The 72,089-nt window shown below is 40.2% G+C and overlaps 1 protein-coding gene and 2 pseudogenes across 1 annotated transcript; 1 reads left to right on the top strand and 2 right to left on the bottom strand.

Moving 5' to 3' along the window:
* Window positions 30,680–31,207, top strand: Vom1r-ps17 (vomeronasal 1 receptor pseudogene 17; annotated as a pseudogene).
* On the bottom strand, window positions 35,783–55,026 carry Ppp2r1a (protein phosphatase 2 scaffold subunit A alpha). The gene is made up of 15 exons (NM_057140.1): window positions 54,948–55,026; window positions 49,327–49,417; window positions 47,633–47,733; window positions 46,414–46,646; window positions 45,565–45,712; window positions 45,303–45,458; window positions 43,579–43,693; window positions 43,403–43,473; window positions 42,850–42,984; window positions 41,268–41,441; window positions 40,904–40,964; window positions 40,179–40,333; window positions 39,189–39,331; window positions 36,375–36,466; window positions 35,783–36,236 (listed from the first exon to the last, which is right to left on the bottom strand). The coding sequence occupies exons 1-15, from the start codon at window positions 55,023–55,025 to the stop codon at window positions 36,220–36,222; spliced, it is 1,770 nt and encodes a 589-aa protein (NP_476481.1). The 5' UTR covers window position 55,026; the 3' UTR covers window positions 35,783–36,219.
* Vom1r-ps16 (vomeronasal 1 receptor pseudogene 16) lies at window positions 62,677–63,574 on the bottom strand (annotated as a pseudogene).

Below are 72,089 nucleotides of genomic sequence, written 5' to 3'. Positions count from 1 at the left end.
TGTATCAATTTGCACTCTTCTACATGCTGAACTGCAGTTGAACCAGCACCAATATTTTGAAATGCTACCTTTTCTCCACTGGATGGTTTTAGCTCCTTTGTCAAAGATCAAATGACCATAGGTGGGTGGGTTCATTTCTGGGTCTTCAGTTCTATTCCACTGATCTACCAGCCTCTCTCTGTACCAGTCTTAACCCCATGCTGCTATTGGCAGGACTTACTAGCCAGAAGCCATGAGCTTTAGCCCCAGTATATATATATATATTTAGAGAGAGAGAGAGAGAGAGAGAGAGAGAGAGAGAGAGAGAGAGTTAAATAGCCAAAATAAATCAGCTTTTGGCTCCAATCTCCAAACTCATATCATGCTGCTTTCCTCGGGTACCTGTATGTTGAATCTAGCCTTCAACATAAAAATATTTTGATGTTTTAAAACATCATCTGTCAATTGTTACCTCTGTCTTGAGCATATATCTTACACATTTGTAATGCCTGTACCTTGATATTATTAGCTAATTTTATTCTCTATTAGTTTTAGAGTATTGGTTGTTCCATCCAGTCATTTGATATACTAGGACTTTCCTTGTGTACAGGATGAACAGAAGTAATTCTTTTACTTGTGGATAGCCATTTTTCCAAGAATCACTTTTTAGGCATCTATCATTTCTCCAATGTATGCTTTTATGGACTTACTCAACATTAGTTGTCTATACATGTATAATTTTACAACAGGGTCTATATATTATTCCATTAGCTTACATGTAAATTTTTGTTCCATTATCATGCACTTTTGTTTTTCTAGCTCTGTTTGTGTCTTGCAATTAAGTATGGTGATGATTTAAGATACTTTTATAATTCTGGTTATATATATGTTGTGTGTTTCTCTTTTTGTGCACAATTTATGTGCAGTGACTAATGAAGCTTGGAAAGAACATTTGCTGCCTCACAATTAATTACTGACAATTGTGGGTCAATGAATGTGGGTGTCAGGAACCAGACACAAGACCTCTGTAAGACGGACACATAATTTTAACCACTGAGCCATCATGCCAGCTCTTAGTCCCTGTTTTAATATACCTTTATAGTATTGTCATTGATATTTTCCAATCTCATCTGTCATTATGTCACTTTAATGACATCACTCTATCTTTGTACTGACCCGCATAACAATTGTCCCTATCATTCTGCTTTTCATAGTTTCAATTTCTATATTGAATGTGATAACATGATGTAATAAGTCATCACGTGGAGTCAAATCTTTATTTCAAAAGAATTCTGTAACACCTTAGAGTAAAAAGCACCAAAGGTCGATATATACCATATACAAGTTACCTTGACAACATCTTTTTGAAAAAAAGGTATTGGTAATATAATCCCCATACTAACAGATAGTATCAACTTTTCTCCCTCAGTACTTAACTTCCCATATTACATTATTCCTCTTCTACATTAATAATCAGTCAAAATAGATTAATATGCTTAAAAGTATTTACATCTATATGGAGATACATTTCTATATTTGTGTAGAACAGCCTATAGTCTCAAAAAATAAATAAAGAGAAGATAATGTTAATTTCATATTTCAAGTTCAAAGTGAAGATCTTAGCATGGATCTGGGAGGTGGTCACAAAGTCCCATCCCCAGCTGAGGAGATATTGGCGATTAATAGGTGACAGAGGAGGAATAGATTTGGTTAGTGGGGTTAGTGAAGATATTTTTTCCCAATCTGTCGGTTGGTGATATTGACTATGTGCATTGCCTTGTAGAATCATTCCAATTTCATGAAGTCCCATTTATGAATTCGTGATCTTGTACCATGAGCCATTGGAGTTCTGTTTATAAAATTTCCCCTGTGCCAAGAGTTCAAGACTCTTTCCCATGTACTCTTCTATTAGATTGAGTGTATCTGGTTTTATGTTATGTTGATCCACTTGGACTTGAGATATGTGCAAAGTGAAGAATATAGGTCAATTTTTTATTTTTCTGCATACAGACAGCCAGTTAGACCATCACCATTTATAGAAGATGCTCTCTTTTTCTGTTGTATATTTTTGGCTTCTTTGTCAAAGATGAAGTGTGCATAAGTGTGTGATTTTATTTCTGTGTCTGCAATTTTATTCCATTGATCAGCCTGTCTGTCTCTCTAACAATACCAGGCAGTGTTTAATCATCGTTGCTCTGTAGTAGAGCTTGAAGTCAGGGATGGTGATTCCCTCGGCCATTCTTTTATTGTTAACAATTGTTTTCACTATTCTGGTTTTTTCTTACTTTCCAGATGAATTTAAAAATTGCTCTTCCCATGTCTTTGAAGAACTGTGTTTGGATTTTGATGGAGACTGCATTGAATCTGTAGATTGCCTTTGGTAGGATGGTCATTTTTACTATGTTAATTCTGCCAATCCATGAGCATGGAAGATCTCTCCATTTTCTGAGATCTTCTTTGATTTCTTTCTTGAAAGATTTGAAATTCTTATCATAAAAATATTTCATTTGTTTGTTAGAGTCACCCCAAGATATTTTATATTTTCTGTGGCTATTGTAAAGGAAGCTGTTTCCCTAATTTCTTTCTCAACATATTCATCATTTGTAGAAAGGAAGGCTAATAATTTGAGTTAATTTTATATCTGACCACTTTGTTAAAATTGGTTATCAGCTGAAAAAGTTCTCTGGTTGAATTTTTGGGGCTACTTCTGTATACTATCATGTCAACTGAAAATAGTGACATCTTTATTTCTTCTTCACCAATTTGTATCCCCTTGATCTCTTTTTGTTGTCCTATTGTTATAGCTAGAACTTTGAGTACTATATTGAATGGATATGGGGAGAATGGGCATCCTCGTCTTGTACCTGATTTTAGTGAGATTGCTTCAAGTATCTCTCCAGTTAATTTCATATTGGCTATTGGTTTGTAGTAAACTTCTATAATAACTAAACAAGTGAAATATCTTTATGATAAGAACTTCAAGTCTTTCAAGATAGAAATCAAAGATCTCAGAAAATGCAGAGATCTCCCATGCTCATGGAAATGATATGTTCATGTATGGGGCTTGAATTCCTGATATCTCCAATACTTTTAACGTGAAAATGTGTTGTATTTTTGTCAAATGCTTTTTCTGCACCTAAGGAGATGATCATGTGATTTTTTTCTTTGAGGTTGTTTATATGGTGGGTTATAGTAATGGATTTGTATATTGAACCAACCTTGTATCTCTGGAATGAAGCCGACTTGATTGTGGTGAGTGATGATTTGTTGTGTTCTTGGATTCAGTTTTTAAAATTTTTGTTGAGTATTTTTGCATCAATATTTGTAAGCAAGTTTGGATGGAAGTAGGGACATTGTGTAGTTTAGGTATTGGAGTAATTGTGGCTTCATAGAATCACTTAGTTTCTGGTTTATGCCTGCACCCAGAGCTGACTCAGTCCCACAGCCATCTGTACCAAAATCACACAAGGGAGAGAGCTGGAATCTCAGAAGTATAGACAATTCTGAAAACTCAGGAAAGACCAGCACTTCTGCTTACATTCCTGGTCCAAGAGGAAACCGCCTAGAGCCCTCTGGACAGAAGAACATAGGAGCAGAAAGGGCCAGGATCCTTCCAGTCTCTGCCTGCATCAAGAGCTGAATGCCAGTCTTTAGGAGCTCTGACACACCTGAGAGGAGAGATAAGACCAGCATTTCTGCTCTGAGGGACCCATCTGGAGCCCTAAGGACACAGAACGCAAGAGTAGTCTGGGACAGGATCCTCCTAGTTTCTCCTGCCCTGGAGCTGACCCCGTGACACAGCTCTCTGTTCCCAGATCCCACTGAGAGAAAGTCAGTGTCCAGTAGTGCTGATACACAGGCTTACAGGAGGGTCAAGCCACTGTCAGAGAGAGCAAGACCAGCTAAGAACAGAAACAAACAGATGGTGATAGGCAAGCATGGGAAACTAATCAACAGAAACCAAGACTACTTAGCATCATCAGAGCCCAGTTATCCCACCAAAGCAAATACTGGATATGCCAACACACCAGAAAAGCAAGATTTGGATTTAAAATCGCATCTCATGATGATGATAGAGGACTTTAAGAAGGACATAAATAACTCCCTTAAGGAAATTCAGGACAACACAGGTAAACAAGTAGTAGCTGTTACAGAGGAAACCCAAAAATCCCTTCAAGAATAACAGGAAAAGACAACCAAACAGGTGAAAGAATTGAACAAAACCATCCAGGATCTAAAAATGGAAATAAAAACAATTAAAAAAATCACAAAAGGGGACAACCCTGGAATAGGAAACCTAAGAAAAAGATAAGGAGTCATAGACACAAGCATCACCAACAAAATATAAGACATAGAAGAGAGAAAATCAGGGGCAGAAGATTCCATAGAAAACATTGCCACAACTGTCAAAGAAAATGCAAATATCCAAAAACTACTAACCCCAATCATTCAGGAAATCCAGGCTACAATGAGAAGACCAAAGCTAAGAAGAGAGCAATGATTCCAAAATTAAAGGACCAAGTAGATATCTTCAGCAAAATTATAGAAGAAAACTTCCCTAACATAAAAAAAAGAGATTGCCATGATCATAAAAGGAGTCTACAGAACTCCAAACAGATTGGACCGAAAAGAAATTCTTCTTGTCACATAATAGTCAAATATACACACACACAAAGAAAGAATATTAAAAGCAGTAAGGAAAAAAAGGTCAAGTAACATATAAAGGCAGACCTATCAGAATTACACCAGAATTTCCAACAGAGACTGTGAAAGCTAGAAGATCCAAGACAGTTGTCATACAGAGTCAAAGAGAACATGAATGCCAGCCAAGACTACTATATTCAGCAAAACTCTCAATTAAGATAGGACAAAACAAGATATTCCTGGACAAAACCAAGTTTAGACAATATCTTTCCCCAAATCAAGCCCTACAAATGATAATAGATGAAAAACTCCAAAACAAGAAAAGAAACTACAGCCTAGAAAAAGCAAGAAAGTAATCTTCTTGCAACAAAAGAAGATAGCCACACAAACATAATTCTACCTCTAACAACAAAATTAACAGGAAACAATAATCACTATTCCTTAATATCTCTTAACATCAATAGACACAATTCCCGAATAAAAAGACATAGACTAACAGACTGGATATGTAAAGAGGACACAGCATTTTCCTGCAAACAGGAAACATACCTCAGTGACAAAGACAGAAAACACTGCAGAGTGAAAGGCTAAAAAACAATTTTCAAAGCAAATGTTCTGAAGAAACAAGCTGGAGTAGCCACTCTAATATCAAATAATATTGACTTTCAATCAAAAGTTATCAAAAAAGATACAGAAGGACACTTCATATTCATCAAAGGAAAAATCCACCAAGATGAACTCTGAACTCCCAATGTCTATGCTTCAAATGCAATGGCATCTACACTCATAAAAGAAACCTTACTAAAGCTCAAAGCACACATTGCACCTCACACAATATTCAATACCCCACTCTCAGCAATGGACAGTTCATGGAAACAGGAACTAAACGGGGAGAAAGAGAAACTAACAGAAGTTATGAAACAAAAGGATTTAACAGATATCTATGGAACATTTCATCCTAAAACAAAAGGATATACCTTCTTCTCAGCACTTCATAGTACATTCTCCAAAACTGACCATATAATAGGTCACAAAACAAGCCTCAAAATACAAAAGATGACTGAAATTCAATCAGATCAAAACTGGTCTTCAATAACAACAAAACCAACAGAAAGCTCCCCCACCCCCCCGGCCCCTGCCACAGAAGCTTAGCAATGCTCTACTCAAAGACAACTTGGTCAAGGAAGAAATAAAGAAAGAAATTAAATACTTTTTAGAACTTAATGAAAACGAAGGCACAACATACCAAAATTTATGGTATGCGATGTAAGCAGTGCTAAGAGGAAATCTCATATTTCATAGCTTTGAGTGCCTTCAAAGAGAAACTGGAAAGTTCATACACTAGCATCTTGACAGCACACCTAAAAGCTCTAGAACAAAAAGAAGCAAATAAACCTAAGAGGAGTAGACAGCAGGAAATAATCAAACTCAGTGCTGTAATCAAGCAAGAAGGAACAAACGGAAGTATATAGAGAATTAACAAAACCAGAAGTTCATTCTTTGAGAAAATCAACGAGATAGATAAACCCTTAGGCAGACTAAACAGAGGGTACAAAGAGAATATCCAAATTTTAGAAATCGGAAATGAAAAGGGATACATAAGAACAGAATCTGAGGCAATTAAAAAAAAAAAAAACCAAAACATCAGATCCTACTATAAAAGCCTATGTTCAACAAAACTGGAACTCTGGATGAAATGGACAATTTCCTAGACAGGTACCAGGTATCAAAGTTAAATTTAGGATCAGATAAACCATCTAAACAGTCCCATAACTCCTACAGAAATAAAAGCAGTTTTTAAAATTCTCCCAACCAAAAAAAAGCCAAGAACCAGATGGGGTTAGTGCAGAATTCTATCACACCTTCATAGAAGACCTAATACTAATACTATACAAGATATTCAACAATATACAAACCAAAGAAACACTACCTGGTTCCTTCTATGAAGCCACAATAAGCTTATAACTAAACCACAGAAAGACCCCACAAAGATAGAGAACTTCAGAACTATTTCCCTTATGGATATCAGTGCAAAAATACTCAATAAACCTCTCTCAAAATGAATAAAAGAACATATCAAAATGATCATCCATCATGATCACATAGGGTTCATCCCTGGGATGCAAGGATAGTTTAATATATGGAAATCCATCAACATAAACCACTCTATAAAAAAAACACAAAGAAAAAGAGATACATGATCATCTCATTAGATGAGAAAGCATTTGACAAAATTCAATACCCCTTCGTGTTTAAAGTCTTGGAATTATCAGGAATTCAAGGCCCATACCTAAACATAGTAAAAACAATATACAGCAAACCCGAAACTAACATCAAACTAAATGGAGAGAAATTTGAAGTAATTCCACTAAAATAGGGGACTAGACAAGGTTGCCCACTCTCTCCCTGCTTTTTCAATATAGTACTTGAAGTCCTAGCCAGAGCAATCAGACAACAAAAGGAGGTCAAAGCAGATAAGAGCACCAGCCGCTCTCCTAGAGGTCCTTAGTTCAATTTGCAGCAACCACATGGTGGCTCACAACCATCTGTAATGGGAACTGATGAACTCTTCTAGCGTGTCTGAAGACAGCAGCAATGTTCTCACATATATAAATTAAATAAATATAGATAAATGACCCTTGGTTCCTGTTATATTTGTTTTTGTACATAGCTTTATGTGATTGTGGTTTTCTCCTTTTAGCTTTGTTGTGACACACTTAAAATCTTGTCTTTTTTGGCATAGTTTCTCTCTTTTATTGGAATTTTCCTTCTAGGATCCTCTGTATGGCTGGATTAGTAGATAGATAGTGTTTGAATTTTTCCTGGAACATTTTTGTTTCTCTATCTATGTTGATTGAGAGTTTAGCTAGATATAGTAGCCTGGGCTGGCATTTGTGTTTTCTAAGAGTCTGCATGACCTCTGACCAGGCTCTTCTGACTTTCACAGTCTCTGTTGAGAAGTCTTGTATTATTCTGATTGGTCTGCTTTTGTATATTACTTGACCCTTTTCCCTTGCTGCTTTTAGTATTCTTTCTTTGTTCTGTGCATTTAGTGTTTTGAGTCTTATGTGGCAAGATGATTTTCTTTTCTTGTCCAATTTGTTTGTTTTGTAGGCATCTGGTATCTTTATGGCTATCTCTTTCTTTAGACTGGGGAAGTTTTCTTCTGTGAATCTGTTGAAGATGTTTTCAGGTCCTTTGAGCTGGGAATCTTCTTTCTCCTCTATTATAATTATTCTTAGATGTTGTCTTTTCATTGTGTCCTGAGTTTCTTGGATGTTTTGGGTTAGGAGTTTTTAATGTTTTGATTTTTCTTTGACATTGTGTCAATCTCCTCTAGGCTATCTTCTACACCTGAGATTCCCTCTTCTCTCTCTTGGATTCTGTTGGTGATTCTTACATCTGTAATTCCTGTCTTCTTCCCTAGGTTTTCCATTTCCTGGTTTGCCTCCACTTGTGTTTTCTTTGTTGTTTCTACATCCACTTTTAGGACTTTGATCTCTTTATGCAAGTCTTTCACCTATTTATCTGTGTTTTCTTGTATTTCTTTCAGTGAGTTATTTATGACTCTATTATCTTCATGAGATAGGATTTTAGGTCAGCTTCCTGATTATCAGGTTTGTTGGTATATTCAGAGCTTGCTGTATTGGGAGAATTGGTTTCTCATGATGCCCACATATATTGACTTCTATTTCTTATGATCTTATGCTTGCCTCTCGCCATATGGTTATCCCTAATGTTTGCTGGTCTGGGTGACTCTGTCTGGAGTCTGCATCTTTTGCCCCTGGGTCGGAACAGGCCTCCTGGTAGGCCTGTGACCTTAGCTGTAGCAGACCTCCTGTGGAGTTTTCCAACTGGAGAATATTCAGAGGGGCAGAGAAGCTGCAGATTTGTTGCCCTGGCTGCAGTATATCTCCTGGGAGACCTTCAGATCGTTGGGTCTTCAGAGGAGCAGTCCACTGTTGTCCTGTGTGAAGCTATTCTCTGAGGGTGTTGGAATATGGACTGTGGTTTCTGTTTCCTTGTGTGCGGCCACACTCAAGGGAGGCTTTCAGTCTTTTGGGTCAGTTGCCCTGAATGCCACAGAGGGCCTGGGAGGTCATCAGACTGTGGTGTCAATTGTTCAGTTGCCTTGTGTACAGAGGAACTCCTGGGATGCCTTTAAGCTGTGATGTCCTGGGTGAATGCCTTAAGTTGTGATCGCCTGGAATGTTTCCATTTGTGGTATCAGATGCACTGGGTGCAGCAGATCTCCTGGGATGCCTCCGGATGTTGCACCAAATGCTTTGAGTTCAGTGTTTCCTCTGGTATGCTTCAGGACATAATGTCAAATGTCCTGTGTGCAGCAGATCCTCTGGTAAGCCTCATCATAGAGTGTCTTCTGGGATGTAGACCAGCTAGCAGTCTGTCCCAGCAGAAAGGACCATGCAGAAGGGGATTGGTATTCAGTGGTTGGTGGATTTGGAGATTTGAAGGGTTCCTGAGTCCACTGGGCCCCAGCCACAGCTGTGGGACTTCGGCGGTAGGGGATTCTTAACAAATGCTGAGTGCAGCAGAACCTCTGGTATGTCTCAATGTCTCAGCATATACCTTCTTCGTGGGAACAGACTAGCTAGCAGTGTGTTCCAACAGAAAGACTGGAGAAGGGCACAAAGTTGAAATTTTAAACGAAAATGGTGCATACAGAAGTTTGTTACATTTGAGGAAACAATTCCAGTGTCCTCTTCTGTATAGATTTTATCCTATGTCGATCATGACACCATATTTTATCACCTGTACACAATAAATGCAATGGGCTTATATTTACTTACCTAATTTAGCGTCTCTTGGAAAAGCATTCAAAATAAGCTAGGTTAAGTAATATTTGAAATTCCCTTCTGCTTACATGTAAAACATGTTTAGAAATCAAGTAAAAATTTTAAGTGATTTTATTGATTTATTTATGAAAAACTTACTGGTAAGAGAACAGCTATTTATGTTGATTCAATAATGGACATATTTATGAAAAAGGAAAGGAGGCTGAAAGCCAGTCTCCAGGAGCACTGACACACCTGGAAGCAGAAATAAGACAACCAGTTCTGCTCCAAGGGACCTGTCTGGAGCCCTCAGGACACACAAACCCAGGACCAGTGTGGGAAAGGACTCTTCCAGTTTCTGTCTGTGCCTAGATTTGACTAGATCTCACAGATCTCTGAAACCAAATCACATGAGGGAGAGAGCTGGATTATCAGAAGTGTGGATAATCCAAAGAGATCAAGGGAGACCACCACTATTGCTCAGATTCCTGGCCAAGGGGAACTTGCCTAGAGCCCTCTGAACAGAGGAATCTAGGAGGAGTCAGGGACAGGATTCTTCTGGTCTCTGCCTATGCACAGAGCTGAAGGCCAGTTGCCAGGAGCTCTGACACACCTAAGAGGAGAGGTAAGACCACATCTGTTCTGAGGGACCTGCTTGGAGACCTAAGGACACAAGAACCCCGGAGCACTCTGAGACAGGAACCTTCTTATTTCTGCCTGCAACTGGAGCTGACCCAGTACCACAGCTCTCTGTACTCAGATCCCACTGGGAGAAAGCCAGTCTCCAGGAGTGTTGACACACAGGCTTACAAAAGGGTCAAGCCACTGTCTGAGAAAGCCAAGACTAGCTAACAACAGAGACAAGCAGATTGTGAGAGGCAAGCACAAGAACCTAAGCAACAGAAAACAAGACTACTTGGCATCATCAGAGTCCAGTCTCCCACCAAGGCAAATACTGGATATTCCAGCACACCAGAAAAGCAAGATTTGGATTTAAAATCACATCTCATGATGATAATAGAGGACTTCAGGAAGGACATAAATAACTTCCTTAAATTAATACAGGAAAACACAAATAAATAAGTAGAAGCCTTTACAGAGGAAACACAAAAATCCCTGAAAGAATTACAAGAAAACACAACCAAACAGGTGAAAGAATTAAACAAAACCATCCAGGATCTAAAAATGGAATTAGAAAAAAATAAGGAAATCACAAAGGGAGACAGTCCTGAAGATAGAGAACCTAGAAAAGAGATCAGGAGTCATAGACACAGGCATTACCAACAGCATACAAGATAAAGAAAAGAGAATCTCAGGGGCAGAAGATACCATAGGAAACAATGAAAAAAGCATCAAAGAAAATGTGAAGACACAAAAAGCTCCTAACCTAAAACATCGAGGAAATCCAGGACAAAATGAGAAGATGAAATATAAGAAAAATAGGTTAGGAAAGAGGAAAGATTCCCAACATAAAGGGCCAGTAAATATCTTCAACAGAATTATAGAAGAAAATTTCCCTAACCTAAAGAAAGAGATATTCATAAACATACAAGAAGCCTACAGAACACCAAATAGATTAGACCAAAAAAAAAAGTTCTCCTGTCAGATAATAGTCAAAACACCAAATTCACAAAACAAAGAAAGAATATTAAAAGCAGTAAGGGAAAAAGGTCAAGTAACATATGGAGGTAGACCTGTCAGAATTACACCAAACTTCTCAACAGACTATGAAATCTTGGGCAGATGTCATACAGACCCTAAGAGAGCACAAATGACAGCCTGAGCTAATATATTCAGCAAAACTCTCAATTAACATAAATGGAGAAACCAAGATATTTCATGACAATACCAAATTTAAACAGTATCTTTCCTCACTTCTAGCCTAACAAAAGATAATAAATGGAAAACATCAACACAAGGAGGGAAACTACACCCTAGAAAAAGCAAGAAAGTAATCTTCTTGCAACAATCCAAAGGAAGAGAGCCACATAAACATAATTCCCCCCTAACAACAAAAATAACAGGAAACAACAATCACTATTCCTTAATGTCTCTTAACATCAGTTGACTCAATTACCCAATAAAAAGATATACATTAACAAAGTGGATACATAAAGAGGACCCAGCATTTTGCTGCATACAGGGACACACCTCAGTGACAAAGAAAGATACTACCTCATACTAAAAAGCTGGAAAACAATTTTCCAAGCAAATGGTCCTAAGAAACAAGCTGGAGTAGCCATTCTAATTTAAAATAATATCGACTTTCAATAAAACGTTACTAAAAAAGATAAGGAAGGACACTTCATATACATCAAAGAAAAAATCCACCAAGATGAACTCTCAGTCCTCAATATCTATGCTCCAAATGCAAGGGCACCTATATTCATAAAAGAAAACTTACTGAAGCACACATTGTTCCTCACATAGTAATAGTGAGAGACTTCAACACCCTAATCTCATCAATGGACAGATCATGGAAACAGAAAGTAAACAGAAACACAGAGAAACTAACAAAAGTTATGAACCAAAAAGTTTTAACAGATATCTGTAGAACAATTCATCCTATAACAAAAGATTATGCCTTCTTCTCAGCACTTCATGATATCTTCTCGAAAATTAACCATATTATCTGTCAAAAGCAGATGTTTGAAATAATCCCTTGCATCCTATTAGATCACCATGGACTAAGGCTGGTCTTCAATAACAACAAAAAATGACAGAAAGTCCACAGATACATGCATGTTGAACAATGATCGAATCAATAACTTGGTCAAGGAAAAGATAAAGAAAAAATTAAAGACTTTAGAATTTAATGAAAATGAAGGCACAACATACCCAAACTTATGGGACACAATGAAAGCTGTGCTAAGAGGAAAACTCATAGCTCTGAGTGCCTGCAGCAAGAAACTGGAGTGAGCATACACTAGCATCTTAAGAGCACACCTAAAATCTCTAGAACAAAAGGAAGTAAATACATACAAGAGGTAGGAAATAATTGAACTCAGGGCTGAAATCAAACAAATAGAAACAAAAAGAACTATACAAAAAATCAACAAAACCAGGAGCTGGTTCTTTGAGAAAATCAACAACATAGATAAGCCTTTAACTATACTGATCAGAGGGCACAGAGAGAGTATCCAAATTAACAAAATCACAAATGTAAAGGGAGACATAACAAAAGAATCTCTGAAAATTCAAGAAATGTCAGATCCTACCTCAAAAGCCTATATTCAACAAAGCAGGAAAATGTCAATGGAATGGCCAATTCTTAGACAGATACCAGGTATCAAAGTTAAATCAGGATCAGATGAACTATGTAAACAGTATCATCACTCCTAAAGAAACAGAGGCAGTTATTAAAAGTCTGTCAACCAAAATTTGCCCCGGACCAGATGGGTTTAGTAGAGAATTCTCAGACCTTCATAGACGACCCAATAGCAATACCCTTCAATATATTCCACAAAACAGAAACAGAAGGAATACTACCAAATTCCTTCTGGGATGCCACAATTATGCTTATACTTAAATCATACAAAGTCCCAACAAAGAAACAGAATTTCAGACCAATTTCCCTTATGAATATCGGTGTAAAAATACTCAATAACATTCTCTCAAACTGAATCAAAGAACACATCAAAACGATTATCTACCATGATCAAGTAAGCTTCATCCCAAAGATGGAGGGATGGTTCAAAATACAGAAATCCAACAAAGTAATTCACCATATAAAAAACGCAAAGAAAAAGACTACATGATCATCTCATTAGATGCTGAGAATCATTTGCCAAAATTCACCACCCCTTCACGTCAAAAGTCTTGTAATGATCAGGGATTCAAGACCCAACCTAAACATAGTAAAAGCAAAATACATCAAACCAGTAGCCAACCTCAAACTAAATGGAGAGAAACTTGAAGCAATACCATTAAAATTAGGAAATAGGCAATGCTGCCCACTTTCTCCCTACTTACTCAATATAGTACACAAAGTCCTAGCCAAAGCAATGAGAAAACAAAAGGAGGTCAAAGGGATACAACTTCAAAAGGAAGAAGTCAAAATATCACTATTTGCAGATGATATGATAGTATACTTAAGTGACCCCAAAAGATCCACACTTGATAAACAAATTCAGTAAAGTGGCTGGAAAGAAAATTTACTCAACAAATCAGTAGCCTTCCTCTACTCAAATCATAAACAGACCGAGAAAGAAATTAGGTAAACGATACCCTTCACAGTAGTCACAAATAATATAAAATACCTCGATGTGACTCTAACCAAGCAAGGAAAAGATCTATATGACAAGAACTTCAAGCCTCTGAAGAAGGAAATTGAAGATCTCAGAAGCTAGAAAGATCTCCCAGACTAATGGATTGGCAGGATTAATATAGTAAAAATGGCCACCTTGTGAAAAGCAATCTATGGATTCAATGCAATCCCCATCAAAATCCCCATCAAAAGTCCAACTTCATAGAGTTAGAAAGAGCAATCTGCAAATTCACTTGGAATAACAAAGAAACCCAGGAAGCGTAAACTATCCCCAACAATAAAAGAAATTATGAGGGAGTCACCAAGCACTTACCACAAGTTGTATTAAAGAGCAATAGTGTTAAAACCTGCATATTATTGGTACAGAGACAGCCAGGTAGATCAATGGAATTGATGTGAAGAACCAGAAATGAACCAACACACATATGGTCCCTTGATCTGTGACAAAGGTACTAAAACTATACACCAGAGAAAAGAGCATTTCCAACAAATGGTGCTGGTTCAACTGGAGGTCAGCATGTAGAAGAATGCAAATCGATCCATTCTTGTCACCCTGTACAAAGTTTAAGTCCATGTGAATCAAGGACCTCCACATAAATCCAGACACATTCAAACTATTAAAAGAGAAAATGGGGAAGAGCCTCAATCACATGGGCACTGGCAAAATTTCCTGAGCAGAACACCAATGGCTTATGCTCTAAGATCAAGAATTGACAAATGGAACCTTATAAAATTGCCAAGCTTCTGTAAGGCAAAGGACACTCTCATTAAGATAAAATGGCAACCAACAGATTAGGAAAAGATCTTTACCAATCCTACATCTGATAGAGGACTAATATTGAAAATATACAAAGAACTGAAGAAGTTAGACTCCAGAGAGTCAAATATCCCTATATAAAAATGACATACAGAGCTAAATAAATAATTCCCAGATGAGGAATATCGAATGGCTCAGAAGTACCTAAATAAATGTGCAACATCTTAGTCATCAGGGAAATACAAATCAAAACAACCCTGAGATTCCATCTCACATCAGTCAAAATGGCTAATATCAAAAACTCTTGTGACAACAGATGCTGGCAAGGATGTGGAGAAAGAGGAACAGTACTCCATTGGTGGAATTGTGAACTGGTACAACTACTCTGGAAATCAGTCTGAATATTTTTCAGAAAATTGCACGTAGCACTATCTTAGGACTCAGCTATACCACTCCTGGGCATATACCCAAATGATGCTCCAACATATAGAATGGACACATGTTCCACTATGTTCATATCAGCCCTATTTATAACAGCCAGATACTGGAAAGAACCCAGATGTCCTTCAACAGAAGAATGGATATGGTACTCAGCTATCATAAACAATGACTTCATGAAATTCATAGGCAAATGTATGGAACTAGAAAATATTATTCTGAGTTAGGTAACCAAATCCTAAGAAAAACACACATGGTATGCACTCACTGATAAGTGAATATTAACCTCAAACCTTGGATTACCCAATGATTCACAGACCACATGAAGTTCAATTAGAAGAGGAACAAAGTATGGATTCTTCAGTTTTTCTTAACAGAGGGAGCAAAAATATTCATAGGAGAAGATATGGAGACAAAGTTTGGAGCAGGGTCTGAAGGAATGTCTATTCAGAGCCTGCCCCACTGGGGACCCAGGCCATATACATATAGCTACCAAACCATACAATATTGCTGATGCCAAGAAGTGCATGCTGACAGGAGCTGATATAGCTGTCTCCTGAGAGGTTCTGCCAGTGCCTGACAAATACAGAGGTGAATGCTAGCAGCCAACCGTTCAACTGAGAATGAGGTCCGCACTGGAGGAGTTAGAGGAAGGGTTGAAAGAACTGAAAGGGTCCACAACCCCATAAGAACAACAATACCAACCATCTAGAACTTCCAAGGACTAAGCCACTACCTAAAGAGTACACATGGACAGACCCATAGCTCCAGCTTCATATGTAGCAGAGGATGGCCTTGTTGGGCACCAATGGGAGAAGAAGTCCTTTGTCCTGCCAAGGCTGGATCCCACTGAGTTGGCGAATGTTGATGCAGGGTGGCAGGAAGGTCGGTAGGCAGGAAGGGTTGGATGGTTGAATTAGGGAACACCCTCATACCAGTAGGCAGAAGGGGGATGGGATAGAGTATTTATGGACCAGAAACTATGAAAGGGGTTAAAATTTAAAATGTAAATTAAAAATTATCCAATAAAAAGGTAAAGAAAAGAAAATTAGTACTCAGTTTTATTTTCTTGAGTTTTACTCTTCGTTTCGGAGTTTCTTTCTCCCTCTCTGTCTCCCATCTCATAGCCCACCATATTTAAAAATTGTAGTTCCATTATTTCCCTTTAATCTTGGCATCACAACATTCTATCTCCCCTATCTTAAGATTCACTCCAAGGCTACTGTAATAATTAGTTGACATCTATGAGTATTCCAATGAAAACACATAAAGAATCAAAGTTAAATGTACTAATGAGGAACACACACACACAATTTTGTGTTTCTTAATCTAAGTTACTTCAATGAATAATTCTTAATAGCTCTACAGTAGATTTTATGACTTTAATTTTCTTAACATCTGAATAATATTCCCATATATATATTTTTTCCTTTTTTATTAATTTTTTTATTAACTTCAGTATTTCTTATTTACATTTCGAGTGTTATTCCCTTTCCCGGTTTCTGGGCCAACATCCCCCTAACCCCTCCCCCCTTCTTTGTGGGTGTTCCCCTCCCCATCCTCCCCCCTTATATAGTTTTTCAACATTTTATTTATCCATTGATAAGCTCATAGATATCTATGCTGTTTCTAAATCTTGATTCTTGTCAATAGAGTGATGGTAATCTGGATAAGCAGGTATATCTAGAGTAGTATAAGGAGTACTTTGTATAGATACATGAGGAGTAGTTTAGCTTGGTTATGTAGTAGTTTTATTTGCAGGCTTTTGAACAACCTTCACTCTAACTTATATACTAGCTGTACAAATTTCCACTCCCATTAGCAAAGACTGTTTCTTTTCCTTCACATCTGCATCAGCATCTATCATCTTTTATTAGTGTTATGCATTCTGACTGGAATCAGATAAAATATTAAATATGAAAGTAGTTTTGTTTCATTTCTTGTTGGCTAAGGATTTTGAACACGTGTTTCATCTTTTGAGAATTCTCTTTCTAGTTTGATATACTACTTTTCACTGGGTTGTTTGTCTTCTTCAGTATTTTTTATGTTGTTGTTTATTGCTTATTCTATGCACTAACTCTGTTAGATGAATAGATGGTAAAGAGTTTTTCCTCCCCATTCTACAGGTTGTCTCGTGACTCAATTGATGGTTTCAGAGAAGCTTTCTAGTTTCATTTAATACTATTTGCCAATTTTTCAGTTTTAATGAGTCTGCTGCTGGAGTTCTTCAAAAGTTTCTTCTTGTGCCTATACATTCAACTATATTCTTTACTTTCTTTTCTTTCCCATGTAGGGTGCTATAACTCATGTTTAAGTTCTTTATACACTGCTCCTGAGTTTTATACAAGGTGAGAGATAAGAATCTAATGAAGAGTAAAACAAGAATGATAGCTGAACAAGTTCAACCTTGACAAAATTCCAGCAAGGAGAAAAGAATGCTGGTAGACAGACCTGTCCATGAGTAAGAAGCTATTTGCAGTTGATTATTGACAGGAGAAGGAAAATCGGTTTTCTCTGTTGCAATGACAAGAGCCATACTTCAGGGCATATCCCATTCTCTGGATCAGTTGACCAACATAAAATGAGCTTAAAGTTCTTGTTTTCTTTTTACGTTTTGGTTTAGATTATAATTTTTGTCTTCAGGGTTTTGTTGTTATTCATTTGATGTTTCATGTTTGGTTTTGGAGAGAAAGAGAGGGGAGGATGCATATAATCAAAATAGTTGTATACATTTTTTAAAGTCAATAAATACAAAAACAATGTAGATAAGGCCAAACTTTTATTTTGGTACTTGGTGCTCTTCAGCTCAACCACCATTTTTTTTTTTTTTTTTGCGACTTGTAGAAGGAAAGGTTTATTTGAGCTTACAGTTTTTTTATTATTATTATTAACTTGAGTATTTCTTATATACATTTCGAGTGTTATTCCCTTTCCCGGTTTCTGGGCAACATCCCCTTATCCCTCCCACTCCCCTTTATATGAGTGTTCCCCTCCCCATCCTCCTCCCATTACCGCCCTCCCCCCAACAATCTAGTTCACTGGGGGTTCAGTCTTAGCAGGACCCAGGGCTTCCCCTTACACTGGTGATCTTACTAGGATATTCATTGCTACCTATGAGGTCAGAGTCCAGGGTCAGGCATGTATAGTCTTTAGGTAGTGGCTTAGTCCCTGAAAGCTCTGGTTGCTTGGCATTGTTGTACACATGGGGTCTCGAGCCCCTTCAAGCTCTTCCAGTTCTTTCTCTGATTCCTTCAACGGGGGTCCTATTCTCAGTTCAGTGGTTTGCTGCTGGCATTCGCCTCTGTATTTGCTGTATTCTGGCTGTGTCTCTCAGGAGAGATCTACATCCGGCTCCTGTCGGCTTGCACTTCTTTGCTTCATCCATCTTGTCTAATTGAGTGGCTGTATATGTATGGGCCACATGTGGGGCAGGCTCTGAATGGGTGTTCCTTCTGCGTCTGTTTTAATCTGCCTCTCTATTCCCTGCCAAGGGTATTCTTGTTCCCCCTTTTAAAGAAGGAGTGAAGCATTCACATTTTGATCATCCGTCGAAAGCTTCATTTGTACTAGGCATCCAGGGTAATTCAAGCATTTGGGCTAATAGCCACTTATCAGTGAGTGCATACCATGTGTGTTTTTCTGTGATTGGGTTACCTCACTCAGGATGATATTTTCCAGTTTCAACCATTTGCCTGTGAATTTCATAAAGTCATTGTTTTGGATAGCTGAGTAATATTCCATTGTGTAGATGTACCACATTTTCTGTATCCATTCCTCTGTTGAAGGACATCTGGGTTCTTTCCAGCTTCTGGCTATTATAAATAAGGCTGCAATGAACAGAGTGGAGCACGTGACTTTTTTATATGTTGGGGCATCTTTTGGGTATATGCCCAAGAGAGGTATAGCTGGATCCTCAGGCAGTTCAATGTCCAATTTTCTGAGGAACCTCCAGACTGATTTCCAGAATGGTTGTACCAGTCTGCAATCCCACCAACAATGGAGGAGTGTTCCTCTTTCCCTGCATCCGCACCAGCATTTTCTGTCACCTAAATTTTTGATCTTAGCCATTCTCACTGGTGTGAGGTGAAATCTAAGGGTTGTTTTGATTTGCATTTCCCTTATGACTAAAGATGTTGAACATTTCTTTAGGTGTTTCTCAGCCATTCGGCATTCCTCAGCTGTGAATTCTTTGTTTAGCTCTGAACCCCATTTTTTAATAGGGATATCTGTCTCCCTGTGGTCTAACTTCTTGATTTCTTTATATATTTTGGATATAAGGCCTCTATCTGTTGTAGGATTGGTAAAGATCTTTTCCCAATCTGTTGGTTGCCGATTTCTCCTAACCACAGTGTCCTTTGCCTTACATAAGCTTTGCAGTTTTATGAGATCCCATTTGTGGATTCTTGATCTTAGAGCATAAGCCATTGGTGTTTTGTTCAGGAAATTTTTTCCAGTGCCCATGTGTTCCAGATGCTTCCCTAGTTTTTCTTCTATTAGTTTGAGTGTGTCCGGTTTGATGTGGACGTCCTTGATCCACTTGGACTTAAGCTTTGTACAGGGTGATAAGCATGGATCGATCTGCATTCTTCTACATGTTGACCTCCAGTTGAACCAGCACCATTTGCTGAAAATGCTATCTTTTTTCCATTGGATGGTTTTGGCTCCTTTGTCAAAAATCAAGTGCCCATAGGTGTGCGGGTTCATTTCTGGGTCTTCAGTTCTGTTCCATTGTTGTATCTGTCTGTCTCTGTACCAATACCATGCAGTTTTTATCACTATTGCTCTGTAATACTGCTTGAGTTCAGGGATAGTGATTCCCCCTGAAGTCCTTTTATTGTTGAGGATAGTTTTAGCCATCCTGGGTTTTTTGTTATTCCAGATGAATTTGCAAATTGTTCTGTCTAACTCTTTGAAGAATTGGATTGGTATTTTGATGGGGATTGCATTGAATCTGTAGATCGCTTTTGGTAAAATGGCCATTTTTACTATATTAATCCTGCCAATCCATAAGCATGGGAGATCTTTCCATCTTCTGAGGTCTTCTTCAATTTCTTTCTTCAGAGTCCTGAAGTTCTTATTGTACAAATCTTTTACTTGCTTGGTTAAAGTCACACCGAGGTACTTTATATTATTTGGGTCTACTATGAAGGGTGTCATTTCCCTAATTTCTTTCTCGGCCTGTTTCTCTTTTGTGTAGAGGAAGGCTACTGATTTATTTGAGTTAATTTTATACACAGCCACATTGCTGAAGTTGTTTATCAGCTTTAGTAGTTCTCTGGTAGAACTTTTGGGATCACTTATATATACTATCATATCATCTGCAAAATAGTGATATTTTGACTTCTTCTTTTCCGATCTGTATCCCTTTGACCTCCTTTTGTTGTCTGATTGCTCTGGCTAGGACTTCAAGAACTATATTGAATAAGTAGGGCCTTGTCTAGACCCTGATTTAATGGGATTGCTTCAAGTTTCTCTCCATTTAGTTTAATGTTAGCAACTGGTTTGCTCTATATGGCTTTTACTATGATTAGGTATGGGCCTTGAATTCCTATTCTTTCCAGGACTTTTATCATGAAGGGGTGTTGAATTTTGTCAAATGCTTTCTCAGCATCTAGTGAAATGATCATGTGGTTTTGTTCTTTCAGTTTGTTTATATAATGGATCACATTGATGGTTTTCCGTATATTAAACCATCCCTGCATGCCTGGGATGAAGCCTACTTGATCATGGTGGATGATTGTTTTGATGTGCTCTTGGATTCGGTTTGCCAGAATTTTATTGAGTATTTTTGCATCGATATTCATAAGGGAAATTGGTCTGAAGTTCTCTTTCTTTGTTGGGTCTTTGTGTGGTTTAGGTATAAGAGTAATTGTGGCTTCATAGAAAGAGTTCGGTAGTGCTCCATCTGTTTCAATTTTGTGGAATAGTTTGGATAATATTGGTATGATGTCTTCTATGAAGGTCTGATAGAATTCTGCACTAAGCCCGTCTGGACCTGGGGTCTTTTTGATTGGGAGATGTTTATTGACTGCTTCTATTTCCTTAGGAGTTATGGGGTTGTTTAACTGGTTTATCTGTTCCTGATTTAACTTCAGTACCTGGTATCTTTCTAGGAAATTGTCCATTTCCAGCAGATTTTCAAGTTTTGTTGAATGTAGGCTTTTATAGTAAGATCTGATGATTTTTTGAATTTCCTCTGAATCTGTAGTTCTGTCTCCCTTTTCATTTCTGATTTTGTTAATTTGGACACACTCTCTGTGTCCTCTCGTTACTCTGGCTAAGGGTTTATCTATCTTGTTGATTTTCTCAAAGAACCAACTTTTGGTTCTGTTGATTCTTTCTATGGTCCTTTTTGTTTCTACTTGGTTGATTTCAGCTCTGAGTTTGATTATTTCCTGCCTTCTACTCCTCTTGGGTGTATTTGCTTCTTTTTGTTCTAGAGCTTTTAGGTGTGCTGTCAAGCTGCTGACATATGCTCTTTCCTGTTTCTTTCTGCAGGCACTCAGCGCTATGAGTTTTCCTTTTAGCACAGCTTTCATTGTGTCCCATAAGTTTGGGTATGTTGTACCTTCATTTTCATTAAATTCTGAAAAGTATTTAATTCTTTCTTTTTTTTTTAAGAGTAAACACTCTTTTTTTTTAAAGATTTATTCATTTTATTATATATATAAGTACACTGTAGCTGTCTTCAGATACACCAGAAGAGGGCATTGGATCTCTTTATAGATGGTTGTGAGCCACCATGTGGTTGCTGGGAATTGAACTCAGGACCTCTGGAAGAGCAGTCAGTGCTCTTAACCACGGAGCCATCTCTCCAGCCCCGTAATTTCTTTCTTTATATCTTCCTTGACCAGGTTATCATTGAGTAGAGCATTGTTCAATTTCCACGTATATGTGGGCATTCTTCCCTTATTGTTATTGAAGACCAGTTTTAGGCCGTGGTGGTCCGGTAGCACGCATTGGATTATTTCTGTCTTTCTGTACCTGTTGAGGCCCGTTTTTTGACCAATTATATGGTCAATTTTGGAGAAAGTACCATGAGGAGCTGAGAAGAAGGTATATCCTTTTGCTTTAGGGTAGAATGTTCTATAAATATCTGTTAAGTCCATTTGGCTCATGACTTCTCTTAGTCTGTCTACGTCTCTGTTTAATTTCTGTTTCCATGATCTGTCCATTGATGAGAGTGGGGTGTTCAAATCTCCCACTATTATTGTGTGAGGTGCAATGTGTGTTTTGAGCTTTAGTAAGGTTTCTTTTACGTATGTAGGTGCCCTTGTATTTGGGGCATAGATATTTAGGATTGAGAGTTCATCTTGGTGGATTTTTCCTTTGATGAATATGAAGTGTCCTTCCTTATCTTTTCTGATGAATTTTAGTTGAAAATTGATTTTATTTGATATTAGAATGGCTACTCCAGCTTGCTCCTCCAACCATTTGCTTAGAAAGTTGTTTTCCAGACTTTCACTCTGAGGTAGTGTCTGTCTTTGTCTCTGAGGTGTGTTTCCTGTAGGCAGCAGAATGCAGGGTCCTCGTTGCGTATCCAGTTTGTTAATCTATGTCTTTTTATTGGGGCTTTGAGGCCATTGATGTTGAGAGATATTAAGGAATAGTTAATATTGCTTCCTGTTATATTCATATTTTGATATGAGGTTATGTTTGTGTGCTTTTCTTCTCTTTGTTTTGTTACCAAGACGATTAGTTTCTTGCTTCTTCTAGGGTATAGCTTGCCTCCTTATGTTGGGCTTTACCATTTATTATCCTTTGTAGTGCTGGATTTGTAGAAAGATATTGTGTAAATTTGGTTTTGTCATGGAATATCTTGGTTTGTCCATCGATGTTAATTGAGAGTTTTGCAGGATACAGTAACCTGGCCTGGCACTTGTGTTCTCTTAGGGTCTGTATGACATCTGTCCAGGATCTCCTGGCTTTCATAGTTTCTGGCGAAAAGTCTGGTGTGATTCTGATAAGTCTGCCTTAAAATGTTACTTGACCTTTTTCCCTAACTGCTTTTATTTCATTTTGTGCCTTTGGTGTTTTGACTATTATGTGGTGGGAGGTATTTCTTTTCTGGTCCAATCTTTTTGGAGTTCTGTAGGCTTCTTGTATGCCTATGGGTATCTCTTTTTTTAGGTTAGGGCAGTTTTCTTCTATGATTTTGTTGAAGATATTTACTGGTCCTTTTAGCTGCAAGTCTTCACTCTCTTCTATACCTATTATCCTTAGGTTTTGACCATCTCATTGAGTCCTGGATTTCCTGTATGTTTTGGACCAGTAGCCTTTTCCGCTTTACATTATCTTTGACAGTTGAATCAATGATTTCTATGGAATCTTCTGCTCCTGAGATTCTCTCTTCCATCTCTTGTATTCTGTTGGTGAAGCTCGTATCTACAGCTCCTTGTCTCTTCTTTTGGTTTTCTATATCCAGGGTTGTTTCCATGTTTTCTTTCTTGATTGCTTCTATTTCCATTTTTTAATTCCTTCAACGGTTTGATTGTGTTTTCCTGGAATTCTTTCAGGGATTTTTGTGACTCCTCTTTATGGGCTTCTACTTGTTTATTTATGTTTTCCTGGAATTCTTTCAGGGATTTTTGCGATTCCTCTCTGTAGGCTTCTACTTGTTTACTAATGTTTTCCTGTGTTTCTCTAAGGGAGTTCTTCATGTCTTTCTTGAAGTCCTCCAGCATCATGATCAAATATGATTTTGAAACTAGATCTTGCTTTTGTGTTTGGATATTCTGTGTTTGCTTTGGTGGGAGAATTGGGCTCCGATGGTGCCATGTAGTCTTGGTTTCTGTTGCTTGGGTTCCTGCGCTTGCCTTTCGCCATCAGATTATGTCTCGTGTTACTTTGTTCTGCTATTTTTGACAGTGGCTAGACTGTCCTATAAGCCTGTGTGTCAGGAGTGCTGTAGACCTGTTTTCCTGTTTTCTTTCAGCCAGTTATGGGGACAGAGTGTTCTGCTTTCGGGCATGTAGTTTTTCCTATCTACAGGTCTTCAGCTGTTCCTGTGGGCCTGTGTCTTGAGTTCACCAGGCAGGTCACTTGCAGCAGAAAAGTTGGTCTTACCTGTGGTTCCGAGGCTCAAGTTTGCTCGTGGGGTGTTGCTTATGAGCTCTCCGTAGTGGCAGCAACCAGGAAGATCTGCGCCGCCCTTTCCGGGAGCTTCCGTGCACCAGGGTTCCAGATGGCATTTGGTGTTTTCCTCTGGCATCAGAGATGTGTGCAGAGTGCAGTCTCTTCTGGTTTCCCAGGCTTGTCTGCCTCTCTGAAGGTTTAGCTCTCCCTCCCACGGGATTTGGGTGCAGAGAACTGTTTATCTAGTAGGTCCCTTCAGGTTCTGTTGGTGTCTCAGATGCAGCGGACCTGCTGCTCCTGGGCCCTCCTCTACGGGAACCCAGAGGCCGTATACAGTTTCCTCTTGGGCCAGGGATGTGAGCAGGGGTTGGGCAGTGTTGGTGGTCTCTTCCACTCTGCAGCCTCAGGAGTGCCCACCTGACCGTGCGGTGAGGTCTATCTCCCATGGGTTTTGGGAGCAGAGCTCAACCACCATTTTTTTTTCTTTTTTCTTTTTTTTTTCGGAGCTGGGGACCGAACCCAGGGCCTTGTGCTTGCTAGGCAAGCGCTCTACCACTGAGCTAAATCCTCAACCCCTCAACCACCATTTTTTTGATGCTGTGTTTTCTACAATATTCATTATTGTTTGTCAAAAAATAGAGATTTGTAAAGGTATGGGCTTCTATGTAGGATCTCAATTTGGTTCCACTATCAATAATCCTGTTTATCTTAGAACCACTCTGTAATCTAACTTTATAGCTAATATAGTAATATCTCTAGCTGCTTTTTTTATTATTATTTTTTTTTATTAACTTGAGTATTTCTTATATACATTTCAAGTGTTATTCCCTTTCCCGGTTTCCAGGCAAACATCCCCCTCCCCCCTCCCCTTCCTTATGGGTGTCCCCCTCCCAACCCTCCCCCCATTGCCGCCCTCCCCCCATAGTCTAGTTCACTGGGGGTTCAGTCTTAGCAGGACCCAGGGCTTCCCCTTCCACTGGTGCTCTTACTAGGATATTCATTGCTACCTATGAGGTCAGAGTCCAGGGTCAGTCCATGTATAGTCTTTAGGTAGTGGCTTAGTCCCTGGAAGCTCTGGTTGCTTGACATTGTTGTACTTTTGGGGTCTCGAGCCCCTTCAAGCTCTTCCAGTTCTTTCTCTGATTCCTTCAACGGGGGACCTATTCTCAGTTCAGTGGTTTGCTGCTGGCATTCGCCTCTGTATTTGCTGTATTCTGGCTGTGTCTCTCAGGAGCGATCTACATCCGGCTCCTGTCGGTCTGCACTTCTTTGCTTCATCCATCTTGTCCAATTGGGTGGCTCTAGCTGCTTTTTATTGTGCATTATAATATGACATCCCACTTGAGGGACTTTATTCTTTGAACTTCACTTGGACATCTACAATGACCACTCTTGAATTCTGATGTCTCTGTACCTGCCTTGGGCATTTACGTACATCAACAGAAAATGTTTCAACTTGCATTTGCAGTTACTCCTAACTGCTCCATAAACACAGATTCCACGTTACAGGCTCCTTATACACCGAGTGCTATTAATTCTCAATGTTTTTTCTTGGATTACTTACTCTAACATGGTCCTAAACTTCTGCAACTTCTTTACTGCATAGATACTTTTTTAAACACACATCCATATTTTTATTTTGAAATATGATAAAGAGATTGAACTATTTACAAGGTAGTTTAAAATCTTGAGACCTTTCATTACTTTTCTGGAAATGCTCAAGAAGTGAGGAGTAACATTAAGAACTACTGAGCAGAGTTTTATCTCTATCATTTCAATCTGTTGTTTATGACTTAAGCTGTTTTTTAAAGATAATTCTAGTTCTGCTGCTTTAAATACTTTATTCCTTTCAGCTTACTTTTGGGCCTTTTGACCATGTTCTGAGTGACGGATGGCTGAATCCATCTCTGTACCAGGTAGTTCCAAAAAACACCTCTATTGTGTGGTACTGCTTCTTTAATGCTTCATTTCAAGTAGATCTGGGACTGTTCATCACAGATGACCACAGAAGTGATCAGTTTGTGTCAGCCTTGAGAAACAAGTTGGACAAGAATAAAGTCTGCATAGCTTTTGTAGAGGTAGTATCATTTGTAGCGGAATTGTTATATAATGTGCAAAGTGATATTCAGGTGTATATTCTGAAATCATCAGCAAATGTTATTATAATCTATGCAGATCTTATGTTCACATTATTTCTAATAAAAATGGATATAGAAATTATCTACTGAGAAAAGTTTGAGTTATGAGCTTAAAAAGTGTTAGCCTAAAATTTAGAGAATATAACATGTTATGTTTATTCTATGATACACTCACTTTTTCACCACATCATGGGGAGGTTTCTGATTTCACAAGTGTTATGCAGGACGCTAAACCCCTATAAAGTACCCAGAAAAATGTTTTATTCAAATCTTGTGGAATTGGCATTTCAATTGCTCACTAAAACATTCTGATTGTAAAATCCTTGAAAACTGTAACTCTACTGCTACTTAGAATTGTTGCCAGGGAATATATTTGAAGTGGTCATAACTGAAGAGAGTTACAATATGAACAACGCTATGTACGCAGTTGCTCACAGTCTCCATTGAGAGGACTCTAAATCAATTACAATTCTAAACACAAGCAAATAAATATAGGTCTGTGATATGTTCCTGGCAGGTAATGTCTCTTTCCTTGTATTGTAACATCAGCAACATGACATCAGATCAGTATATTTAAGTGATCCCAAAAGTTCCACCAGAGAACTACTAAAGCTGATAAACAACTTCAGCAAAGTGGCTGGGTATAAAGTTAACTCAAATAAATCAGTTGCCTTCCTCTATACAAAAGAGAAACAAGCCGAGAAAGAAATTAGGGAAACGACACCCTTCATAATAGACCCAAATAATATAAAGTACCTCGGTGTGACTTTAACCAAGCAAGTAAAAGATCTGTACAATAAGAACTTCAAGACACTGAGGAAAGAAATTGAAGAAGACCTCAGAAGATGGAAAGATCTCCCATGCTCATGGATTGGCAGGATTAATATAGTAAAAATGGCCATTTTACCAAAAGCAATCTACAGATTCAATGCAATCCCCATCAAAATACCAATCCAATTCTTCAAAGAGTTAGACAGAACAATTTGCAAATTCATCTGGAATAACAAAAAACCCAGGATAGCTAAAGCTATCCTCAACAATAAAAGGACTTCAGGGGGAATCACTATCCCTGAACTCAAGCAGTATTACAGAGAAATAGTGATAAAAACTGCATGGTATTGGTACAGAGACAGACAGATAGACCAATGGAATAGAATTGAAGACCCAGAAATGAACCCACACACCTATGGTCACTTGATTTTTGACAAAGGAGCCAAAACCATCCAATGGAAAAAAGATAGCATTTTCAGCAAATGGTGCTGGTTCAACTGGAGGACAACATGTAGAAGAATGCAGATCGATCCATCCTTATCACCCTGTACAAAGCTTAAGTCCAAGTGGATCAAGGACCTCCACATCAAACCGGACACACTCAAACTAATAGAAGAAAAACTAGGGAAGAATCTGGAACACATGGGCACTGGAAATAATTTCCTGAACAAAACACCAATGGCTTATGCTCTAAGATCAAGAATCGACAAATGGGATCTCATAAAACTGCAAAGCTTCTGTAAGGCAAAGGACACTGTGGTTAGGACAAAACGGCAACCAACAGATTGGGAAAGATCTTTACCAATCCTACAACAGATAGAGGCCTTATATCCAAAATATACAAAGAACTCAAGAAGTTAGACCGCAGGGAGACAAATAACCCTATTAAAAAATGGGGTTCAGAGCTAAACAAAGAATTCACAGCTGAGGAATGCCGAATGGCTGAGAAACACCTAAAGAAATGTTCAACATCTTTAGTCATAAGGGAAATGCAAATCAAAACAACCCTGAGATTTCACCTCACACCAGTGAGAATAGCTAAGATCAAAAACTCAGGTGACAGCAGATGCTGGCGAGGATGTGGAGAAAGAGGAACACTCCTCCATTGTTGGTGGGATTGCAGACTGGTAAAACCATTCTGGAAATCAGTCTGGAGGTTCCTCAGAAAATTGGACATTGAACTGCCTGAGGATCCATCTATACCTCTCTTGGGCATATACCCAAAAGATGCCTCAACATATAAAAGAGACACGTGCTCCACTATGTTCATCGCAGCCTTATTTATAATAGCCAGAAAATGGAAAGAACCCAGATGCCCTTCAACAGAGGAATGGATACAGAAAATGTGGTACATCTACACAATGGAATATTACTCAGCTATGAAAAACAACGACTTTATGAAATTCGTAGGCAAATGGGTGGAACTGGAAAATATCATCCTGTGTGAGCTAACCCAATCACAGAAAGACATACATGGTATGCACTCATTGATAAGTGGCTATTAGCCCAAATGCTTGAATTACCCTAGATCCCTAGAACAAACGAAACTCAAGACGGATGATCAAAATGTGAATGCTTCACTCCTTCTTTAAATGAGGAAAAAGAATACCCTTGGCAGGGAAGGGAGAGGCAAAGATTAAAACAGAGAGTGAAGGAACACCCATTCAGAGCCTGCCCCACATGTGGCCCATACATATACAGCCACCCAAGTAGACAAGATGGATGAAGCAAAGAAGTGCAGACCGACAGGAGCCGGATGTAGATCGCTCCTGAGAGACACAGCCAGAATACAGCAAATACAGAGGCGAATGCCAGCAGCAAACCACTGAACTGAGAATAGGTCCCCCGTTGAAGGAATCAGAGAAAGAACTGGAAGAGCTTGAAGGGGCTCGAGACCCCAAAAGTACAACAATGCCAAGCAACCCGAGCTTCCAGGGACTAAGCCACTACCTAAATACTATACATGGACTGACCCTGGACTCTGACCCCATAGGTAGCAATGAATATCCTAGTAAGAGCACCAGTGGAAGGGGAAGCCCTGGGTCCTGCTAAGACTGAACCCCCAGTGAACTAGACTGTGGGGGGGGAGGGCGGCAATGGGGGGAGGGTTGGGAGGGGAATACCCATAACGAAGGGGAGGGGGAGGGGGATGTTTGCCCGGAAACCGGGAAAGGGAATAGCACTCGAAATGTATATAAGAAATACTCAAGTTAATAAAAAAAAAAAAAAAAAAAGAAGGCAGAGAGTTGAAGCAAAGTGCATAAGTGCATATTCAGAATTAATAAAAGGACAATTTATATGGACCTGATTAAAAAAAAAAGTGGATATTAGCCAAAAAGCTCGAATTACCCAAGGTGCAATCCACAGACCATAGAAAGCTCAAGAAGGATGACCAAAATGCAGATGCTCCCACTCCTTCTTAAAAGGGGAAAAAATATCCATAGGAGGGGATATGGAAGCAAAGTTTAGAGGAGTGACTCAAGGAATGGCCATTCAGAGCCTGCCCCACATGTGGCCCATATATATATATATATATATATATATATATATATTTATATATATATATATTTATATTTATATATATATATATATATCCACCAAAACTAGGTATGATTGATGAAGCTGAAAAAACGCACGCTGAGAGGAACCAGATATAGATCTCTCCTGAGAGACACATCCAGAGCATGTCCAATATGTTAGCAGCAAACCACCAAACTGAGAACAGGACCCCCTTGGGGGGAATTAGAGGACGTATTGCAAGAGTTGAAGGAGCTTGCAACCTCCTAAGAACAACAATGCCAACCAACCAGAGCTTCCAGGGACTAAACCACTGCCAAAAGACTATACATGGACTGACCCATATGCTCCAACTACCTATGTAGCAGAGAATAGCCTTGTTGGGGCACCAGTGGAAGGAGAAGCCCTTGGTCCTGCCAAGGTTGGATCCCCAGTGCAGGGGAACATGAGGGGGGCAGTAAGGGGAATTTATCGGGGGAATACTCATATGGGGGGAGTAGGAGAGGAAATGGGGGCTTATGAACAGGAAACTGGGAAGGGGAATAACATTTGAAATATAAGTAAAGAAATATATCTAATAAAAAATTAAAAAAAAAAAAAGACAGTCGCAGTTGATGCAGAGGACCCAGGTTTGGTTCCCAGCACATGTGATGGCTCACAAATATGTATTACTCCAGTTCCAGAGAATCAGCACATTCTCACCTCTACAAGCACCAAGTACACACATATTTCACAAAGCACTTATATACAAAACATTTTAAAATTCCAAAGCAATAATTCAATATTCAGACATAAATGGATTGCATAATAAAACTTTATAAGAAAACAAAAGCTAAAGCATAACTTGTTATGTGCCACTACTTTAGGAGTCAATAGAAATGCCTACAGACAAACCTGCATTATCAAACTACCTCATTTGAAGAACCCACTTTGTCAGGGAGGCTGGTGACTGTTCTTGTTGTAAATCTCAACCAGTTTCAAATGCATGGCTGTCTTAAAAAAGCTGAACTTTATACTTAATCTCTCATTACTTTTATAGTTTTTCTCATCCTTATAATTAAGGTATAAACATCATGAAGAATGAAAAAGTATGATTCATCTATAGAGGATGTGTGCATAAGTGCTACCCAAACTTACATTGCAATTTCCAGAAACTTCTTAGTAAAAGAATAAACAGAAATATACCAACTGAGAATATTTGTGGCCAGAAAACACTGTGCTTCAGGTAATTGGTGCTTGAAATAATGCTTTAGCTCTCCCATTCAATCTCATGTTCAGAGTGTAGAAAAATGCCAAGATGGTGGCCAATGAGGTGATTGTGGGAATGGTTTTTTTTTACAAACTACTTGAAGTTCTTGGAAATTCCTTTCTCCTTTTATCATCTTTTTACTGTATAGTGTGTAGGCTGAAGCCCACAGATCTGACATTGATGAATTTAATTAGTTAACTTTTTCACACTCTTATGTAAATGGGTACCCCAGACATTGGCAGCCTTTGAATTCAAGTTTTATTTCCGTGACTTTGTTTACAAACTGCTTTTCTATCTCCACAGACAGGGCAAGGGTGACTCTTTTGGAAGCATCTGCTTTCTGAGGATTTTTCATGCCATCCACATCAATCCACTACTACCTGAAAGACACAGGTTAAAGAAAAATACCACAGGTACATAGTTTTACCTATACTTGATCTAGGTCCTCTACTTCATTATAAATATTTTGTTATGAACATTAGAAAACAGGGCAATAGAAATATGACAGGCCTGAAAGATGCAGGTGAGATGTATTACACTTCCCAAGCAGACCCACTCAGAACAGAGGGGATGACAATTTTTTTGAGACAGGGTCTTACTATGTAGCCTTGACTGAATTCAGATCCACCTGCGTACCCTACTGGCAAAGACTAGATGGAGATGGTACATGGCTTGAAGCTTCAACACAGAGCAAAAGGATCTCAAATTAATGTGCTTATGTCTGTGATAGAACCATAGGGTGCCTCATGAGAAAGTGGAAGAGACACTGGAGTAGAGTGGGGAGAAGTTAACAAGGGAGAAAAATCCCTCATCCCCCAGCTAAACTTCCAGACATAAATTGACCTGGACCTTATCTGACTGAGGAGTCACACCAGAGTGGTACATTCTGCCAAGGTATACACCCTGCCCTACTGGAGGACATGCAAGGCCTGGAGGTCGTTTTCTGTCCTGCTGCGATTTGGGACAGAGGAACCTGATGTCTTCTTCCATCTTGATAAAGGGAGGCAGAATACTGTCCTTGTATGTGAGCATGTCCCACCTTGTGGTCTTCATCCAACGGAGCAATGGAAATTCTCCCCAGTGCCACCTGAAGCTCATATATCAGAGGCAGATGTTTTGTGGGAGCTGAAAATACTTTGAACTTAGTGCTACTTCTGAACCCTACATCTAGGTTTGAGTCAAAGCTGTTGAAAGGTTGAATAGAAAAAGATACTGGCCAGATCCAGAAAGAAGATAAAATCTGTGGGTGTGTACTATGAATGGTGCTATGAAATTGACCAAAGGATAACCTATGCAGATGTGAGGACAGGCCTACAGGACAAGGTGGGATGGTTGAGCTCTACATTCTATCTGTTCTCTGAACCAGATCCAGGATGAAGGTGCCACAGAACAAAGTTCAACTCCCACAGAAGGCCTGACTTTCTGAACAAGTGAAGTTTCACCTATATCTAACAGTACCTTCACTGATGGGTATCTCATAAGGACATGGAGGCTGCTGATTCTGCCACCTCTGAGTATTAGGCCTAAACCTGCAATCCTCTACTAAGCATTTCATAATCTTCATTTCTTGGCCAAGGTGACCTCCTCGTCCGGCCCATCCTGAGTTTCAGTCCCACATAAATTCAGGTTTGATCACCATGGTAACACCACCCAATCCCGTAGCCATGTCTATGTGTCTACCCAAGTGGACACTTCATCTTTGAGCCTCATGTCCCCTGCCATTAAAGACAATACCAAAAAAGGAAAACTGGATGAGGGTTCTTAAGGCAGAGCCTCATGTTACCTAAGAGGTCCCTGGAGATGCTGTAAGAGTTAGGACTCGGAGACTAAGGAATGGACTAGAGCTAGCACTCCTGCACATCTAACAAGCCTGCAGAAGTGCTAACTATTGAGACGATCCCAAGTTCTCTAGAATAGTCTGTAGAAGGGTAAGGACTGGATTAATACCAGACTGGATGCCCAGTTCTCACCCATTCTGGTGCATGCTACACTGTTCGAGGATATAATTGGTCTGCTTTACAATAGATCCCTAAAAGGAACATGAGGGCAGAACTGATGAAAATGAGTCACGCAATGACATACTGTTCCTGTCAGTGTTTCAGCTGAGACACTTATCTCATGTTACTTTCCATGACACTGTCCTTGGTAGGCAATGTATCTCAAAGTCCCCTGTTCCTTTTTCAGTGCCTTTTGGCCTTCTACATGCAGAGTCCAACACAGCCTTGGTAGGAACAGAATGACATGGTTCCTGCCCCTAGGGCAAGGCCAGCAGGTGTGGACCTCCAAAAGTCTCAATGGCTGCTGTGGGCATGAGGTTCGTTTGTATAATAATGTACATATTTGCATGTTCCTCCAAGCAATGTCCTATTAATGTTAACGACTCTGTGATAATCAGAGACAGCCTGAGTCTGAGAGGCAAAGGTGTAGCTAATGTCTCAGCAAAATGGTAAACACTGGGACGTTCAGGATAGTTCATAAAGCTATGGAAAAGAACTCAGGAAACACAAGTTATAAAATATATAATTTTTCAACTATGCAAAATTATAAGGAAATATAAATTGTATAAGGGGCTTCTCAGATATAAAGGAACAGAGGCACCTGCACTATGAGCCAGCTTGTCCAGAAGGACACCAAATGAAAGAAATAAAGATTTAGGGAGTGGTAATCAAAAGGCAAGATCCTACCCAGCTAAGTTTTTCCTTGTTGCTTATACTTACAAATACAGGCAGATTGCTGAGTTCAGGGTCAGCATGGGACAAAGCTAATTTAAATTTAGGTCCCGGCACAGTCGAAAAGATAATCTCAGGACAAGGTGCCACCCAGCTAAATTTGCAAAGACAGGCAGATCTCTGAATTTTTTTTTGCAATGTTAAAAAAATAGGAAAAAAAATATAGTCGATCTTTTTCCTAAGAGTCAAGGGACTAAGGTCATGAAATGCTGTGGGATGGTCAAGAAAGAATGTGGAATAAATAACTGAATTTATATGTAAATTTAAAAAATGGGTTTTTGGTCTACATGATAAGCTAGCAGAAAGTAATAGTTTCTTAGAATTTTTTTATTTCCTAGCAAGAGCTGAGCTGTCTGGAGATCTTTGGAGAGCAAAAACATCTCTTCAAGAAAATTTTTAAACAGGATTTCTGATTTTGGTTGGAAAATCTATGGAGAACACAGATCTTTTTAGAACTTTTTATACCCCTTTTAGAATATTTTCTAACAAAATTTCGACCCAAAAATTAGAAGGCTGACACAACTCTCTTAGAATATTTTCTTTCCAGCAGCTATTCAGAGAAGGATGTTTGAAGAACAAAACTCTTTTAGATATTTGGGGGTGGGGTTCTGATTTTGATCGGAAAACTCAAGAATTACTTTTAGAATTCCTCTAACAGGATTTCTGACTTGGTTGAAGATCTAACTTTGGACAGGAAAACCCATGGGCTATCCAGAGAGCTTTTAGAATTTTTACTAGAAAAGAGTTGTCTCAAGCAAAAAGCTAGCTGTCTCAACCAGAGTTTTAGAACAGCAAGAAGAAGCTGACTAGAGCAGAGCAGAACAGAGAAGTCTAGAAAGCTATCTTAGCAGAACACAGGCCACCAGCTTGGACCCACGATTTGACTTCAAGTCATTTGTTTCACTGCTGTCAAACACTCCTTCTCTCAGAACCCCTTTCCTAGCTGAGACTGGTCCTTGGTACCAAACCTTTGGTAAGAATTGGGATGACCTTCAAGAGGACTCCAGTCACTGAATAGTTTCAGAGTCCAGTAAAGGCTGGCTGTTCAATATGAGTGGCTAAGGCTGTCTTATTCTTCTGCCCTGCCTGGGTTACATTAAGACTTTCCTGGCCTGAGATGGCTGCCCCTACTCCAGCCATCTGGAATATATTCCAAAGCAAAGGAGGAGGATCAAGGCTCTCTTGTGCTACATTGTGTATACTATTTCTCTCTGTATCATTTTGGTCAGAATTTAGTAACACTACCAGATGTTCCAGTAGAAAATGCCACGAACTAAAGAAGTTATGTAGTCAGCTGAAAACTAGCACTTCCATATTAAAGGGCGAGCAGGAGCTGGAAAGAAGACTCAGTGGTTAAAAGTGGTTGTTGCCGGGCCAACCGGGAAAGGGAATAACAATTGAAATGTAAATAAGAAATACCCAAGTTAATAAAGATGAAAAAAAAAATCAAGGTGACTGAGGTCAGTATATACTATTATATAAGATATATTATATATTATTATACTATGTACAGTATATACATACATAATATATACTGTTATGTACGATTATGTATTACAGCCTAATGTGAAATAAATGTCCTTAAGAGTCTACCTTAAATGTTATTCTTCCTGGTGTTAACAAAATGTCTAAACTCTCCAATGACCACAGCAACAGAGTTAAGATACCACTAATTATACAAATAATTGATTGAACGGAGAGTTATTCATAAAAAGAAAATCTACTCAGGAAAATATGAAAATTGCTGCAATTCAATTTCCAAGAAATAAAATAACCCTTTAATTAAAAAAAAAAAAAAAAAAGAGTGGTTGTTGCTCTTTCAGAGGGCTAGAGTTTGGTTCCCAACTTCCACATTAGAAAGCTCACAAGTGCTATTCCAGCTCCATGGTAACGGATACCCTATGTTGGCCTTTGGGGCTACCTGCATACACATGGCTACACAGAAATGTTATTGGGGGAAAAAAACTTGTAAAAATCAATATTAAAAATAAAGGCAGGGAAGATATTGAAGATAAATGGTTCTGTCTCCATACAGACTTCTATAAAGCACTGGTGAGCTGTGTCCTGAGACTCTTCACAGGGGCCTCACAAAATCTTTTAGGCAAGTTTGGCCTGCAAAGGTACACACGGATCCACTAGTCAAAGTGACTGTACAGCAAATAGGGAGTTTCACACTCACAGGTGCTATCCCAGTTTATGCTGCACAAACCTGAGAACTCTGCTCTGCTGGTGCTGGAAAACCTGAAACTCTGCCCTAAGCAGTCTCTGGACACTATGTCTCCTGCTGCACTCTTGCTGGACCCAAGTCTTCACCCTTGGGATAGGAGTAATAACTACAAGAAGGTCTCCTCAGAGAAAACAGAGAACAATCCACAGGCAGTGGTCTTTCCTCCATTCTGATTACTTAGACTAGAGGACCAAGTATTTCTACATTTTTATTCTGTGTAAAGAGTAGGGAAAGGAATAAAATAAAAATGGCACAATTGACACACACAAAAAAACATGGTTGGGGTTAGGAAAGGGTGCTTGTAAGTAGATGGGGGAGGGGGGTCCCCATTACAGCAGCAAAAGCCAGTGACCTAGGATGCTCCCATCTCTCCCAATATGGGCAGGAACAACCAGACCTTCTTTTCAGGCTGCTGTCCTGCCCCAACTTGTACTGCCCCAGCCCCGCAGGAGGTGGACAGAGAAGTCTTCCCAGGCTACAGAGAGGAGAAACCAAACCGTGCTGAGGGAGGGGCCTGGGGTCAGACCATGCACGGGAGCGACAGTCATTTGCTCCCACCACCTCCCTAAGGGAGGTAACTGTGGGGGTTGGAGGGTGGACACCAGAGGCCGGCAATGCTTCTTCTTCCAGCATCAGGCAAGAGAGAGAACTGGGGAAACAAGAACAATAGGCCTCAGAACCACACCACATTCTGCAACCACACTCCTAAGTACTGCCCCATTCCCAGGAGCCCTAACTCTGTGTAATCCACCCTTCTGTCAGAGGCTCTATACTCTCAGGCTCTTACCAGTCAGAGCCTCCTGGGCAAAGTACTTGACATCCACATCCTGGTCCTGGGTCAGCTTCTCTAGGATAGGCTTGACTTCACTTTGCAGGGTGCTGTAAAGTGAGAGGAAAAGTGAGAGGAATAGTGAGCTAAGTTAGTCTTGCCTCGGGTGTATGTGTGTGTCCACAGGTAGGAAGAGGGTCCCCGTGTAGCTAAGTATCAAGGCAGAAACACACCACATCATAAGGCAGAGGATAGAACAAGGACACACACAAGCATACACATGAAAAATCTGATCCCTAGGCTTGGAATCCAACAGTTAAATAAGGAAAGCTCTTGGGCCAGCACAGGATACAAGCACTTCAGGAAAGCAGAGCCCACACGTTCCGAAGCTAAGCAAACAGATTACTTTAGCGACTGAATCTATGTTTACTGAGGTATTGTATGCCAAGTATGAATGCAAAGATACACCACTTTTAGATTCTTGCTCGGACAAACGAGAAGACAGGGCCAATAAATGGGTATGGCAATTAGATCAAAGGCTTCTTGGTTTTACGGGGCCTAGAAGTGGCATATACTCTTTATGTAAGCAGACAAGGAGGAATCTGCCTATCTTCTAAGTAACAGAGGCAGATCTCAGAGAGAAGGGCTATAGAGCAACGATGAGACACATAGACATCAAATGTTGGCAGACAGCTCCTCTATCTTCCATATAACCACTGCCCTCATTTCTACCATTTCTAGAGCTGTTTGGCTTTTGTTGTTTGCTTGCTTGGTTTTAGTTTCTGGGAAGCAGGTCTATATACATATATAAAAAAACTGTATGTAATCGCAAGCTATGTACTTCCCCCCCTGAATATTCTCATTCATTCATTCATTTTTTTCTTTCTCTCTCCCCCTTCCCGCTCCTTCTCTCCCTCCATCCCCCACTGTGTATATGTATGCACACACATCTGAACTCATGGGCACCATGTGTATGTCTTCAGAGGCCAGTTATAGTTGCCCTGAAACTAGAATTAATGGCACGTGTGATCTTAAGTACACATGCTGTGAGGTGAGTCCAGGTCCTCTCAAGAGTAGCTAGTACTCTTGAACACTGAACCATTATCTCTCCAGCCCCATATTAACTACTTTAAACTCATTTAAACTACTAAAAGGCTCATTTTCCTGGGCCTAGCTTCTCCCTCAATATGGTACCAAGACATCATCAAAAATATCAATGCTAGTGTTTAAAACAGGCATCTCATCTATTACTGAGTGTTCTATCCTCCAAATAAGCCACAACGTACTCTACCAGATTTGGCGGATTCTGTTATGACTATTATACATAAGGCAATCACATTTTCAGGGGGTGAAGGAAGGAGCAATACTGAGTACTCGTCTGTCTAAGGACTGGCTCAAGAGTCTACATCTAGCTAACTGCATCCTTCCAGTTAAACTGTTCAGCCTTCTAAGCCATTAGCAGTTCAGGCTAATGAACTTTACCAAAGTTCCCACTAGCATGATGCTCAGCAGAGTATTTTAGCTATAACCTGTGCTGTCCTATCAGCTTATACTACTGAGCACCTAGTCAGATGCACCTTACCACATGCTCACAAATACGTGAAGAGACTACTTTTAAATTAACAAGAGTGCAGGTTACCTCATTCTCATATTTTCACATACACTATTTTGACTACCTCCCTCCCCTCTCTTTCCCCTACTTGCATTTCTCAGCTTCCCATACTCCCCACTGAATGTCACATGCTGTACTTTCTTCTATGTCTTCTTCCCATGTGCATCAGGAAATTCTTTATCTACCTATATATACGATACTAGAGGAGTTCTTTACACAGAAACATCTCCATACTGCTGAGGTTAGCCTTCTCCTACAGCTTTCCATTTACATGAAAGCCATCATATCAATCTTCCTTTCACATCTTAGCAGGTCTATGCCCAACCCAAGACACGAAGACATTCTTCTACATTTTTCTATGTGTTTCAATTTATTCATCCTGGTTCTAGCTCAAAAACTTAATTTCTTTATGCAGAGACAGAAATTCTGTTTGGGTTTATGTGGGCATCCAACTGATCCAGTCATTTTTAGAAGACAAACACTTGTCCATCAAACTACAATGGTACCTACAGTTCCATACAGCAGAGTGCTTTGTGTGCTCTAGAAAATGTTCAAGAGAGACATGAATATCCTGTCCCAGCACCATGCTGTTTCTTTCCTTTTTTTTTTTTCCTTTTCTGTTCTGGAGCCAAGGAGTGAACTCAGGGCCTTGTGCTTATTAGGCAAGCGCTCTACCACTGAGTTAAATCCCCAACCCCACCATGCTGTTTCTTAATTATGTGTCAGGGAAACTTGAGCTGCACAGCTCTGTTCTTTAGAATGCATGGGATAGCCAAGCACTCTGCATTCCCAGGCTAGTTCCTACTAAAGCTCTGCTGATATATAATGGTCTCATATTAAATATACGTTCAGGGCCTGAAGACTGTACATGTTTCCCAAAACTTTCTGGGGCAGTGTTTAATAGTTTCATTATAATTGTTAAGTATATTACATTACATGTATATTTTGTTATGAATTTTCAACATACGTACAGCTTTCTCTACATAGATAAAAAACACTATATAAAAATTGGCTAATTTCATTTTCTAGTAATTTCTTTCTTATCTATCACCATCTTCTTTTTTTCACTCTACTCTAGGGAAATGGATTCTTATTCTAAAACAGAGAAGACAGACTTTGCGGAGAGGAAAGAACCAGTAAGGGTTACAAAATCTGAAGAAATCATACCCCGGGCTCCATCTTCAAAATCTAAGATGTTTAGAACAACCCCCAGACCTTACCTGTTATCAAGAATGGGTCCTATCTTCTGTAGTGACTTGGCCACATTGAAGCGGACATTGGCGACTGGGTCCCCAGCCATACGAAGAACTGTGGGCAGCATGTGCTTCGTGGTAATATCCTGCCCACAGACCTCAGACAACACCTGAAGACCAGTGAATGGCAGAAGTATGATTATGAAAGGCTCACTGTTAAGTCCACATGCATCTTCTTCTGAATAGGCTACCTGGACCCAGGAGCTGCATGGAAGGACCTGGGTCTAGAAGCATCATTCTGGGAGTTAACCTTGTTAAAGTTCAATTCCTAACATAGTCTTCACTAGGGATCTTTCAGACTTTATATCTGAACTGCTATCATCCTCACCATTTGAAAGGCATGGATTCCTAACCCCTGAAACGCCTCCTTCATGTAGGAGTCTCAAAATTGTAGGTGAGGAAATGAGAAAAATCTTTACTTAAAATTGTTTCTAATCCATCCTTTAGCTTCTAGCATGGGTAGGATTTACATGTCACTAAACAGTATTAACAAGGAAGTAAAATGCTACTAAAAATAAGTAGTAAGTATATTCTGACACAGAATCAGAACTGTTTTATGCCCTCGATTATTACATTATTCTTCACAGCCTCTTGAGCACTGACATAAATCTCAAAAGATGAGAAAACCAAAGTACTAACTGGTTAGGTTCTGTGATGTGTGACATAAACACGTGTGTTCTTCTTTCCAACCAGCAGAGGTGCACAGAAAATGCAGCTGCTCCTCTCACACAAAACCCTCCCAATTTTGGATCTCTCACCAGGTAATCTTGGCCCTGTAGAGGCCTGATCAAATAGTGCTGATTCAAGTGTTGGCCTACAGCCCTCAGAGACTCATCCCTAACACCAAGTCATGTTTCTACTCCCAAGCCAAACACCTGGATAGACAAGGGCCTTCCTCCATCTTCGTATCAGTAGCACTCCTATCCCCCAGGACCTACAGGCGATTGGGGTGCTCACATTGATGCAGAAGAGTGTAGTCATTCGGTGCAGGTAGTTAGGGTCTCCAGACATGGCTAAGACCTTGGGGATGATAGTGGCATGGGCCCACTCCTTCCCGAACTTCTCCACTAGCTTCTTAAGGTTGCTGGTGGCAGCCTCACGGATAGCATAGACTGCAATGGGGACAGAGCAAGGGAGGTGATTCAATGTGAAGGACTGACCAGGAAGGCGTTAACAGTTACACACAATCAGCAAATTAAGCAAAACCAGAAAATAGCACTTGCTGTGTTTTACTCAGTTTCTCTTTCTCATATACCCCTTCTGGCTACCCACAGAGGCAGGCACCATTTGGCTCCTTATTCAGAATGACTGATCACATGCCAAGCTATTTAATGCATACTAATTAAAACTGCCTTGTAGATAAAAATCAGTAACTTTTTAAACTTTTTAACCACGTAATAAAAAACAAGAAACATGTTTCACAAGGGCTGAGAGGCCATGGCAAGAAATCTTCATGTTTTGGAATGAGTATAAAGCTAAAAGATGGGAAGAGACTTGGTATGGTTCAGCAGACAAAGTAAAGGATTCAAACTCAGGTCTTCTGCATCTACCCACAACCCCAACCTACACTCCTCTATGGTTTCTTAACAACAATATGCAAGCACTGACAGCAGGAGAATGTCCTAGCTCATCTGTCTGTCTCTGGGGCTAACCTAACCTGCTGTGTTGGTGGGGAAACTTACCATGATCCACTAGCCAGGCCATACACAAAGAGTTAAGTTTCTCATCAAAAAATTCCACACCCTGCAGGGAAAAATGATTGGTAAGGGCTTGAGAGGAAGGATGGAAAAGAGGGTGGGGTCCCAAATAATCATGCAATTCTCAACCCCATTTGAGATGCTAGTCGTGTTCTTGCTCTGACTGAACCCCATTTATCTGCTAAGAACCTAGTTCCAGAGTAGAGTCCTTCCTCCATGGGCAGCTGTCACTGCCTACAAAGGGCAGCTCCAAGTCCCTTGTTACAGCAACAGTGCCCGGTACTGGGGTTATGACTGGACCCTGCTCTCTTATCACTTCAGGGACAGCAAAACCTGGGTCCTCACTCACGAGCTGTCCAGCCAGCAGAGGCATGTATTCAATGATGGCCAGCCGCACTCGCCACTTGGCATCTTCAGCGAGTTCCACGATGGCAGGAAGCAAGGACTGCGAGAGCTGCCGGATGCCAATCACTTCATTCACACAATCCAGGTTGGAAATGATGTTCAGCCGCACCTCAGGACACTTGGAAAGAAAACAGGAAGGTTGAGAGAAGATACTATATACAGCGACCTAAGAAGGGTGAGAGGAACAGCCAAGAGCTCCTTTCTGGCTATTGTCCCTTAACACAAAATATCCACCTAGTCTCACTCAGGGTAGCGGAGGCTATGCAAGGGGAAATGGGAACCACTGGATAAACTGAAAGAAGTATCCAGTTTCTGGAACACAAAGGAATGAATATGCTGTGTTTATTCTCTATCACTCATTTCTTCCCACTGACATGGAACTCTGTACCTTGAGATGCATGTGACAAATCTCTGACTAGAGGTATTATGAACTCCAATGTATCCATTCACACTCATTCCATAGGGCAGGGACATCTATGGGAACAGACATGTGGAGCAGCCGCACATTGGCTATGAAGAGAAACTTCTCCGGAAAACTGAAAATGCAGACCCAAGAGCCTTATTTTTTTCTTGTGGTGCTAGAAACTAAATCCAGAGCTATCAATGTTAAAACCTTTCAACTGACTTCACACACCATTTTTAAGAAAGACTTCTTGAGTACAAACAGCCTATGAAGCATCTTTGACCCAGTCTGGGAAAGGGGACAAATCTGCATTCACCATCACAGAATTAGCCACTGTGTAATCTACCAACAAGCTCCATTAAAGACTGTCAGTGGACAGCATCACACTAGTCTGGCTTCCCAGGACCTCTGGCCATCTCTCTTCTCTCTCCCTACCACTGGCTATACTTTCCTAACAGAAAGATCTCTTGCAGCTGCAGCACTTGCCTACAGGTTCAAATCCAATTCTCTAAACTCTTACCAGTGACTTCTTTCATTCTCCATAGTCTAAAGCCACTTGCACAAGCAAGTATGGTGACCAGACTGGCTATGGCCAACAGAGCATGTAGAAGACACAAGCTAGAGCTATTTCAATGGGACCTTCAGTGGGCCAGGAGACAAATTACAGCTGTGGCATCAGACCAAGAAAGCCAGGCCAGCAAGGCTAATCTGTCACAATAGGGCCAGCTGGAATGATGTGAGAGGAATAATCATAACTGACTAGATGTTACTGTATTCTAGTCTCTATGTCACCTAAAGCTTTAAACCGTGGCCCACCTCTCCCAGTACCTACAATTTCTGAGTGGAATTATGGAACACTTTATCTCTCTGTTCCTCTCTACTGGCACATTTGTAAGTCCTTAAAGATCACCACTGTCTTGGTCTTTGTTCATGTCCTAAATACTCAGGAGACAGATGAGTGCAAAATTAAGGGAACTTGAAGCAATGTCTGAGAAGAATGAATGAACAAGCAGACATGAATGCCTGTCATCTACTCAGCAAAGCAGGGAGTGTGGAGTGTGATGCCAAAATTTTATACTCTTGGATAATTGATTGATTCTGCAAACCTTTCTGCCACTCTTACCTCATCCTTCAGCTGAGCCAAGAACAGGGGCAAGAGGTGTTCGATGGTATTGTCTTTGCCCAGAATGGGAGAGAGGCCCATGATGACTGAAGCCAGTGCTGACTTGACATGTTGGTTGGCATCGGACACGAGTTCCTTCAGAAAAGAATGAAGGAGGTAACAAAGGTCAGAAATCCCCTTTAATTGCAACTGGTCACATAGATAGTAGCCCCGATGGCCCAAGAAGACCACAGTCTTCTGCTTTTCACATATGTGGGGCATCACAGGGCTGCACTGGATTTATTCTCAACAGGGATTGTTTGTTATGTGAACCCCAACCCAGGGTCACTGCCTCATTCTCCAAAAACTCTGTTCATAAGGGGACTCTGGTCTTGGAGCAGCAAATACATCCCTTAGACCTTAGGGTCAGCAGCAACCCTCAGATTTTGTCTACAGCTCAGTTACTACATCCCAAAAGGACTGAAAACCTGGCTTGGATCAGACTGTACCTAAAACAAAGTCTTCACCCATCTCTAGCAGTCTCAAATCCTACCATCAAACACTACTCTATTACCTTGATGCAGGGCAAGATCTGGGTCATGATCACATTCTCCCGGCAGTCAGCTGAGAGATTTTCACAGAACTCTGTGGGCAGGGACAGGAAGGTGCTGGTGAGACTTGATGCTCTGAGCCCATTTGTGCCTCTTAGAAAGCCACCCAACTAGTTGTGTTCTGGTTGCCAGCACCAACCTTTGACCTTGTGGGAGGCTGCGGCCCTCACCTCGGCCTCACAGTCTTTCATCAGGTTCTGGAAGGCAGGCACCAGATCTGTCTTAGTGATCTCAGGCCCAACTGCTTTCTGGAGCTGTACACAAAGAGAAGAGGAGCAGAACTGAAGAGTGTGGCAGCCACTCAGGGCTAAAGAGGCAAAAATGGAGAAGAAAGCACTAGAATGAGGTTAGGACACAGCACAAGGGACATAGTCCCAGCATAAAGACATGACCAATCAGTGAAGTTGTCACCTCTCTGATGACATCTTCAGAAATAGAACGATGGTTACAGGACATCCTCCACAGTATGTTTTACATTTATTGTTCAGGTTCTTTGAGGTTGAATTTCCCATTCCCTAAACACTGTTAAGTGGTTCCTGCTTTCACTAACATGAAAATATGTAAACATACTTAACAGTTTACTAAACTGGTTGGTATAATTTTCAAAAGTAAAATGATTAAAATGATTAAAAACAGTGAAGAAGGAAACACATGCCAGTAACAAGGATGTAGGAAAAGGATCTAGAACAGACAGCTTCAACTAGGTTGCTGGAAGAACAGTTGGGAGCAGGATGACTCTCTACTACTCAAAGAATTAAGCCTGCTTCCCTTGCAGATCAGAAGCCTGACTTGCCTTTACTTGGTACTACGCCTCCCAGGTACACATACTTCTACATGGCCAGGTCTCAAACTACTTTACTAGACCCAGGAATACAATCCTTAGGGATGAGTCTTCTAGCAGACCCCAGAAAACTAACCATCACAATGAGGAGCTCTTGTCCATCATTCCTGCCCCTTTGCTCACTTAATCTCAGCATCAGGCCATGAATGCTCCTGCTTTACTCTGTCTCTTATCTCCTACATACTCTGCACGGGCTTGTCTTTTTGTTCTGACATATTTCTTATCTAACTGCCACTCAATTGCAATGCCATCAAGCACACAGAACAAGACATAACATACTCCATTAGAACTAATATTTTTTAAAAGATTTATTTAAGAAGAGGGCATGTGACTGCATTACAGTAGGTTGTGAGCCACCATTGCTGAGAATGAACTCAGGACCTCTGGAAGAGCAGTCAGTGCTCTTAACCGCTAAGCCATCTCTCTAGCTCCCATCAGCACTTTCTAGTGAGGCTGACTTTTAGCCTGCTCCTTCAAGGCCAGGAATGTGTACACATAACTGACTCCAGAACCTCTACCAAAGGTAGTGCTAATAACAAACAAACAAACAAACAAAAGGACATAACTATGGACCTGCGAATATTGCAACAACAGTAGAGCACTTGCCTAACATGGGTTAAGAACTGGGTTCAACTCTCAGTATTAACAAGGGGAAAAACAACAACAAACCAACATGCTCTTGGCTAAGAAAATTTGGATCTTGGCACAAAGAGCACTTGTCCCTGATCTGACTAACATGTGGTTGATGACAACTATTACTGGGGCTGTGTCTTTCTTAGGGAAGTTGTGAGTTCAGGAAAAATGCTTTCATGGAATTGAAACTTGGCTTCAAAATCATTCTCATTACAGCACTTTGATTCAAATCACCCACAAGGACTGGCTCTGGGAGATGATTCGGTTGCCCATTAAGACTCAGGACGGACTGCTGTCCTAAAAAATAAAGCATGTCATCTCCTATATGTTGCTCCCTCCTCCCCTCAGAAAGCTTCAGTGTTCCCATCTGTGGAACTATGCCAACTTACCTCTGTGAATTTGTCTGCCACCATGTAGCGGACACGCCAAGACTTGTCCTCAGCAGCCTGTCGCAAGGTGGGCATCACTAAGGCCTCCAGGTCCTCCTGGGGCAGAAGCTGGGCGATATTCACGCATGCCTCTACTGCCAGCAGCCGCACCGAGTCCTGGGAAAACACAGGGAGGGGCAGGGAAGCAGAGGCCCACTGAGCCTTAAGGGTGCATTCCTTCCTCAGCTAGCAAGGGCATGGTGAGAGTTGGTGACTGGCTTACCTGCTCGTCAGAGGCCAGGTTAGAGAACATGGGAATGATCTCACTCTTGACATTGTCCAGCTCCAGTACCTTGGCAAACTCCCCCAGCTTGGAGGCAGCGGCCCGCCGCACCATGGGGGTATCATCTGAGCACAGGTTCCGGAAGTACCTGGAATTGGATGGAGGCCCAGAGTTGGAATCCTGGAAAGCCCTACCAGCTGGTGTCACAGTATAGCACAGCACAGAACAGCACAGCACAGAGCACTGCTGGGTCTGCAGTAAATTCTGGTGCTGACAATGGTGACTTTGTACAATTCATGACCTCTTTGTCTTCTCAGCTCTATAAATTGACCAATGGCAGTAGCAAGTCCCCACAAAGCTGACTTGAGGTCTCAGTCAAAGAGTACAACACAGTACTAACAACTGTTTAAAATGCAAATGACTCGTCTACCATTTCAGGAGCAATTGCCTCCTAAGAACTAATGGAGACATACAGCACGTGCATATATATATATATATGTGGCTTTAACCCAGTTGTATGAAGTGACAACTCAGAAACTTTGGCTTATTAGGTCTGAACAACAAGGCAGTTATCAAATGAGGGGTCTAAACCTGGGGCAGGCTGGAGATAACACTAGATACTATTTGTTGTATTGTATTCTGCTCCAAGCCCACAGGTATAACTAATGGTAGGAATAAATTTCCATGAAGGCAGAAAAGGAAAATTCGATGCTGAGGTATGGTGTCCAATGATCACTGTGAAGGACAAGCCTCTTTGAAGAGAGCTAGGAGCAGGGAGGGAGTAGGGAGACATCAAGGACATTAGGCTTAGAGGAGGGTTTAGGTAAAGTGATGGGAATGAGAACTCACTGTCGAAGTTCTGCCTTCACGGCACTGGATACTCGGGGGTAGCAAACTGAGAAGAGACCACAGGCTGAGGTACGGGAGGTGAACCAGTCTCCACCCGCCAGCCGCTTCACCAGAGGCACAAAGTGAGCCTCTAGATCGGAAGGTGAGTGCTCATGAGAGATGGCCCGCAAGGATTCTACCGCCTTGTCTCGCACTACTGTCTCTTCCACTGTGGCCAGTGACTCAAGAGGTGGCTGTGATGAGAACAGAAGGTTAGAGACCAGTGTTTTTCTTACTGTTTCAGTTGTGGAACCCTACCTCATGGCCTGACTGGAGGGAGACTCCTCTTATCTCCCCAGCCCCATGCTTGTGATAACAAGCTTCCTACAAGGATCTCTTAAGAGGCCCATGTGTGTGTGTGGCTCTCAATATACAATAAACACTAATGATGCGGCTCTAATACCCATGACCTAGGTTTCAGATACTGTATTGCTCACCTTTTTTTGATCAAAACTCCTTCTATGTGAGTCTTGTAAAACAGTTTTGATACTATCCTCATTAATCAAAGAGCAGGAATTGGAAGTATATAGGTTATGCAATTTGCCTAAGCTGCTAACAGCCAAGATCTAAAAGATCACTTGGTTATCCTTCCGTACCTAGCAGGTCCTGTCAGGATCGGATTCTGTTGGTGTTTCTAGCTGTCACTCAACAGAGATACACAGATGGTTTGGTATAGTATGGTATGGTACGGTGCAGTACGGCAAGGTATGGTATAGCCTGGTGCAATCAAGCAAACAATCTTGACAATGCATGATTACTAGCTAAGAGTCCCTGATGAGAGATGGCTTAACCTACTGGTACTCTAGGTGGTTCAGCCATCAAGTGAACCTTGCAACCCAAACTGGTAGATAACATATCTTACACAACCATGACAACCACAAAATCTAATTGTGAATACTTACTATAGTACTCTTAAAGTCATACCAGTAAATAATAGAACCTGGCCCGACCCAAACTCAAAATCCTATGGGTGGAATGCCACAGGGTCCTAGTGTGGTTAAGTTTGCAGAATGGATGGCGACTATAGATTAAATGACACTACTGACTTGAGTGAAAGTTACATCCAAAGGTAATCCATTCTGAGGTCACATCCAGCCTTCCTAAATCCTCTGCTTCTTGGACCACCATTCTAACCCCAAGGCAGAAAAGAGGATTAAGAAACTTCGCAGCTTTCACTCACCAGCAGACAGTGCACATACTCGGGTCCTCCCACCAAAGTGGTGAAGGTTCCCAGCTGTTCAGCCAAAGCCAAGAGGACCTCATCTTCATCATAGATGGTATCTGTGGGTCAAAGACCAAGCCCATTAAAAACTCAAGCCGAACCAGTAACCCAAGCTTCCAATAAGCAAAACCACTCAGCTTCCTCACTGTCAGCACCCCTATCTCCCAACCTGCCATTCCTAATCATCATCTACCTGGTGAGCAGAATAAGTCCAAACACCATATCTGCCTTTTCTGGCCCATGCTAGGTGTGGGATGGTAACTGAGTAGCACAACTGCTGTAACCTCAATTTTGGGTTCCTCTCAACAGGGACAAAGACCACATAGATAAATGCAACACAGGATGTTCAGTAAAACTTTAAATATGCAGGAACTCACTTTCAGGAGTTATGTCTTCAACCAGGAAATTCTTTTCTACCTTTGATCACCTGTGCCCAAGACTAGATTTGGTGTGCTCCAGCTCCTGCCAGAGCCAGAATGGAATGTGAATGAATGAAATGTCAGGGAAACAAAGCATACTGCCCAAACTCAAAGGTAGGTGTGTGTGTGTGTGTGTGTGTGTGTGTGTGTGTGTGTGTGTTTCCCCCAACCCCCTCCCTGCCTTTGCTGAAGGAAACACTGACCTCCAGTGGAATGTAAAGCATTCTAGCATTCTCTACCTTGGACTTGCCATAATAGCGCCAAAAAGAGCAGCCTCAGAAGAAACCAGGACCAAGGCTATTGATACCCCGACTTCACACTTCCAGATTCAAGAACAGCAACAACACAGCTGTTGAACATGTCCAGTCTGGGGCTTTTGTCTCTAGAAAACTAAGTTTGTTGACTTTCCCTCAAGAAACTAGCTGAGGGGCTGGAAAGATGGCTCAGAGTTTAAGAGCACTGACTGTTCTTCCAGAGGTTCTGTTACTCGACCTCCACAGGAGCCTTAATCTTCATTTAAGTTACAGAATCATGCTTGTCTTACCCATGAGCCCCCAGAAGCAGGTAGATGTGAAATATCTTGCCCAAAGTCATACCACAGGAAATTAGGAGGGGAAAAATGTGAAATCATACCCCAATTCTACATGATTAACTAACCTGCTGACTATGGACCCTGAATATAAAATCTCCCTTGGTTATATCCAAACAGAAAAATCCAATGGAAATTAATCACTGCATCTTTCTATGCCTCAGTTTCCTCACGTACAGATCAGCTTGTAGGTGTTGCTGTGAGACTGAGATGAATGGCACTGGAGATGGACGTTTAAGAGTATAGGCACCATTCTACTCTACAAGCTAACTCAGTAGCACAAAACTGGAGTCCAGTGGACAGTTGGCATGTAACAACTATGTAATAAAAGTTAATGATTATTGCTCTTTAATGCCTAAAATCAACAACAAAGAGTGGAGAAGATTATCTTCATTCTAGATAAACAAAATAATTTACTAAATTTATCTAAGGTCAACACTAACAATGGAAGCTGTGATTCAAGCTAGGTTCTATTGCTCTGTCATCCCAGATCATTCCCTTAGAGGATTACACTTAGGCTCCTGTAGAGTATTGCTCCATGTATAGGAAATACTTATAAAGTATTTACCTACAGTGAGGAATCTTGCTCACTAGCAAGAAATACCCAACTGTCCTCCCTGCATCTAGGCCCCAGCAATGCTTACCTGTAAGAAAGGGCAGGAGCTCACTTCTGGTCCGTTCAACCCCAAGGGCCAAGGCAATGGTGGAGAGCTTCTTGATACTATTGAGACGAAGCTAATGAAAGAACAAACAAAGAGAGAGAGAAAGTTAGGGATTTTGCAAACAAAGGAGTTCCATGGCCCTGAAACCATTAGGACCAACCCTGGAAAACTGGCTGCTGTGTATAAAGATGCTCAGTGATCAACAATAGATAGTAAAATTCAACTAAGCAATTCTGTGTTCCTAGAAGAAATATTTAACATTAGCAATGTTAGCACTGGAAGACAGAACTTCTCCTGGGTCTTTCCAAATTTAGACTAAAACTGAACTTTGTTCCCCTAACCCTTCCTTTTTGCTCCATTGTCCCATTACTACAGAGAACACTGGAGGTAGGTGGTGGCAAGAGAGCAGAAAGATCCTAAATTCAAGGTCATCCTTGATTCCATACAAAGTTACAGGCCAGCGTCAGCTACAAGAGAAACTGTCTCAAGAAACAAACTAACAATCCAGGACTGGTGGTTTACAGTAACAACAAGAACTAACAATCTAACACTGCCTTAAGAACAAAACAGCTCTGACTGGTGGTACACTGGTCAGTCCTCTGAGCACTCAGAAGTTTGGGACAGAAAAAACCTTGAGTTTGAGAACTACTTGAAGTACATAGCATGATCACAGCAAACCCCTACATCGTACTGCTGCTCCTATATGCAACATGAATTAAGGTGACTGTAAGTAGAAGGAAGACTGTGTGAAGAAAGGGATCAGTAGGAGTGACCAGTGACAGAGAGGATCATGATCAAAATGTACCACATAGATGCAGAAGAATTTCATAATGAAGTCCCTATTATGTATAATTAATATATGCCATTAAAAACAAAAATCGAGACTAGCATTAACAGTTCTAATTCCCCCAGTTCAGTGGGTGGACCTACACGATAAAGGTATATACTCAGTTTCCACGTAATGTTTTTGCTTACTGTTTCTGGCTTATAGCTTCCCCCTCACATATACAGTAACAGCCAGAATGTCTCTTGCCAAAACCCACACATAGAAAGCCCCATCTTCTCCATACCTTGCTTTCCTATAGTAGTCATAAATGATGTATCCTGATTGTAAGCTATAAATACCATTTCAGAATGACTTCTGTTGTATACCCTTAGGGGAATGCATGCTGCAGTGGTCAAGAATAAAACCTTGATTTTATTCTTGGTAAAGAAGCACAAGACCCAGGGCTTGCAACTAGAATCTGAAGGTTGCAGAACATTCATACGGATCAACTCTGGGATCTCACATTCTCCATGTTACAGAACATTGGCTGGTGGAAGATGCTTGTTTGTTAGTAGGGACACATTTTAGGATCATGGAGCTTTCTTGATTGTGATGTGAGAACAGAGGAAAAAACAAGTAGTCTGTTCTTTCAACCACTGCATGTGGGGGACACACCAATCCTTACTCTTTGCTGGTAGTGAGGGCGAGGATGAAAAACCATCCTCAAGTCAGAGTTGACTTATGAGCATCTTTAATAGGAACAGAAATGGAGAAGGCTATTTGCAGAAGTCACATGGTCATGTGAAAATGAAGGTAGAGATAGGGGAGGCATATCCACAAGGCAAAGAACATAAAGAATTGCCAACAGCTACCTGAAGTTAAGAGAGAAATGTGGGGCAGACCTCCCTTGGAACCTCAGAGGACCCAATTGACTTCAGATTTTTGGTGTTTACATTGAGAGGATGCATTGACTGTTTTAACCCACCCTATTTGTGGTGATTTAATACAGCAGCTGTATACAAACACTGTCTTGGTAACACAGACAACTGGTCTGTCTTTAAGTATTTGCATGCCAGGTTCTCACTTGATTGTCTCTACCCTAGCAATGTATGTGTGACCATGCCTCTCTCTTACACAAAACCGAGGCTCAGAAAAGAGACACTTAGCTAGAATAGCACTGACAGATGACTGTGACAATGTCCCTGTCTTCTCTTTCTCTCCACAGGGTGCTTTTTTATTGTAGCTAGTTCCATAACTGTGTCAAGAATGTAATGAGATCAGATTATCCCACAGGGGAACCCTCTTAGTGGAAGAAAAAAAGAGAAGAGAGAAGGCTGAGGGAGAGGTAGGAAGAGAAATGGACTCTCTCTTTAAAGTTTTCTTTTCAGGTCCCAGACAATTAGAAAGACATCTACAAGAGAACTTTGTCTTGGAAAAGTATGGCTCTTACATCAGGGGATTTACGGGGTCTATGGGCTCACAGACAATGCTGAGAATCTGACAAAATGCTACGATGAAAACTACCTAAGCACAGCTGCACAAGCCTGGGAGGCTATTGCAGGAGCATTAGGTGTTCCAGGTCAGCCAGGGCTACAAACAATATCTTAACTCAAAACAAACATGTATATAACACAGTTTTCATTCCATGTCATCCTGTCTTTTGGAGCAGTGGAAGGACCAAAGAGGCACCAATTCTCATCTTGGTAGTAAAAAGATCTCAACATTAAGTACTATAAACAACCCCCCACCACCAAAAAAAAAAAAAAAAAAAAAAAAAAAACCTTATTTTCACTCAAAACTACAAAATGTGTAGAAATTTATAGAAAGGTTAGGAAAAAAAATAGCAAATACCAAATACTAACAATCCTTAGATGCTGGTTGTTAGCCTGCAGGTGCTCAGTGCACTGTTGAGTTCTTTAAATTGTTGGTAAATGTTCCTAGCATCACAGGCCAGTTTCTGAATCATTCAAGTTGTGCTCACAGCACAACAGTTTCAATGGGAAGGAACCATTATGCAAACAAACTAACATGGCTTTTATTCCTGCAAAGTTTTATTTAGTAAAGCTACTGGCATGGTTTTTACTCCAGCAAAACCTTACTTGCAAAAGCTGGCTGTAGATGGATATGGTACTACGGCTATATTTTGATGACTTGTAAACTAGTTTTTCAACATCCTTGCCTCAATTTTTTTTTTTTTTAACATGCTTGTGCTCCTCTCCTAGCTGCACTGTGGGAAATAATGGGCCAGGGTGACAACTGGTGAGTAGTAAGCAGCAGCCCTAAGGACAGTAGATGGTATCAGGGAGAAACTACCATCCCATTCATAATCTTCATGCCAGTCATAGTAGCATGTATCATCTACAGATTGTTCCCCGTATGCTCGGGTTGGTTATTCCCACAAGGCTCTGAGGTCTTCTAGAAAAACAATATTAACAGGTGAGGATGCTGCTGGAAAACTGTCCATTTGTGGACAGTTCTCTCACTCTAGTTTTGATTTTGTTCACAACGTGCATTGTTTTCTTCAGGAAGATGGCACTCTGAATGTTTGAGTAAAGTGGCAGAAAGCTGCGTAGCCCTATTGCCTATTTCAAGGCTATGCTGTCATGAGGTCACCTTCACCCAGCAAGATCTCTGACAGACTTCTGATCTCTGGAAACACATAATAAAACTTTATGTTGTTTTATATTTACTTTATAGTGACTTGTTACAGAATTCTGACAAAACTGGCCAGCTGACCTAGCTAAACAAGTTCCTTATTGTCTCTGGGTGAACATTTCATCCAACAGCTTCCTTCAACCTTAGCACTAAAAAAAATTTTTTTTTTTAAAAGAGGGACTTTTTTTGTTTCCTATGAAGGATGTCTTATATACTGCAATCATGTTTAACAGCATTCATGACTTCAACCTACTAAAAGCAGTAACAATCTCCAGCTGTGACAACCAAACCATCCCCTAGACATTACTAAACATCCTTGGAGGCAAAAAACTATAACTATAGCCATTGCATACATTCACACACACACACACACACACACACACACACACACACACACACAGAGAGAGAGAGAGACATACCCTCCTTCTGGAATTATCTTCTCCAAATTTTTAAACTTTCCATCCTGAAAGGAGCTTCCCTTGACTGGCTTAATTCCTTACTCATCTGTCTAGTATACACACTCTACCCAGAACCTAATGGCTCCTTCCAAAAGCAGGTACTATTTCAAATTTCTACAAGACTTTCCCATGCTTACTTTAATATTGTACCCTATATTTCTTATTTTCTTCTTAATATTTTCCATAGTCAACATAATACCTATTTATCTGTCACTACTCACTAAAATCCCTTAAGGCAAGTTTTGTCCTTTTGCTCCCAGCTGTCAACATCTAGAGACACTCTGATGTCCAACAAACATTTGCTGATTCACTATTTCAACATTGACAGATCTGGTTTCTTACATGTGGTAATATGCAGATTTAGTTCTGTTTGCCTGTTTCACACCTAGCCTTTGTATAGCAACCAGCCTTTTTCTTTGTTGATACAGTGTCACTATGTAGACTAGGCTAGCCTTGACACTGCTTTTGCCTCCAGAGTGCTGTGATTGCTAGCATGCACCACTATACCAGGTTCTGGTCTCCTTTATGACCCCAACAACATCCCTCATCCTTTGCATGTGTTTACAGAGCACACACACATAAATTCATACAGTATGCTCAAAACCAGATTATTCTCACTTAATAGAAGAGAAATACAGACTGCCTGAATCAATTAGCAAAAAGTGCAAGACCCAGGAGTACAAATCCAGCCTGGCTGATAATGGAACCAGAGTCAGACATAAATACATAAAACTTAGATAGGCCAGGCTCAGGAAATTGACCAAGTGCAGCATGAACAATTCTATATAAAAGGAAAAGTAGAAGGCCGTAGTGCCACAATAGCCACACCCCCAAAATAATAGCTAACATTTATAGAGCCTTTACAAACAGCCAGTTTTATTTTACTACTTTTCCTCAGCCACCCAGGGAAGCCAGGGCTATTATTAGCTGGTATTTGTAGAAAACAGAAGCCAGGGGGGATGAAATAATGTGCACACAAGGTCATCCTCAGGTGAAAGGATGCGGCCTTGAGGTCTGACCTCTTTTTCAAAACCAAAGCAAACTCAGGGGTCCTGGCTCATTTTTTTCCCGTGAACCAGAACTATCAACTCGCTTGGCAGACAGGCCTGGGACAAAGTTGGAGAACAGGTGGGTGTGTACACGTGACCTATCCCAGATAAGGCTAGGTTAAATCTCTGGAGAGCATACTTTCACAGTCTCCTTCCTCCTTCAGGAGAGATACCACAAAATGCAAGGCGGAGGTCCGTGAAGAACGGATAGAAGTCCCAGTTATCAATCCCCACTCGTTCCAGTTAAAATAAACAAAAACACTAAAAGCGATGGTAACTCCACCCAGGTCGCCAGGACCCCTGAGGGCTTCCCCTACTCAGCAGGTCACGCGCCCCCGCCGATTCCCTACAGAGAGCCATTCTGTGTCGGCCGCCAATCACCGACTGGAAGGCGGCAGCAAGACCGCCACCCAATCTCGGGCCGCCCAGGCCCAGATCCGGGGCTGCCGCGCGCACTCAGGTGGGACCCTCGAGGCTTGCCCTCCGCTTGGCTGGGCACCCAATGAAGGCTGCCATCTCATCGAACCTTGCCATCAAGAAAGATGAGACCTGAATTCTGATTGGCCGCCGCTGCTTTCCGCCACTCCCGGAGAACCCTGAGCCATCGCTCCCACATTCCGCGAAGATCCCCGTCCCCGATCTCCCCCACACACTCTAACGGAAGGATCCCCGCACCTGAACGTCCTCATTGCGCAGTTCATCTATGAGCACCGCAATGGGGTAGAGCGAATCGTCGCCGTCGGCAGCTGCCATCTTGACTCCCTGGCGTTTCTATCAGGCAGCAGCGAGCTCCGGGCGGAATCCGGGCTCGGGAGGGGCGGTGCGGGGAAAGGACGCAAAGCGGACGTGGGGGCGCCCGAGCCGCGCTACAGGGGCTGTCCCGCCGCCATTGCCGCACAAGCTCGCGTCTGTTTGGTCTGAACCAACCAAGTCCCGCCTACTTCTCATTCACCATTGGCCGGATGAATCAGATGTTTTTCCGAAGGACGAGCGGAAGCGGAAGTTAAGTATCTTAGTGACCAGAATTGTGCCCGCCTGCGTCGCTGCTGGCAACCACGGGAACAAGCAGGTCTAGCTGCCAATGAGAGTCGAGAATGGGAGGTGGCGATGATGATCTCTTGGGGAGACTCGAAGACTCAAACCCGAGCCTTGGGAACTGTGCGTGACGTAATGAAGAACAGGCTGGTCTGGTTGTGCTTCTGCGGCTGTTATATCGGTCTCTAAAGAAGGAACTCCTAAGTAGGGAGATTTGCCTTGCTCAGTTTCTAGAACGCGGCCCTGGGGCTGGTGGCGTTCAAGGGCTGGTGGTGTTAAAGGCTTTGTTAAAGTCCCCTCTTACCCTGAAGAAATAGAGCAGCCAAGGCGACCTCTTACTTTATCCTGCTGGGGAGTTTCTAGGTAGCTAGTAAGAAATGAGCCAGGTCGAAAGTATTTGAGGATGGACCCCTGCCGCATAATGAGCTTGGACGCCAAACCTCTTATATGGCTAATATAAAAGTATCACAATCCTTTTTCCTTAAGAATGAAAATACGAAAACGTAGCAGGGTTGTTAAAGCGTGACTGCTTTTATTCTTGATTTTTGTTTTCTTCTTTTTCGATCTCCCTTCATCTTCCTCCTTCCCCTTACCTGCATTCCTCCCTTACTTCCTCTTCCTCTCCAATCAGAGAGAAAATTAAGAAGGAAACACCCTCACAGAGAGTGGAAACAAAGAAAAAAACACCCACTGTCACAGAGAGTGGGCATTCGTAATCAGTGATACATATTTGAGTATCATGTATCCCTGGCCCTGAATGGCAAACACATGGTCTTGTGATAAAGAACAAAAGGCTTAACCATGTGTGAAAGTGCACATGCTTTCAATTCTGAAACTCAGGAAGCAAAAACTTGTTCTACATAGTTATACCCAGGCCAGTCAGAGCTATATGGTGTAACCCTCAGAAGAGAGCCATACCATTGCCCCATCCCATTAGAGTTAATCCAAATGGTCTGTCTGTTCTCGAAACTTCAGTTTATACTCTACCTCAATATGGGTTTGGCACAGTGGTACCATTGTTCATTCTTTGTGAGTGTACTTTCTTTGTAATCTCTCTGTCCATTCTTCATTTTCTTCTATTACTGTACTTTATGTGTTTCATCTGAAATCAATCAACAGTAAATACAGGAACTGGGGAGCTCAGGGGAGGCTATGGAGAGGAACTCCAAACAGTGCCTTCCTAGACACTTTTTTGTTTTGTTTTGTTTTTGATTTGACAGATCTTTATGGGAAAAAAAATGCTCTCTTGCCTGTCTCCTCTCCTTTCAGACATAATAAAGATTTTTAGTCTCATTTTGAACTGCCCTAGATTGTAGGAAGCACTGAATTTCTTTTACATTCTTCCCCCAAACCCCCTGGGACCAAACCCAGGGCCTTGTGCTTGCTAGGCAAGTGCTCTACCTCTGAGCTAAATCCCCAACTCCAGCACTGGATTTCTTAACAAGTACAAGATGAGGGTAAGTTTAATTAGTTAATATAAGGCTGTAATTGGTACTGGATTTTTCAAGGGCTAGGTGAGTTAGCATTGACATTTCTAATCAATTTGTGTGAATTATGACAACAAAAAATAAGGTTTTCATTTACTTTTATTATTTTAAGTTTATATTCTTTATCTCTTATGCTGAAGAACACTAAATGTTTAGTGACATTGACATAATCATATATATGATTAATGATTACATTTTAGGGTCTTTAAAAATATTAAATGTTAAGCAGTTATGCCATGACCAGCACAGCTAGGCATCAACAGGGACTAGCAAGGAAAGTAATGGGAGACAGAGACACAAGGCTCTAGGTTCTCTTTAAGAATGAATAATTCTTATTTTTCCCATTTTTGTTTACATATTGTTTAGCTTATACCTGGAAATTTCAAGTAGAGTTGGTTCCATTATCTAATTCTGTCTTTTATATTTCACTGCCCTTGTTGGCTTCTTTTACCCCAGAAGACATTCCTCCTAGATTTTATCTCTTGCTTCCAGTTTTTCAATCAGGAAACCACATCTGGGTCAGGGTTGCTTGAGAAAGGAACTACAGACCATCTGGACCAAGTACAATTATATACAATATAATAGAAATGCATGTTACATAATCGCAGGTTCTGTATATTAGGAAATTAGGTAAAAAACATATTATTAGTAAGTAGTTTCAATGGTTAGAGTTATTAGTCATCCTACCAGTTCTTGCTCAATGTGTCTCTGTTTTGTTTTGCTTTTGTAAAATTATTTATATCCTGAATGTCAACCCCCTTTGTTCACCTGTCACAGAGTTCTTTCTTCCATCCCTACTCCCCTTTGCCTTTGAGAGGGTGCCTCCACAACCCCTAGGTATCCCCCTACCCTGGGGCATCAAGTCTCTACAGGATTAGGCTCATCCCTTCCCACTGAAATCAGACAAGGCAGTCCTCTGCTACATATGTTGGGAGGAGGGGGTTGGATCGGTCCTGAATGCTCTGGTTGGTGGCTCAATCTCTGGGAGCTTCCCAGATGTCCTGATAAGTTAACATTTATTCTTCCTATGGGGTTGCCAACCCCTTCAGCTCCTTCAACCCTTCCCATAACTTTTCCATATGGGTCCCCTTCCTCAGTCCAATGCTTGGCTATGAGTATCTGTATCTGTATCAGTCAGCTACTGGCAGAGCCTCTCAGAGACAGCCATGTTAGATTCCTGTATATAAGCACAGTATGGTATCAGTAATAGTGTCAGGATTTGGTGCCTGCCCATGGGATAGATCCCAAGTTGGACCAGTCACTGGATGACCTTTCCTTTAGCCTCTGCTCTATTTTCATCCCTGCATTTCTGTTAGATAGGGACAATTTGGGGTTGAGAGTTTTGTAGGTGGGTTTGTGTCCTTATTCCTCAACTCAGGGCCCAGTCCAATTACTGCAGATGGTCTCTTCAGGTTCCATATCCCCACTGCTGGGCATTTTGGCTAAGGTCAGTCACATTGAGTCTTTGGAGCTTCTCCCATTCCCCACTATTGATTCTTTTACTTCCCTTACTATATTCATAGTAAACTTGCTCATTCAAATCAAAAGCACAGCTATCATAGATCATTCTCCAGACAGTGCTAAGCAGTTCCATATGAAAAAGAGTCTCAGATATGTGTATTTGATATGGTGAAAGGATAGAGATGGAAACTTAGAGGCATAGAGAAGAAGAAAAGGATTGAGTCCCTCCCAGATATATCTAGATTTTTGTCAAGTTCACAAAAACTAGCTGTGACACCTTAGCACCATGGAAAATTGAGTGTAAACACCAGTAATCCCAAAATTGGATAGACAGACATAGGATCAGAAGTTAAAGGTTATCTTTGGGTATATATTCAAAAGGCAACCTGGCTAACATGAGAGCCCTGTAAGTGGAGAGGGGTAGGTAGAGATCATCCTGCCTGTTCAGCATGAACTCTGCATGGATGACTTCCTAGGTGTTTGTTTTGTTTTGTTTCTTCTGTGCCACCCATATCCACAATGTGTGAGTATGTCATTTTTTCTTAAACAGCTGTTCTTAATATGTCTCTGCCAGTACCTGGCTGGGACTCAGTGCATTTTTTAATCTTCATCAGAAAAAATTCTTCCTTCAGTAGACGGCAGTTAACACAGAGATCTATAACTGGACAATATGCAGAAAGTGAGAGACTATGGAACACGCAGTTCTAAATGGGATGTCTCTGTCAAACTCCTCCCCTCAAAGCTCAAGGATTTATATGGAAAAAGAACCAGAAAACACAGATTGTAAGAGCCACAGGTAATGAATACCTCCAAGGAAACAGGTATCTTCCAGATACAACAGGGCTGATGAACATATGAACTCATAGAAACTGAGACAGCATGCACAAAGCCTGCACAGGCTCAAAGTCCCAGTACTGAGAAGAAAATGTGACACAAAGTCCCACCCCCAAGCTAAAAAGCTGTTTCCAATTGATACTTCCTGGGAATAGTTGACAAAAACAAAATAGATTCCATGCTATTTTGGCTTGGGTTGGCATGTTCTATCTAATTTTTTTCTGTTTTTTTGGGGTTTTGTTTGGTTTGTGTTGAGGGAGGAAGTGGTGCCATCTGTTACCAAAGAATTAATAAGTCTACTGTGAATATTTTCATTTACATGTAAAAGCGATAACAGCTATAGTATGTCTCAGCAGGTGGCAGGAAAAGGAGGAAGAATATTATTGGTTCCATGTATGTATTGATGGGCACATAATATTAATTCCCTAGACCATGGTCTATTGCTGTGCCATGTGTCCTGCCTTACACAGATACAAATACTATGTAAGTGTCATAGGATACTGTGTAGTACAATTTAGGAACAGTGAGTCATAGTGCATTTCAGAGAATGTGTAGCAATTTCTTCTGAGTTGAAACATTTGCTCTTTGAAGGCCCTGCTCTTTGAAGCTCCTAAGACTCAGAGAGTGAACAAACTTAGTAAGATTGACTACTGACCCTCCTCAGGGTTAGAGAAACATTAAACAATTGCTGGGGAAATTAACTCTGAATAGACCAACTCAGGTCAGACATTGTGAGCTGTGGGCACCTACAAGCCATGCAGAAAATCCATGGTTGCAGCTTTAATAAGATGAGACTTATGTTGGGGTGGCATTTTTGGTGATACAGGTAGATTTTATTCATTCCTACTCTTGAAAATACACTTGCTGTACACATACACACACACACACGCACACACACACACACACACACACACACACACACACATGCTCCTTTAGGCAACTCCAATAAAAACTCATTGATTCACCCATGTTCAACTTTGATAGAATCATTAATTTGTATAGTTTCCCTATCCTAGGTGAGAAGATGTGTATAAGTATGTAGTATCCTCCTGAGATATGCATGTCCCATTGAAATGTTCTATTCCCCAGATGCATAGGGGAATAGGCAGGTATGGTGTAGGAAGAGGTATGTAGAACACTTGTAAGAAATAAGGTATGATATCAAGAGTTGGTTTGGAGTGCCACACCTCAGAGCAAATACCAAGGCTGAGGTTTGCATGTAGAGGTTCAACTGGAAAACCTATGGTCCTTGCTGAGATGGAATTAAGAAAGTGGATTTAGAGAGAAGAAACTTATACCATTGTCATTAGAATTAATTTAAGATAAATCCCTGAAAAGATTTAGAATCAAAGGAAGGTGTACACATTGGTTCTGGAGGAGGGTGGATCTGGCAGTTCCACCGCAGTACCCACTACACTTGATGTCTTCTGTGTGACCTTCAGGAGTGTGAGAACCCTGGACTACCCATATGAGAATTATGGAGAGAGTCTCATGAGTCATCCCAGGAGCTATCTCTGCTATTTTTGCGAGTGCTTGAGCTTAGAATTCAAGATTTCAGATGCATTTTGAAAGATACATTTGTAGTGGGTCTTTGGAAGATATAGAGATGCTTAGATGATGTCCATGCTCCAGTTACACTACAAATGGGCTCTTGTATCTTTCAATGTGTTCCTGAAAGCTTGATTACCAAGAAGGTAGTATCACTGTTTAGAGAAACATTCAACTTCTTTGCTTCCTGAAACTTTGTTCATTTTTACATCTGTCATTTTATTATGAATTTATGTTATTGAGGTACTAAAGACTTCACAATACTTAAGGGAATTATTGCATGGTATTAAATGTGCTCCTTGCAATATATACTAACTTTTATGTCATTTTAAGAAGCTAAAATCTTGAGCTGGGGAGATGTCTCATTGCATATGCTTGGGACCTCACTGCAAATTCCCCGAATCCATGTATAAACAAGGCCAAGTGTGGTGGCATCTGGTGTCAACTTTAGCATCAGGGAAGCAGAAATGGAAGAATCCTTGGGGCTTGGCTAGGTGAATTTGCAAGCTCCAAGTTCAGTTAGAAACCTTGTTTCAAAAAATAAGTTGGAGAGTCAGTGAGGAAGACATATAATTAACTCTGGCCTTCACACATGAACACACATTCATTTTCAAACATATGTAGGTACACATGAGCAAGTGCGTACTACATAATATAAAAATCAAATCTTGCAACCTGCTTACACAGAATAGTAACGACTCATGATACATTCTCATACCTCTCCATTGTTTCTGAATCATCCTTCCCAGCTCATGCCCCTCTTATCCACGTAGATAAATAGGAAGGGAGGGAGAATTAACTTTATTCATTTGAAATTATACCTTTGGATGACTGCAGCTAGAGAGGAGATATTAAAGAATTATTGTCCTGTGTATATTAGAATGCACAGTAATCATGAATCAATAAAAACTAATGCAAGGTTAGTGAAAACTAGCAAAATCTGACTTTATAAAACCTACCAGACTCAAGATAATTCTCTGAGAGGAAAAAGGATTTGCATGTAGAAACATGCGGCAGGGCATGGAATATGTTGAAAATTCACAAAGCCAGAAGAACAAGATAACACTGAGATGTGAATCCACAGAACTTAAAAAGAAAACTCGAGAAAAAACATCCTCATGATGACTCCCCAAGTCTCTTCCATCTTTTCTGAACAGAGAGATTTATAGGCATGGGACAGGTAGGAGAGGAGGGGAGGGGCTGCAGTCAGAAAGTAAAGTAAATAATTAATGAATGAAAAATAAAAAGACCATTTCGTACTTTTACATATGATTAAGTTTGGAAGACAGTTTCTCATTTATAAATACAAAGTGTATGAAACATAACTACAAAACCAGGATGTTTTAAACAAGTCAAAATAGTTGAGAAAACAAAGTAAGTACAGCTTAGAAAAACTACAGAGTAGGACAGTAAGTGCATACCTGTCCACTTAACACATTAATTATATTAACACTTAATACTTAATTACATTAACATTTTAAAATATTTATTTTTATTTTATGTATGTAAGTGTTTTGCCTTCAAGTATCTGTGTGCAACGTGTATATACAGTGTCTGAGGAGGCCAAGAAAAGGGATTACAGATCATCTGGAACTGTAGGTAAAAACAGTTGTGAGCACCATGTAGGTGCTTAGAACTGAATCTGGGTCTCCTGTAAGAACAGCCAGTGCTCTTGACCCCTGATCCATCCATCACCCCTAATCATTAAAAATTTATAAAGTCCAATAATGCTTTACTATATTCATTTGGGCTTTTCATCAGATGTATGTAAGATAAAATATTACAATTAGATTAATGAAAATAATTCTTTATAAGCTAAATGAAAAGAGTGAAATAATACAAGGTAAAGATTATTAAAGTAAGTAAAAGGTTTTCCTTAATTAAATATTTTGAAACAATTTCCCAGAATTACTGATTGATAATGATCCTGATCTTGATATAAGAATAGTTTTCTTCCTCTATAAATGTACATGAATAATATTATAGTATTATCATCTATGTAGGCACATAAGAGCCACTACTGTGTTGCATTGTGACTACTATGTATGACTGCTGTGAATAAATGAATCAAACACACAAAGTTGTTTAAAAAACATATGACTTACAAGTTTCTCAGATGATTGGGGGAGTGTTCTATTCTTTGTCCAGGCAAAGCTGAAAATGAATGCACAGAAGTCTGGACTCATTAGCACAAAAAGCCTAGTGGTTCAGAAACTTAGAGTCAGTTGTAGATATGTTCTCCAGAAAGTAGCTGTAATTATAAGCAAGAGACGTATGAACTTGAACGATACAGGAGAGTGTGACAAAGCAAACAAATGTGCTGAAAGGCGAAAGATGGTTTTCTTAACTCTAGATTCAAGGGAGAATCTGGAGGACACCTTGGTCCTGTGCATGCTTTGCATGCTCTGTTTTGTTTGTAAAGTAAGTAGCTAATGGTCCTGGAGCTAATGGCCCACAGCATAATCCCCACAGAGGTAGCACCTGACAGTATTAGTAACAGTGTATGCAGTATGCCCATGGTTAATCATGAAGAACACCAGAGCAGTATCCAAAATCTTTGACATTTGTGATATTTTGTTGTTCAGTTACCCAAATAATAGGTAAGAAAAATGACACTAAATATCATTTGTAGATCCAACACAAGAGAAAACATGTCTAAGAATCTAGGAGTGTTCCTTTTATCTCTGCCCAGCTGGAATCCGAAGGGTTGATCATGGCAGGCTGGATGACAGTCAAGAGACAGGAGATGTTGATGGACACATCCCTCCCCGTGTTGTGAAAATATAAAGAGAAGATGCATACAAAATCCTTGAACACAAGGTTCCATCCAAGCAGTGCCTTTGTATGAGTGATTTCTTTAGAAAACAAGACTTGGCTACAAGCAGTTGATAAATGACCAGATCTGCTGTCCTCAAAGTCCTCACTACAATTATAAAAAACAAACACAAAAGGCTATGTCAAATGTTTGGTTGGCAAATCACATGTTGTAAACAAGAAGACCTGAATTCAATCCCCAGAAACTACTTAAAAAAACAACAACAAAAAAAGTACAAACAAAAACAAAAAGCACAGGTATGGGGAACATACATCTAATCCTGATTCCAGCACTGGAGGAACATGTGGATCCATGGGACTTTCTAGCAAGCCAGGTTACTTTTCTTCAGTGAAATTCAGGCCAATGATAGATCCTATCTCCGAAGAAAAACTGCAGGGTCAGGGAGATACCTCAGGTAGTAAACAGAATAGCCCCACAAACATGACAAACTGAGTTGGATTCTAGAATCCATACAAGTTAGATATAATGAAATGTACTTGTTACCCCAACCATCTTTAAGACAAAATGGGAAAGAAAGATAAAGACGCATAGATATGAAGTGGCACATATCCACAATTAACAAACACAGTATTAAATTACAACAAAACAAGCCCCTAAAAGTTCATAAGAACCAGAACTGTCCTCTGGCTTGTGCACTCATATTAATATCCACACTAATCTATGCATAGGGCTAGCTACCTGCACACACACACACACACACACACACACACACACACACACACACACACACTGCAATAAATCATGTTTTAGTCAAGTTTTTGATTCTTTGTTGGTACCATTCATAGCTATTTTCAGCAGTAGGTGACCATGTGCTATAGCTCAGACACACTTCAATGCCAAAAAGTGGGGGCTTATTCTTTAAAATAACAGCCCAGGTCTGAACTGAGTCCTGACTTTACAACTTTCTACTTGAGTTTTTTTGCAACTATTTTGTTTTAGAGCTTTGTAGCTAAGATTCCATTAATTCATGAAACTTCTGATGAGTTAGTATCAGTTTGCACAAATATTCAGGATCAGGTTTAACTATTGATGGTTAAATTTTCACACAAACTAGTATAGGCACATGCCCATAACAAGGCAGATAACAAGGGCAAGAGAAAAACAGTGACATTTATTGCAGAAAAACTACAATGATAGTACTCGATAGATGGCTGAGAGGATCAAAATACTGCCAAGCCTGGTGAGTTGAGTTTAGTCCCCAAAATGCACATGGTGGGATGTATTCACACACACACACACACACACACACACACACACACACACACACACACACTTTTTAAGTTCAATGCCACAGGTCTTCAAAACTGCAACATGAAGACATATTTACAAAATAGATAAAAATTATTACCAGTTTTCATGCAGGGTGTTATGTATTCATAAATGCCTTAACAAAATTATTAGCTTAAATAAAGCACAAATTTTGAAGTGTATTAAAGGACATATATGAAACCTGGGGTTTTAGGCCAAAATTCTGATGGTTTATACATAAAATTAACTGTGTGTGTGTGTGTGTGTGTGTGTGAGTGTGTGTGTGTGTGTGTGTGTGTGTGTGTGTGTGTGTGTGTGTGTAATTGGAAGGCAAGTTGTGACAAGATCTTATGAACTCACTATGTACTGTGCCCAAGGCTGGTCTGAAAAGTTTAATCCTCCTGCCTCTGATTTCCATATGCTGTGACCACAAAGATGGCACAATGCTTAACTCAGATGTATATTTTAAATCATGGAAATATCAGCAGAAGTACTAACACTGACGAATAACCCTTTGAGTCACATGTAAAGTTACTCTGTCTTTGCTGCTTAAATAGTCTTAAAATCAATAGTGACTTCATTATTCATGTCATCCATACAAAATTTGCTCAAAGGGGCACAATGATTCTACACAGGACTAGGGGCTCTCTTCTCTTAATGACAATATGGAAGGATTTTAGACTTCCTTCTGCAGTATGTATGTAATTTGGGTCAGGTACACCAAATATCAGATTCATGTAGACAGTAGAAGCCACTGTCATTACATTTGTCTTTCAAATCAGGGGACACTGGAGTATAGAAACCTACGTCTGTAACCAGGTTATGTCTGCAGCATTCACTTCTGCTTATATAGATGTATCTCTGAAACAAGTGTAAAGCCAGAGAAAGGAAAACACGGGAACTTTTCCAGTATAGACAGTACCCTGATCCATGATGTTTCCCCGTTTTTACACTTTGATGATACCCACAGAGTACAGCTCTGTAACTTTAAGGTGTGTTTAGGATGAATGTTAAGGCCATACCAGTGCTCTGTCAGTGGCCTTCCCTGAATTCTGAGATATGGTGTGTGATTCTGAACCAACTTCCTGTAAGAAATGCACTTGCCATTTGATCTATAGCAGCAACGAGAGTGACAGATGTGAAGGCCAGAGATGTTCCTATAAATTTCAAGATTTTATCTTCACAGTCAAATAATAGTGTTGTGTGTGTGTGTGTGTGTGTGTGTGTGTGTGTATATATATATATATATATATATATATATATATATATATTACATTTTTTACTAGCCAGTCATCAGCGAGGGACATTCATTTAGGCTTTTACAAATATTCAGACTACTCAACACTTAAACACCATAGGGACAACTTAAGATCTGTGTCTATGTCATTTGGATCTCTACACTACACTGTTGATTTTATCTTATAGTCTGATCAATGCTTTACTATGCTTACCTTTCTCCGTTAAAGGTATGTGTGGAGGGAAGATATATTGTCTTTGTGACTGTTGTTCCCTACAGTGACAACCTGCATGGTCTTATACCACTTTTCCTCACTTCCTCCCCAGCTTGATCTGTTTTCATGTTTAGTGTGGAACTTTACTTTAACCTGTTGGTCACATGTCATATCCTTATACCAGTTACCATTCTTTTTTATTTTTTTCTTTCAGTCTCCTTTTCTAATTCTCCAGAGTTCTCAGATACAGTATATCAGCTACTTTCCCTACCACCGAGACTGAAAGAAATCACTGACGCAAACACTGAACAGAAAAACCGTGGAAATAATTTGCACTATAAACCCAATTATCAAAATAGATATTTACAGAATATTTTATCTAGACAAAAAAGAATATGGATTTTTTTCAGTACCTCATGAAACTCTTCTCAAAATTTGCTACATAAACAGATACAGAGCAAGTCTCAACAGATATTTACTGAAGTATGAGTCAAAGGGAAAATATGATGTCATCTACACTAGAAGTGACTGCTTATTTGCACAATTGAATGAAAGTTAACTGAGAAATAGTGGTATGCCAATATGCTAGGAAATGTTACAAATACTAGTTCAGTCATAGTAAGAATTCAGACCAGGGGTAGTTAAGAGCACTGACTTCTCTTCCAGAGGTCCTGAGTTCAATTCTAAGCAATCACATGGTGGCTCACAAACACTTGTTATGGGATTTGATGCCCTCTTCTGGTGTGTCTGAACATAGCAACTGTGTACTCACATACATACATAAATTTTTAAACAGAAAAAAAAATCAGACCAGAGCCTCATTCTTAAAACACAAGTTATCAAGCATTCATCATTAATTAAAGCACCTATGTTTTTGGTTGGTTTTAAACACATTTTGATTTTGACTTATTTCTATGTACATGTGTCTCCATAAGTGTATACCCAATCTGTGCTAGTGCTGAAGAGGCCAGAAAAGGGTTGTCAGATCCCCTGTAATTCTGTTTACAGGCAGTTTAGCATCTCAGGAGCAGCTGATCATGCAGTTCCTGTCTTATGGAACAAATTCAAGTATTCTGAACTACTATTCTATCTCTCCAGAGTTTATCCTTTAAATGCCAAAGAAGACATGGTCCCTTCTTGATATTAAAATTTGAATCTAAGAATACTTCAATCATATTGGTTTGAATGAGAAGTATCATCATAGACTTAGACATTTGCACACTTCATACCCAGGAGGTAGTATGTTTATAGAGTCTTGGAAGGAAGTTTGTTTCTCAGGGCAAGTTTTGAAGGTTCTGATTTTGTCAAACTCTGCTTATTTCTTGTGATTCAAGAGAGGGTCTCCTAGCTTTCTGCTCCTGCTGGGTTTCTACCATTTCCTGTCTTACTTTCCTTCCATGATGAATTCTAATTACTATGGAACTGAGCACACATAATAACTGCCCTTATTGTCCATGATCATTGTATCTTATTACAGAAACAGAACATTAATAAAGAAAAATTACTAAAATGGAATTGTTGCAAAACCAATCATAATTTTGGTGGTAAAGTGCAAATGGAATATTTTCTAGCATTGTACTAGATATTTGGTGAACAAATATAAGGCTAGGGAGAACTTAATGACCAATTATAGTAGTAACTATACTATATCACTAACTTAGCAAATTTCAGTGTTTGGGGGTATGAACTTCTTTAAATAATTTGTGAAGAATGAATTGACATATTCACGCATTGCAACATATTTGAGTGTCCTCAGTTCCAGTATGAGTTCATGTATCTGTGTATTTCACAGTCTGAAACTGGAAGTGGACAATTTGCAGCCACCTAATTTTATTTTATCCACACATCTGATATTCCTGCACTCTTTTTGAAAAGAGGTATTGCCAACATGCAGCACTAAATGATATTAACAGATTTGTTACAGTAGAGTAACTCTATGAAATGAAATATGTCTTTGTGGGGCAATGACTTATGCTTTTTAGCTAGAAGATTAAAAATTATGTTACTACCTCTATACCCAGTAAGTGATACAAATCAGTGCAGTTATTGCCAGGGCCTTCCACATCTATGTGTGAGCAGGGATCAGGCTGGAAACTCAGGACCTACTTTACCAAATAACATCATAGCTGCAACATAGTGATGGAATCAGGCTCCTGTCGAGTACATGGTTCAACCCACACCATCTACCATGTCATTACCCATGATACCTTTAGACATCCATACACTTTCACAGTTTCTGCCTTCCATTTGACCATTCACGTCTGTGCTGTACCACATGTATCCTGTCATCTCTCTGAGGTACTTCTTCACTTCATCTGGAATAATTTTTGTCATTATTCTAAGACAGTACCTTTTGCACTGTCCATAAACTAATCATTTCTGTCTTCTGCTTATTCTGTATCTGCCTGCAATTCAAGTATATCAACTCATAATAGGCCCATATGTCCTTTATGACAAACAACCTTGGAAGCCTTGATTCTCAACTTTTATGTACTTCAAGAATTTGTCAAAATAATAAATGGAACACTCCTGTAAAGCCAGATACTTGAGCTATGCTGATTACTCTGTAATCTTGGTCCTTCTTACTAATCCATTATACTATCTGATGTTCACTTTCCTCTGCTTGTTTTGACCAACTTTCATTTCTTGACAATTAAAAATTCCACAAGGAGACACATGGTATTTTAACAACCGTTTTCTTGTTGGTAGTACTGTTAGGAAGGTTGGGGAACCTTTAAAAGGTGAGATCTGATGGAAGGAGTAGATGATGAGACACAGGTTCTTACCAAACCTCTGTATTAATCCCTCTGAACCCTCTGAGCTCTTTCCATCTTCCTCAGTAATCTAGGTTCTAAGTATTGTCTTCTTTCTACCTCCCCTCATCCACAATCTCAGCTATGTGGCTATGCCACAGAAGTTCCTCTAAATTTGCTGTCAATGCCATCCCTGTTGCCACTTTGGCCAAAAGCTTCATGTTCTATCACTTAAGAAAACTCTCAGTATATATACACAGATTAACAGGATAAGTGAAGAGAACATATGAAAAAACCAAAACAGTTAATAGGCAAAGGAACATGAACAGCACAATTACAGAGCTATAAAGGCAACAACCTACTATATAGTAATTCTAACTACAGCAATTATCACAACCTTGCATATGCATGGCTTCCAATTATACCAAAAAGTCTTATCAAGATTTTTACTTAAGAACCAATTATAAATCTTGCAAAGGGTGGTCTACTTTCCTATGGATTAGAAACATTTTGGTGGATCAGTAGGGCAGTTGTTCTCCTTCCTAGACCATGTAAAGAAAAACTTATGACAAGATTCAACGAAACAGATGCATAAGGACATTGTGACAGAAAGAGACTTCCTGAAGGGAATTTTATAGTTTCATCACAAACCATTTGCCATTCAAAACTGTGAAGTTTCTCAAGATGTCTGAAATAACTGAAGCATCACTAAAATGTAAGTCCTTTCTATAGAAAAGGACATTGTGGGACGGTAGTTCCTTCTCAGGACTGTGTAGAACAAAAGAGTCAAGTTCCCCAGTGACTTTTGCTTACCAAAAATATCTTTCAAAAACATTAACCTTATTTACTTGTGTTCAGACTTTTATCAAAACCTGGGGGAGACGACTTATTTGTCATGTTTCTACACTTCTGGATTTTTTTCTCTACATGCTTTTTTCTTCTTTTTTCTTTATTGTTAGTTCAGTTTTTTTTTAAAGTAGGAGAAAACATTTGCTTTAATTCACATTTGTAGGCTATAGTCCACTGTTGTGGGAAAGTCACAGAGGCAGGAGCATTGAAAAGCCATCATATTCACCATATTCACATTATAACTCATATTCATAGTCAAACCAGAAAGAAACAAATGCATCCAGTCCTGTTTGTCTGCTTGTTTGTTTGTATTTAGTCTGACTGATTCACCCTTACATAGCTCATGACACCCTGTCCAGGCAATGACACCACCCACAGTGGACTGGATCATTCCACATCAACCAATGCAACTAAGACATCAATCAATCATCTCCATAGGCTTTCAGAATGCAAACAATTTCCGATAAAGACTTCCCTCTCAGTTTACTCCACACTGTGTCAAGTTGATGATCAAAGTTAATCATCATGCTCAACACCTTGTCAACTTCACACACACACACACACACACACACACACACACACCACTTTTTTTTTTATTAACTTGAGTATTTCTTATATACATTTCGAGTGTTATTCCCTTTCCCGGTTTCCGGGCAAGCATCCCCCTCCCCCCTCCCCTTCTTTATGGGTGTTCCCCTCCCCACCCTCCCCCCATTGCCGCCCTCCCCCCAACAATCTAGTTCACTGGGGGTTCAGTATTAGCAGGACCCAGGGCTTCCCCTTCCACTGGTGCTCTTACTAGGATATTCATTGCTACCTATGAGGTCAGAGTCCAGCGTCAGTCCATGTACAGTCTTTAGGTAGTGGCTTAGTCTCTGGAAGCTCTGGTTGCTTGGCATTGTTGTACATATGGGGTCTCGAGCCCCTTCAAGCTCTTCCAGTTCTTTCTCTGATTCCTTCAACAGGGGTCCTATTCTCAATTCAGTGGTTTGCTGCTGGCATACACCTCTGTGTTTGGTGTATTCTGGTTGTGTCTCTCGGGAGAGATCTACATCCGGCTCCTATCGGCCTGCACTTCTTTGCTTCATCCATCTTGTCTAACTGGATGGCTGTATATGCATGGGTCACATGTGGGGCAGGCTCTGAATGGGTGTTCCTTCTGTGTCTGTTTTAATCTTTGCCTCTCTATTCCCTGCCAAGTGTATTCTTGTTCCCCTTTTAAAGAAGGAGTGAAGCATTCACATTTTGATCATCCGTCTTGAGTTTCATTTGTTCTAGGCATCTAGGGTAATTCAAGCATTTGGGCTAATAGCCACTTATCAATGACACACACACCACTTTTAAAATGTAATGTTCCATACCTTGTCCACAAAGTCTCAATGTTTATTTTATAATATAAAATATAGCTGAATATTAACAATCTTTAGAAATCTCAGTATTTTAAAAGTCTAATGTCTCTTTAAAAACGTATATACATCTAACATAACAGAACAATCAGATAAAAGTAAAACCAAAAGCCTACAGATCAAATATTAAATGCTATAGCTCAATATCTGGGGCTTATAATCTGGTCTTTTTTCTTTCATTGGATATTTTATTTACATTTTAAATATCATCCCCTCTATCTGGAAACCTCTTATTCCATTGCCTCTTCTCCTGCTTTATGAGAGTGCTCCCCTACTCACCAACCCACTCTTTCCTGCCTCCCCACCTTGGCATTCCCCTACACTGGGCCATAGAGCCTTCACAGGACCAAGGGCCTTTCCTCCCACTGATGCTCAACAAGGCCATCCTTTGCTACATATGTGGCTGGAAGAATGGGTTGCTCCATATGTACTCTTTGATTGGTGGATATTCATTTTATGAATATGAAGGCTAGCAAAATTATCATAACAGTTTCCTTAAAGGGAAATATATGTCCTTTCTAATTGAATAGCAGAACAATTTTGTTTCACACTCCAGAAACTGATATTGCCCTAGTCTTCTGATAAACTTGTTTTTGTAACTATGATAAAGACAGTGGGAAAGAGAATCTGTTTAAATTAATAAACATACATGATTAATTCATTTAAAATGTTATCTTTTGAATACATTCACCACTATTTTTCATTGTGCTTCTTTCTGGAAAAGTTCTCCAAGTTGTATCTTTCTTGGTCACTCACTCTCTGAAACCTAGTTTTAAAGAACTGAAACCAATTGATGACCCAGTATAGGGGAATGCTGGGGTGGTAAGGTGGGAGTGGGTGGATGGGGTAGCACCCTATTAGAAACTGGGGGAAGGGGAAATGGAATAGGGGGTTTGCCAAGGGGAAACT

The sequence above is a fragment of the Rattus norvegicus genome, chromosome 1 (genome assembly GCF_036323735.1).
Source record: "Rattus norvegicus strain BN/NHsdMcwi chromosome 1, GRCr8, whole genome shotgun sequence".
In the NCBI taxonomy this organism is placed as follows: Eukaryota; Metazoa; Chordata; class Mammalia; order Rodentia; family Muridae; genus Rattus; species Rattus norvegicus.
The sequence above is the reverse complement of the archived record's forward strand: the minus strand, read 5'-3'. Positions and strand labels throughout refer to the sequence as shown.

Bases quoted from the DNA above. Each gene is read 5' to 3' on its own strand.
- Ppp2r1a (NM_057140.1), bottom strand. From the start codon at position 55,025: ATGGCAGCTGCCGACGGCGACGATTCGCTCTACCCCATTGCGGTGCTC. The intron at 49,418-54,947 runs GTGCGGGGATCC...TTCTTTCATTAG, and splicing joins TGCGCAATGAGGACGTTCAG to CTTCGTCTCAATAGTATCAA. The intron at 39,332-40,178 runs GTGAGCACCCCA...ACTGGTCTTCAG, and splicing joins CTACACTCTTCTGCATCAAT to GTGTTGTCTGAGGTCTGTGG.